Genomic DNA, 71,021 nt, shown 5'->3' on the forward strand with positions numbered 1-71,021 from the left:
CTAAAGTTTACTTCCTAGTCATTTGTGTTTATTGGTCCTTTGCCCTTCTTTAAATTGGTTCTTTATTTTCTTGCTATTGAGTAGTTGGTAAGGACAGGAGAAAAGGAAAATGTAAACAAGTACAATTGTCATAGGAAACCATACCAGGGTTCCTCAGAGACAAAAGTGACCAAAAGCCTAACATATGAAATCAGTGTCAGGGAGAGTACGACTCTCCATGTTTATCACAAACACTTTAATGATGAGCTTCCAGTGGTGGGAACTTCCTGTAATCTCAGCCTTGGGAAGGTGGAGGCAGGAGGATCCTGTTCAAGATCATTCTTATCTACATAGTAAGTTTGAGGCCAGCTTGGACTATATGAGTCTGTCTCAGAAACAAACAAATATACAAAACTAAACCACGACTTTATTTTACCACAATAGCTAAGATATAATATCAGTCTAGATGTCCATCAATGGATAACTAAATAAAGGAAATGCAATGTGTACAGTGGAAAGCTAATCATTCATACAAAGGTAGTAACTCTTATCATTTGTTAAGGACATCGATAAGCCTCAAGAACACGATGCTGAGAGAAATAAGCCAGCCCCCCCCAAAAAAAACCCCAACAAACAAATATCATATAACCTCATGTATACAGGAAATTTTATTAAGCTGATCTTGTAACAGGCACTCCTCCCCCCGCCCCAACCTGTTTCAGTTGTCACCTCTGAAGCTTATTGCCTCTGCCTGCTAGCCTAGGCCTAATCCTGGAAGCTTCTAGCCTCTATACAATCTAACATAGGCCTAGACATTGTCAGCCTCTGAGACTTACTGCTTAATAAGCTCACCCTTTCTTGTTCCTTCTGAGCCCTGAGTTGGGTGGTTCAACTCAACTGTTCTGGCTCTGACTCTTCTCCCAGCTAACTTTTTCAATCTGGCTTCTCTCTTGGCCCCTGAATTGCTCTGGTTGGCTTCAAACTAACTCCAGAAATCTTCTCTAATCTCCTGGCTCATTCTCTGGCTCATTCGGTCTTCACCTGAGTTTTCTTTCTCTGCAACCCATCTCTCATTACTGTCCCTGTAAAACTGCCTCCTCTCTCTCAGCATTGACCCTTAAGCAGCTGCCCTTTTCTCTCTCTTCTGTTGAGAGTTCGGTGTATCCTATTCTGTCAATTCTTTTTCTGATTCGTCACTTTTTCTGCCACTCAATTAGACATCACTTTCAACCATGGGTGTTTCCTATTACAAACTAACTTTACCTTCATAGTTTGGGATTAAAGGCATATATCACCAGGCCTTTAAACTTTTCTTTACCTGATACTTTTTCTAGACCAGGCTAGCCCTGAACTCAGATCTGCTTGCCTCTGTCTCCTGGGTTAAAGGCATGTTTGTATTTCATTGGGATCACACTGACCTAGAAGGTCTTTGGATATGAACTCTTGTCAGAACAACCATGTTCTGAATTAAAATTCCTCTACATGATCTCATAGAAGTAGGAAGTGGAATGGTCTAGAAGGGTCCAGAGTTGTTGGGAGAATGAAAATATTAGTCAACAGATGTGAAATCTCAGAGAGAGAGAAAAATCCATTGACAACATATTGACTATAATTAATAATATACTGTATTCTTTAAAACTGCTGGGGGGATTGTAGAATGTTTTCACCCCCCAAATCATAACTATGTGAAGTTCTGGATGAATTAATTAGATACATTTCAGTGCTTCAAAAGTACATTTTAAAGCATAATGTTGTATAAAAAATTGTTTTAAATAAGTAAATCAATCAATCAATGGCTAGTGTTGAATTCTTCATATTCTTTTTGTCTGGAGCCACAGGCTTCTGCTGCGCTTGTTGCTTCTCCAGCTCCTTCAGAAGCTTGAACTAAAGCTAAGCTGATGTGGCTGTACCCTTCACCTTTATCAAATGCACTCGCAGTCCAGATGCTTACAGCGGGGTGAGGGAGAAGAGGGAAGTGGGTAAGTGGAGCTGCCTGGCCATTAGACTTCTCCGTGATGCCACCATCTTCCTCCTATCCTAGAAACCTTACACAAGGTACCTGAATGCAATGGAACTAGCCAAGACACTTGATGGTTACAAACCTTGGATTTCTCTACCCGTACCGTGTCCTCACTCACCTTTAAATGCAGAGCCGGGTGAAAGGCATCTGGGCTTGGCCAGCTGTTGTCTGACATGGTGGGCTTTCTGGACATGGCTTCTGCCCTCTGCCCCATACAGATGAGTCCCAGGGAACCTAGAAACAAGTGAGAATGCCCCTGAGTGGAGGTGGCATTTCTGCATGTTTGTTGTCAGCAGTGGAGGGTACTGAAAAATCATGCCAATGGAAATGTCTGTGTTTCAGAGAATGGACCCTGGGATGTGTGAAGGACTCCATCAAGGGAGGGAGAGGTGGAGGCTACTTTGCATTGTCTAGGAGTCCAATGACAGCAGCACTTGAAGGCAAATGCTGGCTCTTCCACTGATCTCCTGCGGAACCTTGAAGAAGGCACTTGATCTGCTGAGCTATGAGGTCCTCTGCTCCAAAGCTGAATGAAAAACATGTACTATCAAAAGATGTACTGTCAGCCCGGGCTGGGCTGCCTTAAACTTGACTTTCAAACTCGACTTTCAACTTGAGATGAGATCTCATGTGGAATTCATACACAGAGACACGCACATATTAATATGTAAAGAAGGGGTGAATACATTGATAAGAGCTTAGGGCAAGGAAGCTGCCCCTGGGCAGTCTGCTCACGAGCAACGACTGTGCTCGGCCTTGACTGTGGCAGGAGCTTGGCTTGAAGTTGACCAGGAGAGGGAATTAGAAGAGCAGGGAAAGGCCTGGAGGGGTGTAAGAGGGAAGTTTGTAGATGGGAGCTGGGACCAGGCAGTCAGAAAAGGACTCAGGGATAGCCCATGGTTTTCAAATAGCAGGCAGGAGTAGGAGACAATGTAGTTGCCTTCCTGGAGCCCCTGAATTCCTTAGTAAATTCAGTGGAGGGCTTGGCCAATCTGGCCAGTGACCATCAGGCAAATTGGCTTGATTTGCATATTCCTGTGATTATTTGCATGCTAATTTTCTGGAAAGGGGGGGCTAGTTTTGTCCTTCTTAGTTCCCATTGTCTCTTCCTGCTTAGGGCTTCTGAGGACAGGAGCCCAGAGCTGGGATCCCTAGAATCTGGATACAGCTATTGGCATTAGGAGGCTTGTACCTGAGTCACCTCAGGAGATCCTGGCAGACAGTCACATCAGAGCCTGCAGCGGTAGGGGCGGAGCACAGCCTGTGTGGACTGCACGAGACTCTGATGCCCAGGCCTTCCTCGGGAAGGGCGCTGCTCCCTGGGCTGTGGACGGACTGGCTCTTACAGCCCCATGTTTTTGGAACTGTCAGCTGGCCCAGGTGCCTCTGTGGAGTGGCATCTGTCTCCTGCCTGATGCCAGTGCCCTCTCAGCTCTGTTTCTGCTTGGATAGATTCCGGGGGCTGCAATGGCTGGGATGGCTGACTCCTGACTGGGCACAGAGGGGCAGACCCTCTCTGCACGGACTCCAGGGATGCTGAGCATCCTGGCAGAGAGTTTGGTATGAAGTCAGGCATTCCCTGGAGGGGCTGGGAAGTGAGTTGAGAATTGTTAAGTTCCTCTAGCAAAAGGCCCTGTTTATCCCTACTCACCCCCAAAGCCTCCAGAGAAAGCACAGACCCTGCCTCCCCTCCTTGAATGGATTTCTTCCTCTCAGGACTAGTCATAACTGTACCCAGATAACTCCTGGAAGATGTCCTTAGCCGCAGAACACATGCAAACCTTCAGCTCCCCCAGTTGAGAGCCAACCTGGCCCAGGGGCAAGGCTGATTTCTGAAACAGCCCAGCTGGATATTTGAGCTCTTGTATTCATTCTGTCTGTGGTGTGGAGCTATGGCCGGAGGTTGGTGATCCTGAAACATAGCCCTGCTATTGGGGAGGATTTCGGAGATGAGACCTCCTGGTGGGAGTTTAATGCTCCGGATGTTAATTAGTGGGTGCTCTTGGCTGTGGAACAAAGAAGTAGGCAGCAAAGAGCCAAAAACGTGGACCATAGGGGAGTTCACCTGAAAGGCAAGCCTGACCCTGTGGAGTTCAGGGCTGATCTGCCTTTCCATCCCTGGGCAGTCTTCTGAACGATTCTCAGGTGGATAGTTTTTTAGAGGAACAGAGCAGCCTAGTGACCCTTGTGGCTGCAACACAAACAGCAGGAGCACTCTGAGCAAGTACACCCAGAGGAAAAGGCAAAGGAGGAAGTGTCTGGTCCCACGGAAACCAGGACTCTGCTTCCAGTGGGCTAGCACAGGATGCACTTCATCAGTCCCGCAGGTCATTGTGAGGTCACATGTGCAACAGAACCAGTGGATAAGCTCCTTGGAGACTGTCTTAGTTACTGTTCCTATTGCTGTGATAAAATATCCTGACAAAAGCAACTCAAGGGAGAAAGGGTTTACTCCAGCTCATAGGTGGAGACTATAGTCCGTCACAGCAGGGACTTAAAAACGGCAGGGCCCTGAAGCAGCTGCTGCTACCATTCCTCATGTCAGGACACAGAGAGCAATGATTGGATGCTGCTGCTCAGTTTTACGTCTCCATTAATGAGTCCAGGGCCCTAGCCAGGGGATGAAACCACCTACCGTGGGCAAGTCTAGCCACCTCAAATAAGCATATCAAGTTAACCCCCCAAAGGCACTCCAAGAAGCCTGTCTTGTAGGTGGTCCTAGAAAGCTGAAGGCAAACACTCTCTCAGAGAGCAGGAGCCCAGGGCTTCTGTTGGGCCTGGACTATTACTTTTCGAGTGCTGTGATAAAATGCCATGACGAAGGCAGTTTATAGAAGAAAGAGTTTGTTGGGCTGAGGGACTGTCCTTAATGATAGGGGAGGCATGTCGGCAGGCATCCTGAGCGGAAAGCTCATCTTCAGATCTGAAAGTAAAGCAGAGAGCAAACTGGAATTGGGAAAGCCCGTAACTCTCCAAGCCCAGTGTCTCCCCCAGTGACACACATTCTCTAGTGAGACCCCACCTCTTGAAGGCTCTATAACCTCCCCAAGCAGCACCAACCGAGGACCAAAAGCTTGAGGGACATTTCTCATTCAAAAATCCATAGGGCCCATAGCCCAGGCTCTGCTGTCTGCCCTGCCCCGTACCCAAGTCTCAGGCTGCAGAAGAAAGCTGCTGCACATGATTGTGCTTACATAGTTGGGGCCAAATCAGCAGGGCATAATTTTTAACTCTACTTTATTTGGGGTTCCTAAAGCCTCTACCTCCAAATCTCCCAACCCTAGGCAGGAGAGAAAGGAGGTTAGAAGGGAAAGGAGATGTAGACCTCTTTACTTCTTCCGGCTGGGTCTTAGAGTTCCTTTGAGGGAAATACCCAGTCTTAGTTGTCAGGATGTCGAGCTGTCCAGGTAACCAGCAAACCAGCAAATGCAGCAAACAGTCTTCTTTCCTAGAAGTGTTATCGAAGCATTCTCTCCGCCTGTCTGCTCTAGACCGCTGTGTTCCCTCACTTTGGGCTTTTGTATTTATACCCCTTAGAGCACTCAGAATTAAACTAACTCCAGCTGGCAAAGACCACGCCCCTGCATGAGGCAATTATCAGCTGTGGACAAACTAAAATCCCACACTTGGGATTAAAACAAAAACATGTTTACATAACAGAACTGAGTGTTTGAAGAAACCAAAACCTCCATTACAAACTACCGCACATTCTCTGCTTCCATTACCATGGGATGTTGTTCTCCAGGCAAAGGGTTACAGCCTTGGGGGTGCCCACACCTCTGCAACTGAGAAAACCTAGTTGCCAGTCCAAAGGGCCCTAAGACTTCCCTGGAAGGAAAAGACATGGAGAAGAGCCGGGCTACGGGAATGACAAGCCTCAACTGATGGGCATCTGGCACACCTAGACATCACCTCATGTGGCCTCTGGAGAGCTCAGGCAAGAGGGGGGCAATTTAGAGGTGAGGGGTTCCCTTAGATCCCTGGTGATGGCCACCTGTCAATCATTTGAAGGGCATACGTGATGAAGAAGGGAGAGAGTAAAACATGGTGTTCGGATGGGACAGAGAGACAGCACCAGGGAGACAGACTGTCTGTAAGGACTGGTAATCGGAGTGAAGCAGAATCAGAGCATCCACGCTAAACTGAGCAGATCCCACCAACATTTTTCATACTCTAAGTGTGAGCTCAAGTTTAGAGGCATAGCTGGAGGTGAGTGTGGCCTCGGCTACTCACCGAACAGCAACCTGAAGTGTCATCAGAAAGGTAGGGACAGGAGTGGGCAGGACCTGAGTGAAGCAGGCTGGGATTGAGCTAGAGGAGGAAGGGGCCTGGAATGGCCTAAGAAACAACCTTCAGCGGCATGAAACCCGGGGAACTGAATGATCCCGGATCTGATCTTAGGCAGATTTTTCTAGAGCCTGCCAGTCTCCCATCACTGCAAAAGCCTGTGTTGGAGGGCACAGGGGGTGAAAAGTTTCTGCATGCACCCCTCTTACAACGGAGAGCTCACCCACCTCTTGAGACTTGCATTTGTTGCACATGGCTCAGCATGCTAGCAACTTTTCCTTGATGGGCTGGAATCTACTCCTTTGCTCCTCTCTGCACCGATCCTGATGTTATCTCTTGGATTGCTACAGAATAAGTGTGGTGGTGGTGTGTGTGTCTGTGTGTGTGATGCACCTGCTGTGTAGAGGTCAGAGGACAACTTTCAGGAGTCAGTTCTCCCCTTTTACCACATGGATCAGGGACTGAACACAGGTTGTCAAGCTTGGAGCCATCTTGTCCTCTCTCTGCCTTTTCTTCTTTCTTGGCAGTGCCTCTCTCTGAACCTGGATCTCACGGATTCACTTAAACTGGCTTCCCAGGAACCCTCTCATCTCTAGTTGCCAGTCCCTCCCTGCCCAAGCACTGAGATTACAGGCACACACCACTGCACAGCACTTTTGTTTTTAAGGGTTCTGGGGTGTGAACCCAGATCCTCACGCTTACATAGCCAGCACTTTACTGCCTGCACCATCTTCCCGCTCTGCAGTCCAGATCTTTAGAGAGCCACGAGAAGGCGATCTTTTTGCTCCGGGAGCAGTTGGTCCCTGTCCTGGTTTGCTTTCTATCACTGTCATAAACACCACAATCAAAAGCGACATAGGGAGGAGCTGGCTTATATGCTGATGTCCTGTCACATTTGATCTTTGCGGGGCATTAGAGCTGGAACTCAAGCAGGAGAAGCAGGAACCACGGAGAAGTGATGCTTACTGGCCTGCTGTCCATGGTTCATCAGCTTGATTTTTTATACAGCTCCCCAGGGTAACATCATCCACAGAAGGCTGGGTCCTCGCACATCAATCATTAATCAAGAAAATGCCCCATAGACCAATCTGATGAGTCATTTCTTCATTGAGATTCCCTTTTCCCAGATGACCCTAGTTTGTGTCAACATGACAAAACAACAATAACAATCCTCCTGCACAGGCCACCTGTCCAATCTGTGGTGTTACAGGGGCATTGATAGCGACACGACGGGGAGGGAGACACCGTGGAGCCTGACTGCCTGGGCTGGAGCCTCGTCCGGGCCCTGGCCTGTGTGACTTCTTTGGGTGCTGTAACCTGGCAGCATTTAAGGTTCTCTATCTGAGCAGTCACCTGCCCTCTGGAGTGGCAAGGGTTAATTGACTTAGAAATAGCGAGGTACTCAGAGCGGCTTTAGTTGCTGCTTAATAGTGGCTTTAATTGCTGCTTGGCCCCATTGGTGGAACCGCTGGGCTGCCACTTACATTTAGGTAAGAAGAGCCAGCAAGACCTGCTGGGGAGAAAGGCTTTGCCTGTCAGTGAAAGCTGCCCGCCTCCCTTGCAGGCTTTCCCTCCCTAGGCCTGCATAGCCCGTCGGCCTCTGGCTGTCTCCAGCTCTCCTGAGATGCCATTACCTTGTGTTGTTTTGCTATTTATTTATTCACTTACTGATTTTATTTTATTTTATTTTATTTTGAGACAATGTCTTAGGTATCTCTAGCTGGCCTGTGGTTACTTTATGTAGTGGAGAATGACCTTAAATTTCTGATCCCCCTGCTTCCTCTGCTGACATGGCTGATGTGTGCCCTCAGAGCCATTTTCTGCGGTGCTAGGATTCAAGCCTGGTCCTGATTGTATACTACGCGGCCTCTGCCAACTGAGCTTATCCTGGCCTAGCCTCGCCTCCTTTAAAGTGGCTCTCTTTCTTTTTTCCTTTCTTTTCTCTACCTCTCTTCTCCTTCCCACTCATCCTTTCTCTCTTTTTTTCTCTCGATTTATTATTTTTAGTTTGTCAAGGTCTTACTATGTAGCAATGGTTGGCCTGGAACTCAAACTCATAGCGATCCATCTGCCTCTGTCCCTCTGTGCTGGAATTAAAGGCACTGCATTAGTTTCCTCTCTGTGGCTGTGATGATGCTCCATGAGCAAAAGCAATTTACGGAAGAAACTGTTTCTTTTGGCTCTCTGCAAGAGAGGAGTCAAAATGGCAGAGAAGGCAATGGTGACTGGAGCAGGAGCTGAGCCATCGTGTCTGTGTCCACACTCAGCACAGAGAGCCAACTGGAAGTGGGCAAGGTTACAAACACACAAATCCGCCCCAGTGACGTACTTCCTCCAGCGAGACTGTGACACCTTCCCAAACTGTGGAATTAACTGGGGAGCACGAGTTCAGATACCTAAACCCACGAGGGAGGCTGCTCATTCAAGCCACCACAGACATGTGCAACTGCAAATCTCGTCAGCTCAGTCTGGAACGTCCGGCTTTCCCTGTGACTCTCTCCCCTGTCCACCCTGTAGAAGCATGGAATCAAAACCTCCCTGACCACTCAGCTTTAAATCTCCTGGCAGGCCTCTGATAGGCCATGACCCCCCAGCTACCCGGTATGATATCATTCCCAAGTCTGTGTGACTTCAGCCAGGAGGAGCAAGCAGTTGAGAGGCCTAGGGGATTCCTGGCATCCTATTTGCTGGCTGTGTGGTGTGGGTCTCCTCTTCCCTTGGGGGCTGTTGGCCACCAGCCCAGGAGGGCAGGAGCAGAGGCAGAGCTCTGGGCTCAGAAGCCGGTGAGCACTATGGATGACGTCAGGGAGCAGCTGCAGGGAGGCAGCCAGGGAAAGGGAAGCAGCTGTAGGTAGGTAGAAGTAGAGTCTACTTCATTTGCATTAAACAGCTTGGTCCTATCACCCTTGTAGGGGCGTGCTACCTAATTATCACACAGGCAATGGGGGTGGGGGAGCATTCTGCAGGAAGCTGTGTCAGAGCCTACTTCTAGGCTAAACCAGGCATCAGCTCAGGGACATCTTCCAAGGAAGGACAGGCAGGGAGCAGGAAGCCCGCTGGGGAAGGGAGTCCTCCATCTTGCGATGCTGGGTCGAGCTATCTAGTCAGGAGGCTGCAACCTTCAGCAGCAGCAGGCCCCCAGCGGTGTGGCCTTCGCCAGTTCCCTGGCCTCTCTAGGCTTGGTCAATCGATGGTGAGCCAGTGCCTCTCCCAGCTGCTGTGAGCATTGAGAGCAGGTGGGAGGACACAGACCTGGTGAGAGCCTGGCTGCCGGGAGAGTGATTACAAAGCTCAGCTTCCTCCTCTCTCCCGGGAAGATCCACGGAGTGAGAGGTGGGAGCACCCGCTGCCATCCTTAAAGACTGCAGACAGCAGGTAAAGAACCTGTGTACTAAGAACGCCACGATGTGGGCAGGAAGCCGCCTGGCACAGACAGGCCTCGGGTCCGTCCGGCCTCCCTTCCCTGTGGCCCATGCCTAGCTGGTGATTTCTTTGGTGGCATCCTCCTCCCTCAAGCTGACCTCAAGGCCAACTTGCTGCTCCAAGAACCCTGAGCCTTGCCTCACCCCGAAGGAAGGACAGCCTGTGCCAGAGAAGCCGCCAAAGGATGTTTATGGTTTGGTGGTCCAGGAGACCAAGGAGCTTCCAAAAGGACCAAAGAGGCGTGGGGTGCTGAGAGGAGCTAGGCCGTCTCTGTCGCTTTGAGCTTGGCTTCCTCTCTCTCTGAAAAAAGAGCATGGACAGTGTAGCAACTGAGAGACACTCCTGCTCCCTAAGTGTGTGTGTGATGGGCGAGAATGTGTGTTTCTGTGTGTGTGTGTGTGTGGTATATGTGTGTGATGTATGAAAGTATGTAGTATGTGAGTTTGTAGTGTATGTTTGTGTGTGTGAGGCGTGAGAGTGTGATTGTATGTGTGTGGTGTGTGAATGCGTGTAATGTGAGAGTATATGTGTATATGTGGTGTGTGAGTGTGTGTGGTATGTGTATGTACTGTTGTGGCCAGTGAGGGCTGCTCTGAACATACATGCCTAATCATACTTTATGGATTCAAACCCTGTAATTCTTTTTGAACGATTTATTCTCACTATATGTGTATGAGTGCTTTGCCCAAACAGATGTATTGTGCACTGGGTATGTGCCCGGCACCTTTGGTACTTCTTCGGAAGCCAGAAGAAGCTGTCGGATCCTCCGGAGCTATGGACACAGTTCTGAGCCTCCGTGTGGGTGCTGGGAGCTGAGTCCAGGTCCTGTGTGAGGGCAGTAAGTGCCTTTCCCCCTGAGCCACGATCCAGCTCTACTGCAGTGTTGTTTGACCTGGGCTGGGCTGGGGACTGCTTTCTCCACACAGAAAGGGGTGTGTGTCAGTGTGCTCTTGCAGGAACCCTTTCTGTTAAGCACGCTCTCCCCAGGCACGGTCTAACAGCTTCCGTCCGTGCCTCTGGCCTCTCCCTTCATGTTAGGGGACCTGGGAAATCCACTGCCCTCTCAGAAATTGGATTAATTCCTTTAGCGGTCAGAAACCAGTGTTCTCTTTCATAACTGACTATTCTTTATCTGTGTGTCATCTCAACTTTTTCTGAGAAGTTAGTTTTCATTTAACACCGCCTTCTGTCTCCATTGAGGGTGTTCCAAAACAAGACAAAGAGACAGACTCCACTTACTTTGTTTATTCTGTGTGTGAGTGTGTGGGACACACGCATGCCATGATGCTTATATGGAAGCCAGATGATGATCTGTGGGAGTTGGTTTCTCCTTCCACCATGTGAATGTTCTTGGGGTTGAACTCACGGTAGGCTGGCAGGAGGCGCCTCCACTGCCTGAGCCCTCTCCCTGGCCCTGAGCACCTGCTCTCTTCATGTGGTCAGGTGTTATGCCAATGGCATCTCCCTAACATCGGCAGCTCCTGGTTCTAGCCACAGGGCTGCCTCAGATGCCCAGCAGCTTCTCCTGGACTTTCTCTGCACCTGCCTCTCCCTAGCGCCTCTGTGTTCTGTCTTCCAGGAAGCCCCAAAGATGCCAGTTGCCAGACTCTCCCCTCCCCACCTCCTCCCCTAGATTCAGAGCTGCCACAGGTAAGGCTTCTCTGCGCCCCTCCAGGCCACCCATGCCACCTTTCCTTCCTTCTTCCTCTCTTCATTCTTCAAGGGGTGTCATCTCGCTTATTGAAAGACACCTTGGCCAAAGGAAGGAGAGTTGTAAGCTCTACACCGGTCTCTTCTGATCCTTTTGTGTCTCTTCTCATAATCATTAAGACCATCTTCAAGAAGAGACTATTTTTCCCCTTCTCTGATGAAGGAATGGGGGCCCACGATACCCAAGGACTAGTGCAATCAGTAGGGGGTTCCTGATCTCAGGGCAACCTTCCCGTTTCCCACACCCACCACCTGCTCTCCCTTCCTTTCTGTTGCTGTGATAAAAATAGCCAACCAAGAGCAACTTCGGGGAGAAGGGATTGATTTGACTTATGACTCCAGGTTACAGTCATCGCTGAAGGGATGTCTCAGAGGTGCGAGCGTGAGGCAGCTGGTCGCACCACACACACACTCAAGAGCACAGAAACAAATGCACCCACACTGCCCGCTGGCTCGTTAGCATTCTTCATTTTAGAGCAGTTCAGGCCCAGCCTACGGGGTGGTGCTACCCACACTGGTCTGGGTCTTTGCACATCAATTTACAATGAGAACAACCCCCCGCCCCCAGAAAGCCCACAGACCAACCTGATTTAGGTAACTCCTTCCCTGATTCTAAGCTGTGTCAAGTTGAGCATTAAAACTAAGAAGCACATTTCCTGCCATCCCCGCTCTCCCACGCTGTTCCTGCTGTTCTGGATGGTGGATAGAAGCAACGACCTCCCAAAGCAAAGATGTGTGTTCTCTGTGGAAACTGTCCAGGAGTATTTGGCTGTGTGGTCACATCATGGACAGGGCATATGCCCAGGCACTGCAAAGGGCATGGTCTTACAGTGTCTCACAGTTAGGATGAGTCAACAGGTCAGAACCCCTCTTCTGTGAAATCTCATTTCAGAGGACTAGCCTCCAGGGCCTGGCTTATCCTACCACTGTTGATATTTTCCCAGGAAATAATTCTTAGTAATGCAGGAGCGCAGTCACTGGGGAAGGTGTCTGCCAGCAACCTCCTCTCAGGAACACTGGCTCGCAGGAGTAGCTGCAGTTCTGCTATAACTAAGATTTTCCACAGAGGGGGAAGAGTCCCAGAGTCTCAAGGCAGTTGGTGGGTACCCTGAAGGCTGGGATTTGAACTTGAAGAGGGCATCAAAGTCCCTGACGTGTTCAGGTTCAGCTCTCACCAATAGCCCCTTGGAGCCATGCAAGTTGCCTTTACATGAAGCCAATGTTTGAAGTTCCTGGGGTCACGGGCTCAAGAAAGTCTGTAGTCTCCATGTAGTCGTGAGTTCCAGGATGGTGGAAAGTCAGCAGTTCCAGGAGGAAGGCAGCAAGAGGAGGTGGGAGAGCCTGGAGTTGGAGAAAAAGCTTTTTAAAAAATCACATTGTGCTAGCTTCATCCTGTTGCTGTGACAAAGATTTATTTGGTTTATACATCTAAGACATGGTCCATCACTGAGGGAAGTCAAGGCAGGAACTCAAGCAGGAACTGAAAAGTAGAATCCAAGGAGGAAAGCTGGCTCACGAACTGGCTTGTACTTGGCTGATTTTCCCTTACAGTCCAGAATGGAATCTGCCCAGGGAATGGCACCACTCAACCAGCCAACGATCAGGACAGTGCCTTCACAGATAGCCCGATAGCAATCTGATATGCAGCCCCTCACCTGAAACTTTCCTCTCAGATGACTCTAGACTGTGTCAAGTTGACAGCTACAATTACTCAGACCCTGGGACTATCGTAAGGGAGAATCCCAGAGCCCAGCAAATGAGCTAGGGATCCCCGAGTCTGGGAAGCAAGCGTCACTGAGGGAGAAGCATGGTGAAGAACCAGGTTTCCACCGTCCCCTTGGAGGCGCCCCATGGTCTGCCCTGCAGACCTGAGTCGAGAGTTGGATGAACATCTCCATGGTTACGAGGGAAACTGGCCATAACCTGGGCTCACCGATGAGGCTGCACCATCCTGCCCCCAGGCACAGAAGCAGAAGGAGAAGCTCTGAACTGGGCTATGAAATTTTAAGGGGAGCATCAATATGAACAGCCTTCCACCTAAGAAGCCCTTCCAGGACGAAGCAGGCAAGTCCATGCTTGCTGGGATCTGGCTGGGTACTGCGGTGCTGACTCCAAGGATGGCATCCCCTGTGGGACCAGGCACCACCTCTTCCCCTGGTCCTAGCAGGACCTCTGTCTCCCCAATCTATCCGAGGGTCCTCAGAGGCAGGCTCCCTATCACACCTGGTGCCCAGGACTGACTTTGTACAGCAGGTGTGCCATCTCCTACCCTGGGCAGTGTGGAAGCTCTGGGCTTGAGGCAGGTGACGCTTGTTGGTCAGCTGACCTCAGGCTCCCCTCAGAGTTGTTCTCCCAGGTAACCTTGACCTTGCGTTTGCAGTTTCTTCACTAACTAAATGTTCTCAGGGAAAGGACGGTACCCGAAGCTTGTCAGGACCGACGAGTGCTCGGCTTAATCTTCAAATGGAAGCCGGTGTTCCAGAAGCTGACGTTAGCCTGGGAATTGCTGGGCGGCCATTATATAATTCATTAGTTTGCTAACAACCTTTCAAGTGCTTCCCACCTGTGCTGCTGTGACTGATGGTATGACAAGTCACCCCCAGAGCCTAGTTGATTTGTTCTGGGAGGCTGTGCGTGCACGTGCGCATGTGTGCACGTGTGTGTGTGTGTGCGTGTGTGCGTGTGTGTGGTGGTCCTGCAGGGAATGGCACAGACTGCGGGAAGGAGGCAAGAATTGTTACAGTGGCAGGATTCCAGACCCATGAGCTGTAGGACCTTGGACAAGTCACACGGGCTGTCTGGAGAAAGTGAACCACTTCTGCTAATTCACCTGAAGAGGTGGCTTCTCTGTGCTCTCCTCCCTCCCTCCCTCCCTCCCTCCCTCCCTCCCTCCCTCCCTCCCTCCCTCCCTCCCTCTCTCTCTGCCTTTTCTCCTGGCTTCCCTTCTTTGTGTGTATGTGGTGTGTTGCATGCATAGAGGTCAGAGGTCCACCTCTGCTCTCACTCCTTACCTTCCACTTGCTTGGGGCAGGGATTCTTTTCTGCTGCTGCGGTATATGCCGGGTTCGCTGACCTGGGAGCTTTTGGGGATTCTTGTCTCCACCTGGGGTTGCAGACACACCCAGCTCCATCCAGCTCTGGGCATTTGCCCTCAGGTTCTCACACTTGCTCATGTGTCTGCCCTACCCCGCAGCTCCCAACGTCCCTGTAATTAAAAGCAGAGTATGTTGTGTGAAGTGGGAAAGCATGCACACCCAGATGCCAACCATTGTGATGGTATCGGCATTCAAATCCAATAAGCTTGCTCATTTGTCACATTTGGTCTGGGTCATTCGAGGTCAAGGGAGCAAGGCCCAGCTGCTGCAAGGCCCAGCATAGTCAACACATGGAGATGCAGGGCCTGGGCGCCTGTTTCCCATGTAAGGTAAAGCTCTGTTTCTGATTTATGGTAACTGCCTGGGCCCCCAAATTTTGTAGAATTCAGCATCTCATGGTGTGCTGGTCAACACAGGTGGTCAGTGACCTGGGCAGTCTTGGGATGGGAAGCCCCATCCACAGGAAGGCATGAGTTCAAATCCCCGTTCTCTTTTAGTGTTCAATCCCTTGCTATTTCTTCCAGCTTTAGAGTCTCCGCTTCCTCACCTGTCCCTCCCCAGGTATCCTCTTACAGAGTGTCTAGTCACTCTGGCCTCCGACTGGCGTGTGGAAGGCTAGGCGCTGCTGGAAGCCTGGGACTTCACACCCGGCAGTCAGGACAGGGGCAAAGGGAAGCTTTTGTTTCATGTTTGACTTAAGCTTAGGGACATGGCGTTCTCCCATGTCCCTAAGGGGGTCAAGGAAAGCTGCCCCTCTGCATTTGGAGGAGTGTGTTCCCCGCGTGTGAGTTGGTATTTCTCCTAGGAAAGTGTGCATGTGGGTCCGTGTGAGCATGGAGACAGTAAGGAGGCTACCCTCAAGAAGGAGGGATGTGTGGGCCTTACTCTGGCCTTTCAGACTAAAAGTGGCTGGCACATTCCCTGCTCTGGGATGGTTTAGTTTTGTCTCGTTGCTAACCTTCGTGAAAGACCCCACGTGAGCACCATTTTGAACAGTGTACCATGCACTCTCAGAGTAACTTGTCAGGCGAAAACCCCGCAGGCTGTCAGTTTCTGAAACAAATATAAGTCGACACTAACAACATTCCTTCCTCCTTCTTTCCCCCTCTCTCTCTTTTTTCCTTAAAGTTTTTTTAATTTTATGTGCATATGTGAGCACCTACTTGTCTGTATGTCATGAGTGTGCAGGTGCCCACAGAGGCCAAAGGAGAGAATCGGGTTTCTTGGAACTGCAGTTACAGTTAGTTGTGAGCTACCAGGTGTGGGTACTGGGGACGAACAGAACCTACGTCCTTTGCAAGAGCAGCAAGTGCTCTTAACCACCGAATTATGTCTCTGTCCCTTTGGTTCCTTTCTTTGAATATATGCGGATACTAGCAACTGTCTTGAAGGAAATTCTGGGGAACACCAGAGGCAGCCTAGAGAAGGCCAGAAACCAGCCAGATGAAGGCCTGGCCTTGGACCTGGGTCTACAGCACTGGCTTCAGGAGTGGCCACTGCTAAGGGCTGCTATGCATTTGCTCTGGAATGCACACTTTCTGCTGTGCCCTCTCTCCCACACTCAAGGGGCCTGGCTGGGGGGTCTGAGCAGCGCTGAGCCTGCTGACTCTGAAGGGGAGACCGAGACACATGGCGTACGCTTGGGTAAGATCTGCCCTTTCAGGACCGCCCAGGTTTTCCCTTTATGTCAGTACCTCCTTTCCATCACTGCCTCTCCAGCAGTGAAGTATCCAGTGCGCAGAGGATCCTGGGAAACACATGCTATTGAAGGGAAACAGAGCAACCGCCCAGCTTTGAGCTCCCCAGCCCACCCCTTCCCAAGCCCTCCTGTTTCCAGCTGCAACCCTGGGCCTCCCATCAGCACCCTCCTTTCGTTCCCATTGTCCTCATCACAGGAAGGGTACCACAAGTACCACAGCAGCCCAGTACACTGATGCATGCTCAGACCGCCACTCTTTCTGCTTGAAGACTCTAGTTTGCTGCTTTCATGTGTTCCCGCTCCTGCTCCAAATCCCCACTGTCTTGCCCTTAGCTCTAGGTCAGTGCCAGGCTTCCCAGGCTGGCCTTCCACAACCAGCTGTCAGCCTCGCATCTAGGTTGGGATCAAAGACGAACTTGCCAGTGCAGGTCAGGTGCCACGTTGCCCCTGTGCCTTCTCCATCCTGAAGGGCTGGCTCCTCTGTCTTGAGCTGTCTCTGCTCCTGACTTCAGTGTGTGTGTCCCCTGGTACCTGCCCCATGTTGCCATAAATGCTGTGTGCAGGCCACTCCCCCCTCAGCTCACAAGGAGCCCAGGACTGTGTTGCCTTCACTGTAGTCTCTCCTGGGTATAGAGCAGGCATTTGCACACAACAGAAGCTCAATATATAGCCATGCAAAAACCAAACAGAAGTCTAACCCAATGCTCTGTTTTCTTATGCTCCAATCATTCCAAGTCAAAGCGAAAAAATGAATTTACCTTTTTCATGTGACCTCTTGCTCTTGGCCAAAATTAGGTGAACGACGTGAGCTACCACACCATATCTCCTACCATGAAGAGGGTGTGGTGGTTCACGTCCATAATCCTAGTACTAAGGGGATGGAGGCAAGGAGGATTGTGGGATCCAGGCTAGCCTGAGCTACATAATGAGACCCTGTCTCAAACAAAACAAAACCCCAAAGAGAACAGAGGCAAAGTAGGAAGCGACTGCTGGCTGACAATCATGGGTCTAAGATTCATTCAGCATGCGGCATGACCGTGGGTCTGATGTCCTCTGAGTATCTTCTCTGGCCTCATGCCCTTTGTCCTGGTTGGTGTCTGTCTGCCACACTCCATTCTTGCTGTCTGTCTTTCATGTTTCAGTTATTGGTATGGTGTTCAGGGGCAAGTAACATGAGCTGATGATTAATAGAACCTGAGGGTGTTGTGGAGGTTGTTAGAATGCAGAGCAGACTGCTGCCCAGGCCGAGCCCTCCTCCACCAGCTTCTTTCTTCTGAAAAAGAAACGGCAAGCCTCTCCTGGAGAGCCTCTGCACACCTCTAACTCATGGCACAGGGCAGAGGGTGGAGGGAGCATCCCAGAGGGTCTGGAAGCAGGACTGGGGACAGGTCCTGGTAGGCTACAGGTCTCAGAAACAAGCATTTTGGGGGAAAGGATAGGTTGCCAAGGGATTGCTTCTGCTGCTGGTAGTGTTTGAGCAGATCTTTTTCCTGGGAGACATAGCAGATGCCTCCATATGGGGCACCAGCAGTATAATTCCATCACAGTCTAACTTGGAGAACCAAGGTATTCACCAGTCTTCCTTACAAAGCATAGGTGAGAGTTACAGGAGTATAGGTGACCCAAAGCAGCCACACTGGAAAATCCTCACCCAGCAAGGATGATGACGTCCCTATAGTTGCAAAGATGGAGTGCCCCCCCTTCAGTTAACCTCCCACGCATCTATTCTAACTCCTACAGAGACCAGGGGGCCATGTGCAGTTAACACACAATTACATACAAATGCCTGGACTCTAGGGTGGGAGTTTACAGACCCCATCCACCACCTCCTTCTAGGAGGGAAGGTTAACAGTCAGCAAGCCCAGGTGTCTTGGGCAAGCTTCCACGGCTGTTCTATTGAAGGTGGCTATGGCTGAGTTCTCTCATTGCTCCCCTTCACCTTCACATTTCATAGAGGACACAGTGGGCATAGTCTAAGCTTCCATTTCCCATTGCTGGCCGTCTCTGGCCTCTGCCTCCTACTTCCACCCACTGTGGATAGCCAGCCACGCTGGCACGCTTTGCCCCACAGGTGCTCTAAGTGACAGCTTCTGGGTAGTGCCAGAACCAACAAGACGATTAGCCACTGAGGGTCTCTGCCTCTGCTTGCACAGCACGGGAGAAAGTAAGCACTTCCCTCTCCAAGCCAAGGCTTCGGGTCGTTAGCAGACAATGCAGAAGGCAAACGTGAGTTTAGATTCAATTCAGGTCACAAGCTTCGCTAGTTCCCTTCCTGCAGCATGAGGTACAGAGGTCACTTGTGGGAACTCGCAGCTCTGTCCTTGCACTAGGACAACTTGAGGACTGTTTGTTAGTTAGCGTTCCATGCCTCCTCCCAGGCTGCAGCGAGATCCTGTCAGATGCAGCACAGGTCTCCAGCGGTTGGCCCCAGCTGCTGTAACACCAGTGGGAGAGTTCTGGGAAATGGGAATCTGCCTTGTAAACACGATGTTCTTAATCTCTCTCTTAAATTCCAAACTCGTGGGCTCGTAGAATGCCAGCCCTCTCCCTAGTGAAAGGCAAGGAAAATAGCCACTAGCCTCCTTCAGTGTATTTAAAGAACATCCGCTTTGCCTCTGCCATGAAATACTGTTGTTAGTCCCAAAGATGCTGCTGCTGGTACCCACTGAGGTTCCCATCTGGAAAGGCACACATAGGGGGTAATAATGGGTATAAGGAATGGAAAAGAATGACTCTGGCGAGAGCTGATTCATCCAGAGCTGATGATTCAATGCATAATAGTAAATATGAGGGTTCATATCTCCCCAGGGTTGTGTGGTGGCCTTTGTCTGCCCCTGGGCTTGCTCTAAGAGGAAGCTAGAAATTGTAATCTCCCTCCTGGTGAACAGTTACTCCTGAAAAGGCAGCCTGCCTCCCAGGATGCTTCTCTGCTCCCTGGCCTAGTACCAGTTTCTTGCTGGTTCTGTTGGAGACCCAGAGCTATCTGGCCTCCATTAAAGAGAAGGCAGAGAACTTGGTCCCAGGGAGCCTGAAATTAAAGGAAAAATGGCCTTGACAGTAAAGTCTAAGTCAGAATCTAACTTAGGAGAGCAGCAAAGAACACAGAGATGATGCCCATCCTCCAGCCCAGGTGTGTCAAGCCGACATGTGACTGACAGCAATGCTGGAAGGCACTTGCATCCTGTGGTAGTGCTTCAAATATGGGCTGGCATCATGGAGTGGACAGCCGTGTGACAGAGATTTTGAACTGGCTTTGGGAGTCTCAGAGGGAATCTCCTGGATGCAGACTTCTAGCAGTCTGAAGGAGAACTGCCCACGTGGACTCAGGCATTTGGACACAGTTTCCAGTTGGTGGCACTCTTGCAGAGGTGTAGATGTTGCAGCCTAACTCCAGGAAGTATGTCACTGGGGGCGGGCTGAGAGAGTAAAAAGTCTCACCTACTTCCAGGTTTCCCTTTCTTCTTTGAGCTTCAGGCTCCAGATGTGAGCTCTCAGCTTCTTGCTTGGGCCACCGAGCCTGCTGCCTGCTGCTATCTCCGCCACTGTGGACTCTCACTCTCTGGAACTGTGATCACAAGTAAATAAATTTTTTCTTAATACAGGTTGTCCTGGTCGGGTGTCTTACCGCAGCAACAGAATAGTAACTAACACAGGGCTTCATCGGAGTGAAAAAGGTTCCTCCACAACAGTAGTACTTGAAAATGAGATAGAGGTCTGAGGATATGGCTCAGTTGAGTGCTTGCCTAGTGTGCTTGAAGTCCTAGGTTCAATTCCCAGCACTTGAATATGTGGCATAAACTAATAATCTCAGCACTTGGGAGGCGGAGGAAGGAGAATCTCTGCCTTTAGGTGATCCTTGGATAATAGTGAGTTTGAGGCCAACCTTGGGTATGTGAGACTGACTTTAAAAAATGGAAAGAGCTGAGATGAAATTTCCTAGCTTGCAGGACAGGAATAAACTCATTCACTCATGGGTGGAGAGTCTCTGGCACCCAGTATTAACTGATACCCAAGGAATAGGCAGGACACTAACTAGTGTGTGGTCATAGAGTTCATGTTTGCTGTCCTACCTGCCCACTGCCCTTTGCATGTGTAAATGTGGTATGTGTGTGTTCATCGGGCGCCTTCCACTTTACCGAGGCAAACTCTCACTGAACTTGGAGCTCAGTGATTTGGCCACTACCCAGCTTGCTCCAGCAGTCACCTGCGTCCATCTCCTGAGCGCCGGGATGATAGATAGGCGGCATCTGGCCGCATCTGTCTAGAAAAGCTGTTGCATTCTGCCTGCGTGCATTCACCCCATGTTGGTAAGTGCATCTATGCTGCTGCTGTCCTCTGCTGACATTCAAACCCAGCTTCTTGGCCTTCCAACATAGACAGAAGACTAACAGATCCTTGGCACTCCTCCTGCAGAGGCAGACTGAGATGCAGAGGCATCCAGCCTCATGGGCTAAGTAACTATGGAGGTTCCAGCCTCTCCAGTTCTCAGCAAGCCATTGTCAGACTACCCAACATGTACAATGTGACCCAACCGAATGTATCCCACTTTAACAGATGTTCATCCCACCAATCTTGTTCTTCCCGAGACCCCGGGTAGACATCCAGTACTTCCTCAGTCTGCCTGAGGCCCTTTTCTTTCCCAGCCAGAGGAACATGGGAGAGCAGTAGGAAGTTGAATCTCTGAACTTAATTACTGGTTTTACAAAGCTCGTCTCCAACCTACACTGCGTGGGTTCAAGGACGTATCCAGGGCAGCAGAATGGGCCATGCATGATGGAGCTGAGTTTAGGGGCAAAGGAATAAATAGTCACTATCATGGAAGAAGTAGTTATCATGAATCTATTTTTAATCTCCCCTTCCTTTAAAAATAATCGAGGCTTGTCTTTTTAAGAGGAAGAATCCAGGCTTTGATATGAGGAAAGGTGCAAAGAGCTCTCCTCTGGTGGAAGATGCTAATGAGCCACCATTTACCCTGCCTAACCTTCATTAACTGCATTAGTCTGCATTAACACTTTTAAAACATCTTTAAAGATGCATTCAATTCCCTTTCTTTAATCTCTTCTTTTCTAGGACTGTGGAATCATCTTGATCCTCATCTTCGTCTTTTCTTTGATGACAACTTTGGGTTTAATTTGTATTTGGAGATTGAAATGCAAATTTCCCATTACCCACAATCCCCTTCTACTTATGCTCTGCTAGGTAGTGGGAGCTGGGTTAACGATAATTCTTCATCCCAGCCCCTTCTCCCTCCCAAGGCTGGGGGAAAGAGTTTGCTCTGAAAATCCTAGGCACGTTATTCACAAGTTGAGTGCTATGTCACGATAAGCTGCCCAGTGGTAGGGAAAGTTCCAGTAGCAGGGCTGGGAAGACAGCTGGGTGTATGAGAACACGTGCTTTGTAAGCATAAGGACTGGAGTTTGAATCTCCAGCACTCGCGTAAAAAGCTGAGCATGGCTGCAAGTGTTTGTAACCTCGGCAGACGCATGGGGAGTACGGGTGGATCCTGAGATCTCCCTGGCCAGATAACCCAGCTGAAAAGGCAATCTTCTGGGTCAGTGAGAGAGCTGACACAATATGGTGGAGCACCAAAGAGGAGGACAGTCGGGGTCTCTGCTCCACATTCTTCATGCACATAAGCACAGGGCACACACGACACACGTGCATGCCCATACCACAAACATACCACATGTCCACAAAATAACCAAATATAACATAAAAAAGTGAACAGGCTGGCCTTCAGGCTCATGAAGGTTTTATTTCTTGTGCCTCTTTGTCCTTCATCACAGTATCCTCATGCTGAGGAGAAGACTTTGGATCTTTTCAAGAGAAGTCAGTCATAAACTGTACTAGTAGCTGGGCCTGACAATGTAGGCCTGAGGACTTAGCTGCTCAGGGGGTTGACGAAGTAAGGAAAGACCCTGCCCCAAAATAAAAAGTGAAAAGAGGACCAAGGATATAGCTCATGGGAGAGTGGTGACCTGGCATGCATGCCGTTCTAATACCACAGGAAACAAAATGAACAGAAAAACAAAAGCAATATTGATTTTTCACAAAGCTCAGTGTAGAATTTCTGTATGACCTGGTAATTAGACTCCTACTCTATAAGCAAAGAAACTGAAAGCAGGTGCTTTCATTAAAGTGTACACACAAACCTCTCCCTCTCTCTCCCTTCCCTTTACCCTCCTTCACAACTGTTGTTCAAAATATCCCTCAAGTGGAAAGCTCAAATGTCCATCAGCAGATGAATTGTATAAACAAACAGGGACTACTATTCAGTCTTCAAAAGGAATGAAGTATGAGTTAAGTAAAGTACAGCATTGAGGAACCTTGAAAACACTGAAGTGAAGGAAGCCAGGGGAAAGAGCGTCACACCTGGTTCTACGTGTCCAAAAGACGGAAAAAAGAGACCAGCAGTCTGTAGACATGCTCCGGAAGTATACAGAGCGACGGACACACAAAACTGAAAACACGATAAATGCCAGCAATATATTTAATATTTAAAATAAAAATAAATAAAACGTCGCAACAGAGTTAATATAAAACTATATTGGTTTTTCCAAAGAGAGCTGTGTTTTTCTCTCAAGATCATCTGAACATCAGGTTAAAGGTGATAGGATGTCGTGAAAGGAAGGGTAGGAGGGAGCCAGGGTAGCCTCAACCCTGGCAGGCCAGCTCACCCCTTCCTGGCAGGACGCGGGAGCTGTAGGACTCACTGGTCTTGTTACTGTGACAACGTACTTGAGCAAGGAAGCAGCGTAAACAGAGAAGTTGACTTTGGATCTTGGTTTGAGGGACAGTCTATCATGGCAGGGCATAGCAACAGGAGCTTGAGAAGGTCGTCGACATTTATCGGGAGTCGGGAAGTGAGAGGGAGCCAAGCTCTCAGCTTGCTTTCTCCTTCCGTTTCGCTTCCAATTGTGTCTGGGACCCCAATCCCTGGAATGGTGCCAGCCGTGGTTCGGATGGATTGTCCCACTTCAGGCCACTAATCCAGAAGCTCCCTCACAGTTGTGCCAAGAGGCTTGCTGCCTCGGCCATTCTGGATCCTGCCAAACTGGCAGTCTTGCCAGCATGCCAGGAGCTGTGCTCTTCTCTGCAGAGAAGGTCTAATGATGCTGCAGGCCCACGTGGTCAGGGGAGGGTGAGGCGGGCTGTGGTTAGTTTTATCAGCACTCACTGGATGCTCAGCTAAACAACGTTTGCTTTCCCTCTGTGTCAGCAAAGGTTATTTTCACTGTAAAACCTAGTAAAGGAGAGAGGCAATAAAAACAAGTTTAATCTGAAATATTAGAGATTCTCAAATCCAGGCTATGTGATGGAGTACAGGCATATTGAAGCAAAAATATGAGGATTGAATTTTTAGCATTATTTTTACTCATGTGTACATGTGTGCTTGCTTGTCTGTGTGCCATGCACATGCAGAAGACGGCGTGGCTCCCCTGCAGCTTGAGGTTTGGGGGATTCTGACCTAGTGTGGGTGTTGGGAACAGAACCTAAGTCCTGGGCAAAGGCAAGAAATGCTCTTAACTGCTGAGTCGTCTTTCAAGCCCTGACTTTTTATTTTATTCAGCGGTACTGGGGGTTGAACTTGGGACCTTGCGCATGCACGCCAGTCAAGTACCCTACCACTGAGCAACATTCACAGCCCCTTTAACTACATGACTTTCAATCTTAAGGCAAGGTCTCACTAAACTGCACAGGCAAGGCTTAAACTCGCGATCCTCCTGCCTCAGCTTCCCGAGCAGCTGGATTAAAGGGCCACATCTCCAGGATTGCATGAACAAGCGTCTCTAAAGGTGAGCTGAGCCTGTGGCCATACCACCCTGGGCGTCGAGAGGTAAAGAGGGTGGGCGTTCTAAGAATGGCTAACAAGGGTGGTGTTCATGCAAGGTCCCGGCGGGTCCATGCTGTCCATCTTGCAAGCTCTGGTGGTCTTTGGAACGGGCGGTGTTTTCCAAACCCTTTCTTTCTTTTTTTTTTTTTTTTTAAATAATTGCATTTGCGGTGAGAAGCAGCTAATCCCAAGTCTCGTCAACTCTGTTTCAATTCTGACAGTTTCCATCAGCCACTGAAGCCTCTTCTGGGAGACCTATGCACAGCTAAGCACCTTTACTTTCCTTGATGAGGGCAGGACCCAGGCAGCCTCAGGGCCCCACCCCTTCCAGACAGCGAAGGGCTGTCAGCTTGGCCGCAGCCTGCCCCTGCATCTGTGTGCCTTAGTTCCTTCTTAGTCTACCAAGAATGTGAGTCAAGTATGTGTGTGCTTGAGTTTGCACAAGCATTTGTGTGAGATCCTACCCAGGCTCCCTCGTGGTCTTGTGCCCACTGAAGACTGTCCATGGGAATGGGAGCACCAGGCAGTCGGCCTAGGGCCCCTGCAGCACTGTCCTGCCATGGCTGGTGGTGCTGAAAACAGTGTGAAGAAAGGAGGCAGCCCAGGGAGGAAGCCTGTGGCCCCAGGCTGCCGCACCTTCTCTTCCTCTCTCTAAGTGGAAGGGGCAGCTTCAAGCCTGCCCCTGCTCTGTGGCTTGGCTCACTTGGTTCCCCTTTCAATCTTGCCTACAGCAAACCTTCTCCTGCATAACTTCAAGTTTGTGTCGTCCAGGAAGTCTTCCTGGTCAGTCCCCTCCACAGCTGTTTCCTCTTTAGGGTTTCTGGGCCGTGTGCACTCCATAATGCCATTAATTTTGGTCTTCTTCATGCGTGATGTGATTGTGTGTGTGTTCTCTGAGGTCCTATCAAGTACCATCTATGTGTAGTCCTGCCACTATTAGCACAGCACTATGTGCACAGAGGTGCCTGGACTCCGCACTGACTGTACGGGACAGATGATCCCTTGGTGGAAGCCGGATGGAAAAGAACCCTGATGCCCAAGGAGTCCCCCACCACTCTTGCCTGGGGTCACTAGAGTCGCCCTGCACAGATACAGGCTATGTGCAGAGACCAGAAGGTAAAATCTCAGCCTATACGGTAAGCATGGCATGATGCTCTGGAAGAACAGGGTCCTGTTACTGTAGGACTCACTGTGCTCCGCTTGCATTAAAAAGCAAGGCCCTCCCTCGACCCCACTGGGCTGAGCTAACTTCCACAGACGTGAGGCTTTGCACTTGAATTGCTTTGTTCTTTTTCTCTTTCCTTCCTTCCTTCTTTCTTTCTTTCTTTCTTTCTTTCTTTCTTTCTTTCTTTCTTTCTTTCTTTCTTTCTTTCCTCCCTCCCTCCCTCCCTCCCTCCCTCCCTCCCTCCCTCCCTCCCTCCCTCCTTCCTTCCTTTCTTTCCTTTTCTTTTCTTTTTTGTTTGTTTTTTTTGAGACAGGGTTTCTCTGTGTACCCTTGGCTGTCCTGGACTCTCTTTGTTCTCAAACTCACAGAGATCTACCTGCTTCTGCCTCCCTTCGTGCTGGGATTAGAGGTGTGGGCCACCATGCCTGGCTGCTTTGTTTCTTTACTGACGGGATGGCCTGGGCAAGCCTCTAACTTTAGGCTTTTTCAGGCAGAGACAGGGAAAATGAAATCCAGTGGGCTGAAACTGTGCTAAGTAGTTTTTATGGCTTGGGGCAATAGGGCACCTTGTGGGTGGTGTGAGGAGTCCTCAAGTTGAGGTGCCTTCTGAGGGTGGGGCTGCAGGTCCCTCTACTGCAGGCTGAGTGCCGGGAGAGGCAAACTCATAGGGCAAGCAGAGTCTACTTTCCCAGAAGGCTCATTTTTTCCAGGTTTTACTCGAAAACCAAATATACCAGAAAGGATTTTTTTCAGACTAAAATATGGGGCTTGCACAATTAGAGTGACCCTTCTAGTCAGCTGCACTTATGAGAATTTTCTCCAGAGTAGTGCTCGCCCGGGGTGGGGTGGGGCCGTGCTGATTAAGCTATGTCCACCTCCTTCCTTCTAAAGTCCCAATGACCACCACAGTTTGACTCACCAGAGTTCCTCCTGGTGAAGCCGTGAGCGAGGGTTAGTGACGGGAGTGTGGGTGACCCCAGAGGAGCCACTCTGAAGTCTTCACCCAGCATGGATGATGGCTTCCCCTTGGTACATAGGCAAGGGCCTCTTCCCGTAGTCGTCCTCAAACTGTATATATTCTAGCTTCTTCCTCAAGACCAGAGGCCACATGCACTTAGGGCAGAGCTGCATACCAAGGGCCGTGCGGAGCAGCTGAATACTCAGGTGAGGGCTCCATGGCCCTCCAGGCTCTCTCTTATGGGGGAACACAAACTAACAGCCAAAGCCCAACTGGGATGGTCTTCATGAAGACCATGCCTGTTTGACTGGGAAGAGAGTACTGGGAAGAGATAGAAACCCATGAAAACATGTCTGCATTTCCACCCATGCTAGTCTGGGTGAGATGAAGGGACTGCTGGGATCTATATAGACTCTGGATTCCAAGCAAGAAACTGCTGGCTAAGCCCTGGAGCTGCCCTAAAGGAAGGCTGGGCTGTGCACTTCTGAGTTTATGAATCTCAACTAGAATCTGAGCAGTTGGAGAGACAACTTACAGGAGGGCAGCCATGATGCCATAACAGCCCACTAAAACCAACCCCTAATCTGGGGGAACCTTTTAATGTGACGCAGGGTGTGTCAAGAAACCACTGGTCTCCCAAAGTGTGAGAAGGAAGTTGGGTCGTTTGTAATGGAAGTTTTGGTTTCTTTGTAAACTCAGTTATGTTATGTAAATATGTTTTTCCTTTAATCCCAAGTGTGGGATTTTAGTTTGGTCTTTAGTTTGCCCACAGCTGATAATTGTCTCATGCAGGGCATGGTCATTGCCAGTTGGTAATGGCCTTATGCAGCACCAGGAAGGGTGTGGTCTAGGACTCGGAGGAAAACAAATAGGGGACCCTGGAGAAAGGGTGTCGTGAATTGTTGGTGTGTGTGGTGTAGCAGTTTGAGGAGGCCGGAGATGAACCGTATGGCGGTTTGGAGCAGAAAGAGGGAGGGAGACACTTCGTGGCACAGCAGCGTGGAGGAGACTGCTCGCTGCAACAAAGATTGGTGGGGCCCCAGAACAACTCACCAACCTAAACAGCTCAGAGAAATAAAGGGGTCCTCTCTCCCTCTCCCCACTAACCTTCTGTCTCCTTCCTAGGGTTGGGGGGTTAAGGGAGAGGCTTTAAAGAACCGCAAATAAAAAGGAGTTCAAAACCAAAACCAAAACCGAGTGCAACAGTGTTCCAGGTCATAGTCAGCCATGAGTTGTTCCTGTGGTGGTGCTGGCAGAGAAGGTCAGAGAATTCGCCAGTGGCCAGGCTTTGCCTATTAGGTGGTGACCGTGGGTAAATCATCTAAACGTGTAAAATCTTGGTTCCTTTATCTTCCTTCCCACAAGCTTATGTGTGTATGTTTGTGTGTGTGGTATCCATGTGCGCATATCCGTGTTTGTGTGAGGGTACACAATACCCTCGGCTGAGGGTGGCAGCGACGTCTCTTGTTTGGCTGGCTTCCAGCTCCCACATTCGTTCCACCTGGGCCACAGCCCATTGAGCGGTGCTGCCCGCATCCTGCCTCTGCCTCTCAGTTACTCTGTCAAACGTCTCTGGGACGCTGTCCCAGATACACCCACAAGTGCACTCTACAGACCTCTTAGGATCCTCTCACTCTAATTAGGTTGACAGTGCAGATCAGCAGGCACCCGCCTTCCCTCCTTCTGTTGGGAAGAGTGGGAGGCCTGCAGGGGCTGTGTGAGGTGGGAGGCAGGAGGTCTGGGAGTGAGTGGCGAGTGGATACATAGCCCAGGATACTTGGTTATGAAATCACACTTCTGAGCAGGTGGAGAGCAGGTGTGTCAACTTGACACAGGCTAGGTGCCGGGACTGAGGAAGCGCTGAGCAAATGTGTAGAGAGAAGATGAAGTCCTGACCTCAGTCAGGTCAAGTCCCAGCCACGGCACGTCATGGTAGCTAGGGTCATCTGAGCAGGGAACCTCAGCTGAGAAACTGAGTCCTGACTGGCCTCACATAAAGTGATGATCTGGACAAATAGGACAATCCAAGAGGTGAGAGCAACAAGTGAGAGTTCTCTTTCTCCTATTAGACCTGTTTGTGTATCATGGCGAGGCTGAGAAATCCTTGCAGAGGGAATCTTGGCAGACAGAGGCTGCTCTGCTAGTGTGGGATTGGTGCTGGGACAGCCAAAATAGGGTTACCAAAGGAAAGGTGAGCCTGGTGATCTGGAGGCTGGAGGCACCTGAGTGACTTGTGACTCTTGGGTGGAGCAAGCATGTGTCAATCAGATTTCATCCCGCTGCCGGGGGCAGAGCCCCAAGCCTTGACAGCAGTGGACACAGAAGACAAGGGTTCCATACCAGGGCTGGGCTTGAAGCCCAAGGCTCATGAGATACTGTCTTACCCGGGACTCCGCCTGCTTATCTGGGATAGGCCATACAGCTGTCCCCCAATCCCTGAAGCTTGCAGTTCCCGCCTGGGCTGGGGTTGCTGTGTCACACTTACAGAAAGCATATAGAGTTGTTGGAATAGCAGCCTGCTGTTCCTCACTTCCTCCCCTGCCTGGGAGCTTGTGGGCAGTGGAATTTTCTTTCTCCTTCTCCATCCCATTTCCCCCAGCCCTACACCTCCACAGTCTTTAAAACAAATCATATTTGGGTATGAATGAGTGGATGTGCACATACATTCAGAGTTTGTGTGGGGGTGCAGTAAACAAACTGCTGACATGTTAAGGGGAAGGTTGTGTTTGTTTGTTTTTGTAGATAGAGGGAGAACAGCTAGCGGCATCTGGAAGAGGCCAGAGCAGCAGAGAAGGAAGTAGACTGAACATGGCCAGGGCTCTCTGCAAGACAGGGGAGAAGAGCAGGGGATGGAGAATAGAGAGAGCACAGTGAGAATAGCAGGGCTATAGGAAGGGGGAGCAGCTTCGGGGTGGGAAGGGCCAGGAGACAGGAGCAGGGACTTTTTATGATGCTGAGGGAGCCTGGGAGCCATCATGCACTTTGACATACAACCGCAGGCACATGTCAATGCAGAGCTGTGGATCTCTGCCAGAGGTAAGAGAAAGGGTTCCTTTCGGCAGATGGGAACACAAGTTCCTGGGGAATGCTGGCTTTTCTTCAGCTACCAGAAATTCTCCTATTGTCCAGGCAGAGCTCATTTCTGGATCTTTGAGCTGCCTTTTGGAGTCTGGGGAATTGGAGTTTTCTTGGACCCCACAAAGGTGGAGGACCACATTGGCTGTTATCTCCCAGGTACCATGCATGGATCCTGTGTTTTGAGACGAGGTCTCTCTTTGGTCTGGAATTCAGCAAGTAGGCTAAGCTGGCTGGTCATCCAACTGCCAGAGAGCTACCTGCCTCTGCTTCCCCACCGCTCAGAACACAAGTCCATGCCTATCACCATGCCCAGCTTTTAAAACTGTGGGTCCTGGGGACTGAACACAGGCCTCATGCTGGCCTTTATGCAGTGAGTAATTTCCTCTTAAGTGAAATTTAAAAGCCCCTTAATTTTCTTTTAAATGAAAAGGCTATGTTTTCAAATATATTACTTTGCTATTTCTTTCTAGAGCATATTTTATTCATTGTAGAAACACGATCTCTTTTCATTTGGGGAACTACAAGCTTTCAGAAGCCTGCTGGACAGAGCAATTGAGCTGTTTTGTGCATGTGTGAGAGAGAGGACCCGTCCCCTCCCCCCCAAAAAAAAAGAAAGCCTCCAGGGACCACCTGTTGATAGTGCTGTGCTGGTTGTGTTTTGGGAGCCATGTACGGCAGAGGACAGAGATGGGGAGCACACAAATCTCAGGGCAGAGCAGATGCTGGTAATGGCCCAGCTAAGCAGGAAGAGGGCACGGTGGAGCCAACAAGCTTTGCAATTTTGGGTGGGGCCAGACACACACCTTCAAGGAGCAAAGTTGGGCCAACCCACTTGGTTGGTTGGCTGCAGACTGCTGAGGTGTCTCAGGAGCGAGTCCTATCATGAGGTGATGGTTATTAAGACCCTGTCACATTTGATCTTCACCATCATGCTCCAGTCTCATAGGTGGGAACGTTTAGGCTCAGCAAAGATAAGAAAACTATCCAACGTCACCCAGTTAGCAAACGGCGGAGCTGACAATGCCAGCCACACCACTGCCCCCAAACCCAAGCCACAGGCCAATTTGCTGTGCTGTCCCAGACCTGAGCTGAGCAGTCAGCTTGCTTCCCACAGAGAGGCGGCATCTCACAGCAGCTGACACCTGCACATTCTCCCGAGGTGTCAGTTGCTATTTCACAAGTGGGTTGTGCTCTGGTCTCTGCCCGAGAGCCACTAGGCCTGACCAGGATGTGGAAAACGTATCATCAGGCTCCACCTGACCCTGGATGTTGCTGGGTAGGGTGAGGTTTGCAGTCTGTGGGTCTGCGCCCAGCCCCAGGCTGGTGAGGGCTCTTGGCTTACCTCAGGTGTGGGCACTTCCAGCTCATCAGCCTGCTGGGGTGGATGATGTGACAGGTCTCTGCTTCGGTGTGGAGAGAGGTGGAGCCTGGAACCTAGGACAGCTTCCTCACATAAGCCTGAGGCTCCTCTGTCCATGAGACACTGTAACCAGACTGGTTTGACATGAGGGGGCTGTGGGCAGTGTTGGGGTGCCCTTTGGGAGAATGAGGAAGCCATGGTTAGATCTTGTCAATCTGAGTTCCTGCCCCTCCCCCACATGGGCAACAGAACCAAGGTGCTAGCATCAAATGAGACAGAAGAGGAAGTTTTAGCTGACTGGTGTCTGCATTTTCAGATCAGGAAACTGAGGTTTGAGGGCAGCTGAGACTCATAATAGGTGACAAGTCATCGAGGGCGGAGGTCAGCAGGCTCCTGAGCGCTCACAGGCCCTGCAGGTACACAGCCTTCCTTGAGGGGCCCCAGGATCTTTGCTATGGTTTCATGTGAGTCTACTCTCTGCCCCCCAGCCCCCAACCCCTGGAGCTGGCTGCCCCTATAGGCTGAGGCGCGCATTGCCCCTGGCCGAAGGCTGCTTGCTCGCCCAGCCTGGGCACCTTAGCTCATGGTGGCTGCTCAGCTGCCAGGTGGCCTGCCTCCTGAATGCTTGCTCCTCTTCCATTATGGGAAAATTTTTCACCGTCGCTATCAGGTGTACCCGACTTTCCTGCTGGAAGCGACCCCTGCCTCAACCTCCACAACCCCCAGATCTTGCTCAGTCTCTGCCTGCCTGTCTGTCTGTGTCTCTTTGTCTGTCTGTTCGTCTCCCTCTGTCTCTCTCTCTCTGTGTCTGTCTCTTTGTGTGTATGTGTGTGTTTCTTTCTGCCTTTGTCTGCATTTATCTTAGTCTCTGTCTTTGTCTCTGTCCCTCTCATACATACACACACACACACACACACACACACACACAGATGACAGACAGACACACACACACACACACACACACACTGCATATTCCTCCAGATACCAGGCAATACAAAAAGCAGGTATTAAAACTCCAGTTTGGACTTGAGAAATCAAGACTCCAGGCTGTTTGAGACTATTGCTTCCTGACCCTCACACCCTCCACACACAGGAACCACCTTTGTGATCTTGCAATGGCTCCCCTAGCTCTGTGCATGCAGCCAGTGCTGCTGTCTGAAGGGCCCACCTGTGTGCTTTCTCCGAGTGAGGTGGGTGCTTGATACATACACTGTGGCTTCGGTGTAACCGCAACTCAGAGAAATGCTTGCCTCTTCCCTCCCTCTCCCTTTCTGAAGCCTCCCTTCCCTCCCTGCTTCCTTTTTGAACCCCCTTCAATTTCCTGCCTTTTCCACTGAATTTTTCATTGGGAAGAAGCACGTTTAAAGATGTGAAGCCCACGCTTTGCTGGGTCTCCGCTTTGATGAATCTTTGATGTTGAGGCTGAGGAGGCAGGCGCTGCACCAGGCCGGGAAGGGAGGGAGGGATGGAAGGGCTCCACGATATCATCCTCCTCCCCTGCGTCTTCCACAGGGCTCAGGACACTTGCCACCATCCCGGCCTAGGGGGACCCTGTAGTGGGGACCTGTGTGCGAGCAGGAATGTGTGTGTGTGTGTGTGTGTCTGTGTCTGTGTATGTATGCATGTATGCACAGGGGACATGAGCCTTGAATAGAAAAGACACCAGCTTGAGGCTGTACTGCAGCTGGTAGTCAGTGCCAGCTCTGATGCCATGTACTCTGTACTGTGCCCTTTCGTTTCACCTCACATTTCCTTGAGCTTCGAGGTCATGCAGTGTCTATGTAGGCACAGTCTGTTCACTAGTCTGTGAACGCTAGCCACACAGGGAGGTTCTAGCAGCAGACCCTGCCTGGGAGGATTGATAGCCACCTTTGTATTAGACATAGGACAACAGGGGATGATGGAGGGACAGAGCGCTGGCCCTTGGCAGTGGATGACTGACTTGGAATACTAATCCGACCTGAATGCCGGATATAAAACTCTGAGAAGCTCCACGAGGTGCAAAGGTCTGGTCCAGATGTTTGGTGTGGTGGGGGCCACCCTCACCCTTACCTGCTGCTCTGCATAGGGTCTCTCAGGGTTGAAGGACCATCAGCAGGAGGGCAGAGGTGGCATGTCCCTGTAATTTACTGTGTCTTCTTGTTACATGGTTGACCTTCACTAAAACCCTAGGTTTGGCTCTGCCTTGGGTAATAGTGGTGCCTGTGGCTAGTCCCCTCACTCCCTTGTTCCTCTTCTTGCTCCCTTTGACTCTCTGTCTACCAAATGAACCCTTCTTCTGGTCCCTTTTGTCAAGTATGTATTTGTTCATGTCAAGGAGAAAGCTGTACTGGGAGTGGGGTTGCTGTGATAACCACATGGCCCTGAGGGCATCGGGGCTGGCTTGTGGGGAATGTGGGCGGTTTGGTACTGTGTGGTAGAGCAGTCCTAGAATACCGCCTGAAAGCTGAGGCAGGGCCCGGCACCCCACACCAAGGCTCCGGCTTCTGCAGTGCCCTCTGGGTGTGTCCGGAAGACTCTCCCCATCAACATGGCTCTGCCCTGCAGAGCTCTCTCAGCTGGATCACTACCACGTAACAAGTGCCAACACGCATGTCCCTTCACACCCACTTGTTATCTCACGAGTTCTCCTGGCGGAGTCTAGTGCAGTGAGTCTATGATGAACCTCACGTAATGAGTCCCCAAGGCCCTTTCCCAGGCATCGGTGTGTAAAGCAATCCCTTCCCTTCCATAACTGCCTTCCAGTTAGAGCTCACAGACTGACCACCTGTCTGAGATTTGTCCCTCTATTTTGGGTTAGCCAGACACCTAAAAAAAATCCTCTTCATTTCCGCCCTTCTCTCTCCACAATAGCACTATTAGTCAACCACATATGAATATAAATTACTTTAATCAGATTGCTTTTCCATTACCATTTCCAAGAGGAGGAAATTTGAATCCAGGTTGAATAAGTGCCGAAGTCAGGGCTTCCTAAACTTCTTGCATCCTAATGAAATGGGTGTGCTTGCTTATCTTCACAGGACAAATTAGACAGTGGCTGAATATTTGATGCTGCTGGGTATTAAGCAACTTCAATGTTCCTCAGAGCTGACTGACGGTTTTATTTTATGGTTATAAATACTGAGGAATCTGCTTCAGGTAAATGCATAGACAAAATGGGGACGTGGGGAATATGTTTAAGGCCAGATCAGAAGTTGTCTGCTATCAAGCCAAAATTAATTTTAAAACTCTTTAGTTTTTAAAATGAAACTCAGTTTTTAAAATCAGACATTTGCAACCGGCAAGGTGGCGTAGCAGATAAAAGCATTTGCTTTGGAAGGCTGTGGCCTGAGTTTGACCTCTGGAACTTCCCTGGTAGAATGAGAGAACCGATTCCATAAAGCTGTCCTCTCACTTCTACATGACAAGTGGCATGTGGGCCCTCACACAGGCACATGCAGGCATACCTGTGGTAAGAAATAAATCAGACATTCTAATATGGCGCGACACCACAATGTGCTATTTTGATGTGCAGCTGCTGAGTCATGTCAGTAAAAAAATAGTCCTTGTTTCCTATAAGTAAATCATTATATATCTATAAGAGCCAGAGATTTTTAAATCTACATTAAAAACACTGTAATTCAGCCAGATGTGGTGATGCATGCCTTTAAACCCAGTGTTTGGGAGGCAGAGGCAGAGACGGTGGGTCTCTATGAGGTCTAGGCACGGCTGGTTCTACAGAGGGAGTCCAGGCCAGGCGAGGGGCATAGCGAGACCCTGACTGGAACAGAATGAAACCACAACAAGCCACTGCAATTTATAACACGTAAGGGTCTGAGTGCCACATAGTGTGACAGCACGTACCACACCACATGCGTGCTTTGTGTTCAGAGCCAAGGCTCAGTGCAGTGATGTGCAGCAGCAACATTTGTGACTCTGGAGGTGAAGGGGCCAGCGTCTTGTCAGATGGTGGTGTGGGCGCCTGGAAGGAGTTCCTAAGCAGCTGATTGGCAAACTTCAGGACCGATTTTGACCTTCCAAATCTAAGCCTCAGCTCAAAGGACTCCTGACCCCTGTATGAGAGAAGGGTGCCTGGCTGGGTGTGCAGCCCCTCCCTTCTGGGTACCCAGCTAGGCATGTCTGCTCTGCAGCCTCCCACACGGCTGAGCACCAGGAGGAGGCAGTGTATGCAGTTAAACCGAGCTGCGATGCTGACCAGCTGGGGGGGGGCTGAAGCCCCATGACCTGTCTGTGTGGTGAGGAGGCAGCTAACGGGCTTCCTGGGAACGGAACTGGTGCCGCAGCTCTCCCCATTCGTGTGCATGTACAAGCACACATGCATGTGTGTGGAGGGCGTCAGGTGGCAGACCTCAGGTCACAACCTGTGTTTGGCTGAGACACCATCTAGCTCTCACTCACTGAGGCGTACCCACTGTGTGTGAGATAGATACAACCTGCCCACTTCGTGACAGAGACAGCATGGAGAACTCGAGCCCTTCAGCGTCCCGGGTTCCTCCAGCTTCCTCATCTGTACTCTTCTTACCCGCAAAGAGAAGATGCAAAGACATATATGTTGAAGAATAAAAAGTGTACCCTAATATCTTTGACCTGAGTCTGTAGCAGACCCCCTCAAGCCTCCTCAGCCTTCATTTCTGGCTCTGTTCCTTTAGTGTTAGCCATCTTTATATGCAAATGAATGACAGAAAGCCGGAGATGGGTGTGATTTTGAGAAGTAGTTGTCACTGTTGAAAGAACAGTGGCTCAAGGTAGCTTCTGCTCTCAAGAAGTTGTGTAGCTTTGGTCTGTCTGTGTGCAGAAGCCTCAAGCTTCTGAAACACCGTGACCATGTTGAGATCCCTTTTCCACGTGCCCACACTCCTACCCCTAGACCTCATATGTGTACTCCGCAGACACAGTGACTCTGTTAGGCTACTGCGCTGGTTAATGTGTGTCAACCTGACACAAACCAGAGACACTCGGGAAGAGGGACCCTCAGCTGAGGAACTGCCTCCATCAAGTGTGTGGGGCGCTTTCTTGACTGATGATTGATGTGGGAGGGCCCAGCCTACTGTGGGCTGTGCTGCTCCTGGGCAGGTGGTTCTGGGTCCTCTAAGAAAGCAGGCTGATGTGGGAGGGCTGTCCCTGCTCCTCCCCAGCTGGGCACTCAGGAGAGCGGCCCCGCCCCTCACCTGGGCATCATGGCAGAGCTGGCCCTCGTGATGTGGGTGTAGGAGAGTCAGCTCAAGGGCGTGAAAGCTGGTGAGCTGGCCTGTCCCTTGCATGGGCAATGCTAGAGAGCTGGCCCTGATGGCATGGGCGAGGGAGAGCTGGCTCTGATGGCATGGGCACAGGAGAGCTGGCTCTGATGGCATGGGCACAGGAGAGCTGGCTCTGATGGCATGGGCACGGGAGACCTGGCAGGGTGACCAGCTCAGCTACCACCCAGGCCCAGATGCAGGGCTGTGAGTTGGCCCACCCCAACTCTACCCCATCTATGAACTGCTGGAGATGGTCCTATACAACCAGAGCTGCAGGGTCTCCGTGGCAAAGGGTGATATCAGGATATTCGAGATTAGTCCTGGTGAGGATCCGGTATTAATACTGTTGCTGAAGCTGGAGGCCTTGAACAAGACCAATGACTCTTTGCAATGAATATTTGCAAATAAAACTGTTTGGGCAAAAGAGTATATACTGTGGGGAACACTGTGACACATTGCAGCTTTCATAGCAAGAGGATTTTTTTTTTTTTGTATTTTTATTGTTTTGTTTTCTTTTGTGGAGGAGATTACAAGAGTGGAAGGCAGATAGAGAGGGACTGAGAAATGAGTGGGATTGGGGTGAATGCCGTGAAATTCACAAAGAATCAATAAAGAGTTAAAAGCAAGCAAGCAGGCTGAGCAAGCCTCGGGAGCAAACCAGTGAGCAGCATTCCTCTGCGGCTTCTGCTTCAGTTCCTGTCTCCAAGCGTCCTGCCCTTGATGATGACTTTAACCTGTAAGCTGGAATGATCAGTCTTTTATCACAGTGATAACAAGCAAAGTAGGCTCTCACCCAGGGAAAGGAGGGGTTCTGCAAAGCAGGCCTGAAATGTAGGGGGGTGGCCATCTCCTCCAGCGATGCACCAATGCTATATTTGGTGCAGGTAGCTGTTTGGTTATGAAAGCCCTGCCCAGGTGGGGAGGTCTGGGAGGTAAATGGTCACAGGGATATTTCCCACATGCCCGTGCCCGAGGACTCTGCGAACGTTTCTGCTTTTGCTCCCTTCTCCTTTGCCTTGACGTGGGGGTTGCTCCTCCACTTCCCCACAGAACTGCTCGCACACTTGGCTGTCAGCAGCTGGGTGTTCTTGGGGCCTACGAAGCCATGCAGATGAGTCTCACTATAAGAAAATTCAAAACAGTGTTTCTTCTCTCCACCTGGCTTCCAAGGCAAAAATAAAAAATATAAAAATAAAAAAAGGATTCCTTTCCCTCCTTCCTTGTTGTGTCTGAAAGGCGGGTCCTAGGCTGACTTTGTACTTCTCCTTCCCATTTGCCTACCTGAGACCAGCAGAGAGCATTTTCTCTCTGGCTGGGTTCATTAAGCCCAGGAACTTGGAGGTGGTAGTAAGAAGTTTCCTCATTTCTTAAAAAACGTAAACTAACGGTGCACAGACAGCTGTGGCCACCTAGTGAATTCCTCTCTGGAACAAGATGCTTAGTTGTATCTTTCCTTGGCAAGGGGGAAGGTGTCAGAAGAAACTGGAAGCAACTGGCAGCACACTGGCTTGCTGAGGCTGGTGGCATGCCACTTTGTAAGCACTCCCCCAGTCAGCGGCATTGGCTGAGCCACCCTGTGGCGTGTGGGTAAGGTGGGAAATGGGTATTCAGAGAGGTATTCAGATTGCTTTTAGTCATAGAGTTTGTCATAGTAGCAGAGGAAGCTAGCACATGGATGTGGAGGTTTTCCCTGCATCTGAATGGGCTTCAGTTCAGAAGGGGGTGGGGTAGTTTTGGTCCAGGGTGGTCCCCAAGGGCCTGATTTCAGCATCCCCAAACCATGTCCTTTTGTTTATGCTTTAGGAGTGAAAAGAGTTGGGGCCTTGGAGTCAATGTGGGGAGTGGATCTGGGTATTCATTAGTTTATCAGTGACGTGTCCAAGGATTGTCCTGTCTGCTGCGTGGGAACATGTCTGTAGGGAGTGTGTGTGCACACACACGCATGCAGGCAGAGATCAGCACTGAACTTCTCCTCAGTTGCTCCCGATCTTATTTGGAGACAGGGCCTCTCACTGAGCCTGGTAGTTCATCAAGGCTGAGTGATCCTCTTGTCTCTTCCTCTCCAGTGTCAGGATTACAGGTCTACGGCCCTGTACTTGACTTTTGTTTCATGCCGTTCTAGGGCATCACACTCAGGTCCTCATGCTTTCATAGCAAGGTAGCTCCACAGAATGTTCCTTCTTACCCTCCAAGATCCTCATTTGCAAAATGAGGCCAAAGGAAGTCTACCTTTTGGGAGCATCATGAGCAATGAGACATTAATGTCTACAGACAGACAGTCTAAGCCCAGAGTCTAGTGCACAGGATGAATTCCACACACACATATGGGGGGGGGGTGTGCATGTTTTCAGCAGTGACATGTCCAGAGAACCTGCTCTGAGGAACAGCACTTCAGGAGGGGGCATGCTTTCCCAGGACCCTACCTGCGCCTGGCACAATAGAAGTGCTCCCAGATTGCACTTGTTTGGGAGAACAAAGAGGAGTGAGCTATGTGCTTTGTTCTCTTCCGCTGTGAGGATGGCACCTCTCTGGGGAGGTGAATCACCCAGAGAGGAAAGCCTCTCATCACCACGGCGATGGCTCAGATGTTCAAGTGCCTGCTGCGCACGCTTCAAGAGTGAGAAAAAGACTTTGAATCTCCAGAACAATCTAAACCCACATCACTGCCAGCTGGCATGGTGACTGGTCTAATTCTAACACTAGGAAGGTGGAGATGGGACCCTCAGAGCCGGCCATGGATAACTAGACTCACCTGTGTTGGCAGAGTCAGGTTCAATTGGGAGATTGCCCCAATAAATGACATGAAGAGCGATGGAGGAAACTCCCAGGTCAACTTTGGGCTCCATACCTATGTTCACATACAGGCAAACACACCTATATACACACATTTAAAAAGAGACTCATATCCTCATGAGGCCCTGTCCTGCTATGTAACAGTCAACTTTTCCTTCCCGAGTTAGGCAGGTTGAGAAAGTTCTCGGTGGAGGGCTGGGCCAGATGAGAGCGGGAACTGCATAGGAATGCTCCCTATGTGTAGTGCAGGGCAATCAGCTAGCATTTAGAGTTTCTGATTTGTGTGGGGCTCTGGGATTGCTGGGAAGGAAATGGGATAAAGAAGCCTCCGCTGGCATCCTGGAAGCAGCTGTGTGGAAAGAAAGATGAACGTGCAAATAAAAGGCACAGCCGACTGTGAGGTAGTCAGGGCAGTAGCCATATCAGAGAGTGACAATTATAAAGCAGGTGAGCCAGCCTCAGATCTCAGGCCCACCACAGCCAGCTGGGGCAGCCAGGGCAAGCTCCCAGCGTTGTTCAGTGATCGACCCTCCACTGTCCGGTGGGGATTGTTTCAGAACACGGTGAGGAACGTTGTGTGGAAGAGGCGCTTGATGACTTTGGTGGTGTGCCAGCTCAGAATCACTGGGCAGTGCTGGCTGACAGTAACACGCAGAAGGGGAAGCCATAAACCCTGACAGGGCGGCTCAGCGGAAGCGATGCTAAGTGAGGACAGAGCTCAAGAGGCAGGCAGGCTGGAAGAGCTCTGGAGGCAGCAGGAACAAAGGCCCATCTGAATTAATAGCACAGTGTAGTGGTTTCTGTAAAGGTTAAATGGCCGTAATGCTTGGGTGTGGCCTGGATGAAGGGCTAGAGGTGAAAGAGATGGCAGAGGAGTGGGGGCTGAAGGTGATACCCTGATGGGAAGATCTGAAATTGTTGTGGAGCTAACAGGGGTGGCTGATAAGCTTCAGTCATGCTATTATTCCCATGATGCTCCTGTAGCAGACCTTGCTAATCAACTACAGAACTCTTCCTTGCTGAGCAGAGTATGATTTTGGTGTCGCCCTGGAGTTTTCTGGGAGCCAGTATGAGCTGATGGGCATTAGGATATAGAAGTCCCTTTCTTTTCCTCCTGCTCTTCCCATACCACCTTGGCTTTTCTCCTTTACCTCCTTCTCTCCTCCTTCCTCATCTCTTCCTCTTCTCCTGCCTTCTTCTCCTTTCCTCCCCCTTGTTCTACCACTTCTGTGTGGAACTTTGTAAATTAGTGTATATTGATTGTACAAAACGATGGGTTTTGTCATGGAAATTGCATGCATATATGTGATATACATTAGTCATACCTATACCCTAATCCCCGCTCTTACCTTATTCTCTCTTTCCTTGGTTCCCTTCTTTTTCCTTCATGGCCCCCTTTCTACTTTCATGTCTTATTTATTATTTTAAGATGAGAAAACACACATTTTCTTTCTCAGCTTGCCTTATTTTGCTAAACTTAATGATCTTCAGTCCCATTCATTTTCTGCAAACATCATTTTGTTCTTCATGGATAAGTAAAACACAGACACACACAGACACACACACAGACACAGACACACACAGACACACACAGACACAGACACACACAGACACACAGAGACACACACACAAACACAGACACATACACACACACACACTTTTTTCCCCCTTTGAACTGTTTTTGGGCACCTACCCTGATTCCGGAATTTGGGTTTTGTGAACTGTGTTGTGACAAACATGGTACGCAGGTATAAGCTGCTGTAACCCGCTCTGGTTCCCGCAGGTGAGCACGCAGGAGGCAGAGCTGCAGTTTGTAGCCATCCTATCGTCAGTTTTTGAGGCACTTGATTCCTATCAGCAGTGCACAAAGATTCCCCACTGCCATCTTCACCAGCATTTGTTGTTGGTTGTTTTCTTCATGATAGCCATTCTGACTGGGGTGCATCGAATCTTCATGTAGTTTCCATTTCCTTAGCCCTGATGGTTAAAGATTGTGAGCTTTTTCCTCATGCAGTTATCAGTCATTTGTGTTTTTCATTTGAGAACTGTGTGTCCATTTACTGACTGGATTGTTTGGTTTGAAGGTTTATTTTATTTTTAATTATGCAAGCGTGCGGGGGAGCAGGCACACACGGGCGCAGTACTTGCAGAGATCAGAAGAGGGCACCGGACCCTCTGAGGCTGGTTGTCAGCCACCCCACTTGGGTGCCGGGAACCAAATGCCTCTGCTGCAAGAGCTGTCAGTACACGCTCTGAGCCATCTCTCACGGTCTTGTTTGCTCTTTTAATGTTTGACTTTTGAGTTAAAAAAAGACCCTTAACACCCCAGCCAAAACACCCTAGAAATGATAAACTCAGCAAAGAAGTGGGATATACAGTCAACCTAAATCTCAGTAGCCTTTCTGCGCATTAAGAATGAATACATTGGCAAGGAAATCGGGAACTTACAAATTCCACCCAAAGATGCCTAAAGAGAAACTTAGCCAAGGAGATGATAGGCTTCTGTGAGGAAACTGGCAAAACACTGAGGGAAGAAACTAGAAGATGGGAAAACCTCCATGTTCATGGGTGTGAAAATAGCCAGATACTAAAAGCGATAAAAGATTCAACACACTCTCCATTAAAATACCAGTGGTATTCTCCACAGGGAAGGCAACAATGAGACACTCATACGAAAGTGCCAAGAGATCCCGGATGGTTAAAGCGACCCTGAACAAAAGGACCGCTGTTGGAGGGGTCACAACTCCACACTTCAAAACATAAACCAGAACCATAGTCACAAAACCAGCCTGGCACTGACATTAGAACAAAGACCAATAGAATGGACTAGAGGACACAGAAATAAACCCACATAGCTGCAACTACCTCCAGCTAAGTGAAGCTTCCAGATATACACATTAGAGAAAACACAGCCTCTCCAGCTGGAAGAACTTGATGTGCACAGGTTGAAGAATGAGACAATATCTCCCTGTCTCGTGGATCTGAGACTTCAGTGTGAGACCTGAGACTTACAAGTGCCAGAGAAAACTGGGGGGATGGGGGTGCAGTGGGTGCATTTCAAGATGCGGGCTCAGGGGAAGCTTTCCTGGGCAAGACCAGCAGCTCAGGAAGGAGCAGCGAGAACTACCAGCTGAGCGCGTCAAAGAAGAAGCTTCTGCATGGCAGAGGAGGCAACACAACAGAGAGACTGAGCAGAGGGGGGTCTTTGCCAGTTACTCATTTAACAGAGAATTAATCTCTAGAATATATAAAGAACTGACGCGTAAACCAGAGGCTGTTTGCTCTTCTCGGGAGCGAACTAGACACAGGTTTTTCTTGAGCCAGCTCATCCATTCCTCTCCGCAGCTGGGTGATTCATCCAACCCTGCTGCCCTCCCCCACGCTGTGGTTTGGCTTCTTCTGGTTGGCAAGCCAGGTTCTTCCTTCTTCAATGCCAGCTTTCTCTGGATGGGCCTTCCAACCGCAAAGCCAGCAGGCAGCTGCAAAAGCCTACTATTTGAGGTTTGGCTGGGACTAAACTGTTCCACCATAGGTCTTCCCACAACCAGGGCATCAGTACTGCCCAGCCCTGGCCAGGGTGTGACTGCCTGGGTGGGCGGGTCCCTCTTGATGCAGGATCTTTACGGCTTAGCCACACAGCCTTTCCACCTGTGGCAGCTGCAGCCAAGACCAACTGATCGGAGCCAATAGTCACTTTCAAAGCTTGCTCCAGATGACTTCCAATGGGGTGGAACCTATGAGCATGACAAGGGCTACTCCAGGATGGCCCACTGAGGCAGAGGCCACAGTGTACTTGATTTCTAGGTGGCCTGGGGTCAAATGTGGGCTTTGCCTCCTACCAATTCTGCCTCTTATGTACCGAGAGCCTTTCTTTAAATCTGGAAGGGTATTCCAGTCCTTCTCGATGGGCTTATTGCAGGTTTGTTCGAAGGACTGACTGTAAGGAAGGTAGGGACACTTAGTCACCCCCTGGAAGTTAGTCATACAAAGCAGGGCTCACGGGCAGATGGCGAATATGGGAGCGCATGGCTTTATAGAAATGGAAAGCTACACGGAGAGGTCTTCGGTGCTTCCCTCTCGGCTCTTGGGACAGGCAAGAGAGACTGGGACCCAACAGCTCACCCTGCCCAGCCATGTCACTTCCCTGGGGAAACCTGCCTCCCCAAAACTGAGCCCATCACTTCCCAAAGGTACAAAGGTCCCTGCAGGCTCCTCCCTCCTGCTTGGTAAAATGGGGGAATTAATCTCCCCTTAATCCTATACTTAAAGTTCAGGATTCCGCTCCCCAATGAGACAATGAAATTAATCTGCCACTAATTTTCTGTTTGCCAACAACTTTGGGTTGCTCCATTTCCAACTCAGCTCCTCCGACTATCTTGAGTCCCAGGAAACAAAGACTTAATCTCTTCTCTGGCCTTGCTGATTCTAAGCTGTCAAAAACTGAATCCCATTGGTATTCTGCCCAACTGGTCTGGGGAAGGAGAACAGCAGGAGACCTGCTGTCTCCCCAGAGGCCATAGATTCCAGGACTGGCCCCGGGCCTCTCCCAGCTCTGTGGATGTGAGTGGCTCAGGAGCTCCATGCTTCGTAGGCGCGTCTTGAGTTGCAAAGTATGAGGCAAAAGATGACTCATAGGCCTCCCCTTGGGAACTGGGTAGCAGGGGAGGCCCTGGAGCTGGAACGCCAAGTTCTTCTGGGTCCTCTCTCCCTAAAGTGTGTGGGGTGGAGTCATGACCTGCCACCTTTTAACCCCTGTTCTCAGCACCGAAGGTCCTAGCCATGCTGGCTGTGGCTCTTCCTGGAGCACTGTGGCATCTAAATGAGTTATTTCCCTTTCTTTGGCGTCTTTTCTCCTGCCTCGGACAAGACTTCCCTGCTGTGGCCCTCACAGCAGGCTGCTCATGGTGCTCAGAGCACAGGTTGGCGAAGACCAATGACTCCCTTGAAGCCTTAGGAATATGAGACCCTGGGCTGGGGAGGAAGCCACGGGGAGAGTGTTAACTGTGCCTGCGTAAGGACCTAAGCTGGATCCCCCAGGGTCCACGGAACAACAAATCTGGGTACATTGGAGATCCCAGAATTGGGGGGGGGGGGAGTGCAGAGGAGGAAGATCTCTGGGCCTGGCCGGGCAGCCAGTCCATCCTGCACAGGGAGTTCTAGGCTAGTGAGAGACTGTTTCTAAAAACAAGGAGGGTGGTACCTGAGGAATGACAAGCTCCAGTTGTCTATAGGACTCTGCATGACATGCATGGGTCACACACACACAAAGTAGGTGATACAAGCAGATGCTTAAATAGGAACAAATGTCCCCATTTCTGGGATACCAAGACCCCCCCCCTCCTGCACAGAAAGAGGAATACTCTTCTCTGACCCCGAGGCTCCTGCAGGGGAGGGTCCCCCTCTGCACACAGGCTGCCTGGAGCCAGGTTGCAGAATCCCACTAATGCTGTATTTCTTCTCTCGTTGCAGAAGAAGAATGGGAGCTATGGCGGTGACATCATCCTGGGCTGTCAGGAGGATTAGTTGAGATTACTCTCATTAAGGGCTTAGCGCAGGGCATCACCTGGGGTACACGGTAAATAGATATTATAATGTGTGGTTACTATGGCTCATTGTTAGTGACTGTGTGCGGCATTCGTCCTGGCCCCTGTCAGCAAACACTCCTCAAAGGCTGACCCCTGGGGCCCCGCCTGCTAGGTGGGAGCAATGATTATGTAGCAGGGAAGACTAATCAAATGGAGGAGGCATGCCAGTTCGAGCGTAGCCCAGTCTCACAGCCCACCCAGCATGGTGTCCCTACGGCCTACCTCCTGGGCCCTCTCTGGGAGCCAGCTTTCATGCCTGGCACCCCAGACTTGCTGTATGTGTCTCACAGATGAAGTCCTGGTTGTGGGCATGCTCACATCACTCCCATGATTCCAGTCTCTTCCTCCAAGCCTGACTTAGAGTATCACGGAGTGGGGGCTGGGAGGCTGGGGAGAGGAGCAGGTCTACCTTGAAACCATCTGTTCCAGCCTCCTATTTAAGCATGAGACTGATGACCAGAGTGGCCGTCCACCTGGCTGGCGTACAGTCACACGGCAAGCAGGAGGCAGCTCTGGAATTGGCTAAAAGTCTCTTGATTCTTACAGCAAGGGTTTCTCTAACCTTGTCTCCAGAGCCACCACAGTTATGGCACAGCGGTCATGCCGAGTGCTGGGTGCTGGGCTGGCTCTTGCACTGTCAGCTCAGTCATTCCTCCCACACACCTGGAAGGGCATGACATGCTCCTCATTTCACAGGTGAAATACCCAATCTGGATCGCAAGGCCAGCAGGAGGCCGGGATGTAATCTCAGGGCAGTGCTCTTTCAGCCTCCTCTTGGGGGACAGGTCACAGCTGGGCCCAGCCTGGAGTGCGTGGGAGGGCTGAGAGCCGCCAGCTCAGTGTGAGCAGTTTTCTCTCCCAGCTGTGGGCAGACCCTAAGGATCATGGACAAATTCCAGGCAGAGTCTGAGGCCTGGCTAATGGCCAGGGCTCTTTTTCCTCCTTGTCCTGAGGCCTGTTGGGCCTGACAGGCAGATCCTACTCTTAGCAGATCTATAGGGCCAAAGAGACAGGCCCTGAAGCTTCCATGAGCCTCTGGTTGGTGGTGTCAGGGAAGGAAGAGGCAGGAAGTGGTGTGTGGGAGCAGGGACTCTGTGCCATGTGGCTCTGTCTGAGGTTTCTGCTTGGGAACCTGACTCATATGGACACAGCAGCTCCCTCATGATGTCCCTGGGGGGCCAATTAGAGTAATTACAGGCCAGTATGGAGGCCAGGATGTGTTTTAAAGGGAGAATGAATGGGTTGCCCCAGGGCTCTGTGGTTTGTCTAGGCCAGTGGGCAGAAGGGAGAGAATGGGTGTGCTCAGGCTCTCTGGGTTGGGAAGCCCAAGGAAACTGCAGACTGCCTGTGTGCTGGGATCTCTACACTTGATTTTGATTTGTTGGGTGAACTCTGAGAGCCCCTGGCTTCTGCAACCCTCATGTCCAGCTCTAAGAACCAGATGGCTGGTGCCTGTCCCTTGCTCCAAGGGAAGTACATAGCTAAAGATGCAAAATAGCCAGGGGACGGATGCCCTGGTCCAAAAGGAAACCACCTTTCAGATATGTCCCAAGGGGATTGCCTGCTACTGCCTACCCCTATATCCCTCCCTTTTGTCAGTTTCTTCTGGTGCTAACTCCACAGCCACCTGCTATGCCCAAGGGATGTGCAATTCCTTTCCCAGATTGTTTTGGAGGAAGAGTATGCATGCTTCTGCATGGACAACTTGCTTCTCACTACCTCCATCTCCCCCTGATGCCTCTCTCATCTCCCTCAGATCCCCAAAGAACCTAACAGAACCAAAGGGGCTGGACTGACCCAGTGGTATTTTGGGAAAACCTAGGAAGCTTCCCCAGGGAGCAGTGGTGGGAGGCCGAGGAGGTCCATCTCTCTTGCCACATTTCCAGGCTGTGGGTTCCTGTGCTCCACAAGTGTGGTGAGGGAGGTGCCGGCCTCCACGAAACAAGTTCCGTTAACTCTGATGGCGCTTTTTCCTCCTGTTTATTTTAAAGTTACAGTTATTTTTATTTGAGTGTGTGTGTGTAATTCAGGCCCCTGGAGATCCTTGTGAATGAGGTAGCTTGTGCACACGTAGGCAAGAGAGACCAGAGGGGATACAGAACCTCTCTTGGCTGGAAACTGTCTCTCACTGCATCAGCAGATGTCTCTCTCATGCCAGGACAGATTGCCCACCAGACCTGAGCTCTAAGGACTCTAGGGCAGAAAAGCTGCAGGGCAGATGTCAAGCTGCACTCTGAAAGTCTTCCTGTATGAGGACAAAGCATCATGGGCCAGCCCAGCCATGGTTGCTACACACGTGCACACAGGTGACTATGTCCACCAGGGGATCCTTTTGGAGATGGACAGTCTGAGGCTCCAACTTACCAAGTGCGTCTAAGACTGGTGGGGGCAGGGCACGCTCCTGGTGCTGCCCCAGGCTCCTGTCCTCCTTTGGCTCTGACCCTAGCATGGGACAAGCTTGCCAGCCACTGAATATGAGCAGGAACTGAGCTGTCTGTCTCCTGAGGTTCACTTCCGGAGAATTAGTCTAGGGTGTAGCTAGAAGAGAGGGCCCTGGGTCTCCAGCTGCCTGCCGTGGATATTAGCCTCTCCTGGGACCTTTGCCCATTGGAGGCTGCCAGGTGGACTCTTCCTGGCTGGCATTTGGTCCTGTGGGGGGTTGTTTCCTTCTGCTTCTGCCAGTTGTAGTCAGAGAGAACTGTGGGAGTCGTGCTGAGGTAAGAGAGAGGGCACAGGCTCAAAGAAAGCAACGTTTGAAGACAGAGCCCCAACCAGCTCTGCTGCAGACTCTGTCCAGAACATTCAATCACATCCACCAAGATACCCTCTGGGCAAGCAGCTTTTTCCCATACTCGTGTCCCTGCCTTACCCCCTTAGCCAGGTGGATTCCCCTAGCCCAACTTCTCCTTGTTCTGTCAGGGATCATTCCGTAAGAAAAACAAACAAACAGACAAACCATCAAGAAACCAAACATATTACCAGGCTACTCTCCTTTGCCAACCTGCAGTGGCTCCCACCTTCTTGTTGGGCCTCATGCTCTGTTTCCTCCTCCTCCTCCTCCTTCTTCTCCTCCTCCTCCTCCTCCTCCTCCTCCTCCTCCTTCTTTTAAATCATTTAATCAATAGAACTTTAAGCTGTTCCAGGAACCCCCTATATACTGTTCCCTCATCTCCTAGTGGTGTCTAGTCTAAGGTTGCCAGATAAAACAGAGACACTCTTTGACGCCTAAATTTCAGATAGGAGAAACCGTCTTCCTTGGGATGAGTGTGCTCCAAGTAGCCATCGTTCTTCTGTATGCCCTGCCCTGTTACCCACTAAAATCTCATGCCCCAGCCTACCCCCTCACCCCGCATATCCTTTAGCTTGGGGATCTGCAGGCTGTTGGAGGCAAGATGGAAAACTCTCCTCAAGAAGTTCAGTTTTAAATATATTTATTTACATAAGATATTTAATTTTGAAAAGATGTGTTTATTTTAGATATGTTTCTCAGTATTGGGGATCGAATCTAGAGCCTCACACATGTTAGCAAATACTCTCAAATTGTTGTTTCTCCCCTTCCTCACTCACTCCTTCCTTCATTTAAAAAATATTTGTATGAGTTAATTCACTTTTTTACATGGGCTGTCCCGGAGACCACCTCCCTTGCCGCATGGTGACACAGAAGCCAAGGGTTTCAGGACAATTGGAAGAGACAGTGTCTTAAGTATGGAAATCTGGGTTCAGTGGCCGCATCTGGGCAGATTTGACTAGACAAGACCCTGATGTCTGGGGTTCCAAAGTCACTTGATGTAGAAAGGGGGAAGCTGGGTCCCGTCCTGAGGTCTGTGTTAGGGAAATGGTTCCAATCCTGACGACCTCACGGCCTTACTTTTTGGGCCATGCAATTTGAGGTTTTGGTCACTAGGGGTCAGGCTTGTACACTGGTGGCTAAGCTGTGGTTTTTGTTGTTTTGTTGTTGTTTTTGTAATCTTCCAGGAGCCTCCAGGCTGAGCAAGAGGGACAGCCAAGCAGTTTCTCGTGGATTCTGTGGCCTGCAGGTCCAGACAGTGAGTTCTTTGCTATCTTCATGTGTTGCTTCATGTCTCCAGCCCATTACTTCCGATGACCCCGTAGAAGGAGTTGGGCAGGTGGCTGGCTCCTGGAGAGACTTGTGTTTGGGTTTTAGAAGAAGCTAGTTCCAGGTCTGCCCTGTGGGTGTCCTTGGTGACCTGGGCCTTGTTTTCTTCCTGAGTGGAATGGGGGTATGTGAAGCCTCTGGAGCTCAGATACAGCCAGCAGGCAGGGTGGCCTCCGTGGGGCGAGCCCAGCCTTTATCAGCATGGCTCATACTAGGAACAAAGACCCGGGGCAGAAAGACTGGAGAAGAGCACGTGGTGGGGGTTGCTGTAAGATACATTATCTGGTCTCCAGAGCCCAGGCTCTGGAGAAGGGGAACCAACTCAGAAAGGGGGTTTCGCTAGCTTGGGGTCATATAGCCAGTGGGATAGCTCAGTGTCCATGGGCAGTAACAGCTGGCTGTCGTGAATGAAGAGCACCAAAGCTGGTGTGTCCCTAAGTCAAGCTGTAGTCTGTAGGCTGCCGGGCTGCCGGGCTGCCGGGCTGCCGAGATTTCCAGGGTAGTTTACTGTATTCCTTGGGTGCCTGCTGGGCACTAGAAGCTCATCTCTGCAGGCACAGCTGACTCTAGCACAGGGTAACAAGCACCATGACACCATAGTGCTCAGCTCAGGTACAAGAACAGCACTTGGGGAAACCCGCCTATGCTCATGGTTGTCCAGCCTCCTGCAGCACACTGTGTAAAACAGCCAATTAGTGTTTTTAAAAGTGTTCTACATCCCTAGTTATCAGAGAAATGCAAATTAAAACTACTTTGAAGGGCCGGAGAGACGGCTCAGCAGTTAGGAGAACTTGCTGTACTTACAGAGGACCTGGGCTCAGTTCCCAGCACTCACATGGCAGCTCACAGTGAAGTATATCTCCAATTTTGTGGGATCCAACACCCTCTTCTGGCCTCCTCAGGTACTGCACACATGTGGAACATACACATACATGCAGGCAAAACACTCATAAAAACACAAAATAAATATATCTTGAGAGTGGGGGGTATTTTGAGACACCAGCTCACCCCAGTCAGAGGGGCTATCAATGACAGCAAATGTTGGAAAGGTGGGGAAGAGGGCCCCTATTCACTGCTGGCGGGAGTACAAATTAGTACAACCTTCATGATTATCAGTATGGAGGTTCCTCACATGACCCAGCTACACCATTTATAACGTTAAACAAGGCGACCCAAACCCGGACAGACAACATACGCTCCCTCATCTGTGGATATGTGAGTAGGTATAAGCATGGGTAAAATCTAGAGGTCTAGAAAGGAAGCTAAGAGGAGTAGTATTAGGTGATGAGAAAGGATGGAGATGACACAGGAGGAAAGCGGAAAGGAAAGGAATGGAAGAGGAAAAGGGAGTAGAGGCAGCCACAGAGGAGCAGACCACAGTTGTGGCGGGAGCATCATGCTTTGTTAGAAAATAGCACGACGGCGTCTAGCACGTTGTCTGCTCGTTTAAAAACAGGATTGTGTGCAGTCACACGCCAGCTCCCCAGGGTTTCAGGGCAAGGAGAGTTGGGTCCTGCCGGAGACCCTTCATCCAAGAGCTTTGCCTCCCCCACCTGATAGGTCTCTTCTGGCCAAAAATGTACATTTCTCTCTGTCTCTAGCTATAGAGGATGGTGCTGCTCTTGGAAGCCGAAGTTCGGGGGAGGTGGCTGTGTCCCTGCAGCTGTATACCAGCCCCACCCCCACCTCTTACTGGGTGGCAGCCATTTTCTCCCCATCTGAACAATGACTTTTCACCCACAATTGCATCAGTCCGTCCACAGACAAAATGAATCATGTCGCAAGCTGCAATTCTGGCTTGTGCCCTGTGCTCTGGTGATGGGCTGGTGGGCCAGGCCCTCTAGTGGGGGCACAGGGCTGAGGGAAGCAAAGGGCAGGTGAGGGATGGCGGGGTTGGGGAAGGAAAATGTGGATAGAGAGTAGAACTCCTCAGATAGAGGCTGGTAGCCCATGTAGGGACAACACCGAAGAATTTTCTGCCTCATTTATCCTCCTACAGCCCACAGCTAGCCTGGCAGAAAAGGAAGTGGAGAAAACAACTGGATTTACTCTGCTGGCTTCCCAGTGGCAGGGTTAGGGTGAGGGAGGCAGGCGGGCTTGGTTGCTTCCTTTTTCTCTCTTTGGGATTAATGGCTTCATGTCCCCTTTGGCTGACACCAAGTGGCCCTGAGCTGGGGGTTCCCAACCATGGCCGGTTTCTTCCAACCTTCTGCTTCAGAGACATGCCTAGGCTTGAAGCACCACAGGCAGAGGCCACAGGCTCTCTGATGGCCCTTCCTGGAGGCAGAAACAGGTATCCTTCCCCCTCCGGAGACAGGAAGGCGATTGTGTGTGTGTGTGTGTGTGCAGGTAAAGGTGAGAAGACAGCCTTGGTTGTCATTCCTTAGGTGTCATCTACCTTATTTTTATTTGAGGTAGAGCTTTCCCTGGCCTGGAAGTCACCAATGAGGCTAGGTCGGCAACCAATTAACTCTAGAGGAAGGCTAACTGTCTCTACCTCCCCCACATTAACTCTTGAGGAAGGCTAACTGTCTCTACCTCCCCCTGCACAAGCGTTATGTACTATGTCCAGTTTTGTATAGCTTTGGACTCTGGGGATCGAATTCAGGTTTTTGTGGTCACAGAGAAAGCGCCTCCCCGATGGACCTAGCTCCACAGTCCCTAATTCTATCCATCTTTCTGTGTGGAGGATGAGATCAGAAGGGGACCTAGAGAGTGTCTCACTCTGGGGCCTTGAATCCCAACCCCTTGAGTATGGCTCAGTTCTGTGGGGTCCCATGATCTCTAGGCGTTGGCCTTCATCCTTCCCTCCCGGCAGGGAAATTGGCGGGAACACTCACTAGGCGGAATCTGGCACAGCTGCCTGGGCATCTAATGTTTGTGTGTTCATGCACAGGCGTTTGTGTGTGCATGTGTGTGAGAAGACATAGTTCTGCCTCTAGGGAACTGTCACCCATCTCTGTTGTGTCCGTCATGGGTACCGTCCAGTGTGACATCTACCATAAATAGGCACTGGACCCCAAGGGTGCACGGAAAAACATAGAGTGACATTTAAGCAATGTCTCAAAGGGGGGTAAGGTTGGGATCTGGGTGGGAAGAGGGGTGGGGTGGAGGGAGCAGCCTGTGCCAGAGGCTACAGAGGGCTCAGAGAACTTGGTCTATCTTGGGAACGACTAATTCAACGTGACTGTAACACTGTCAGGAGCTTGGGTGAGAAGACACTTAGGATGCTAAAGCAAGACCATTGGACTGTGAAAGCAACTGTGATGAACTGGCCTGGCTGTTTGGAACATTGTGCAAAGAAAGATTTTGAGGTCAGACATAGTGGCACACATCTGTAAGCCCAGCTGTGGAGGCTAGGGAAGGAGCATGGCAGGTTCAAATACTGCCTGAGCTACATAGCAAGACTCTCAAAAAACCTAAGGCTGGAGAGATGGCTCAGCAGTTAAGAGCACATGTTGCTCTTGTGGAGGACTTGAGTTTAGTTCCAGCACTGACACGGTGGCTCATAACCATCTATCACTCCAGTTCCAGGGATCTAAAGACCTTTCTAACTTCCATGGGCAGTAGGCATAGACACGGTGCCTATACATACATGCAGGCAAAAATCTATACATGTAAAATAGAATAAATCTAAAAAGAATTGTTAAAAAGTCTAAGATGATGGTGACAATGATAATGACGATGATATAGGCCTCTGAGGCTGCATATGGCCTTGCAGGGAAGCGTGTTATGGTTAATTGGCAATGCCTCTTTGGGAACTGGAGCTAGGAGCCCGTATATCACACATTCTGATTTTGCTTTAGAGTTGAGGCCATGGGGTAATTTTAAACTGGAGAAGGATGGAGCTTAGGGCACAGGTTGGAACCCCGACCTGTATCATGACCAATGTCATAGAGCAAATCAGTATAACTGACATGGATAAAAGCCAGGGGTGGGTTGATAGCAAACCCGATAACAAGAAGGGAGTGACTCTTTGTCTGGCCAGAGAAATAGCATCTCCAGCCAGGCCTGCAGTCAGGCTTGCCAATGCCTTCCTTCTTGCTGCCTGCTGCGCTCGTAGCTGTCTCTCCCTCTGCCTGTCACCACTCCTCCTTGGTGCATGTCCATCCTTGTTTGTGAACCATTGGCTGAGGTCACGCAGGGACACCCCCACAGCACCATCCTCAGGCCTCTGGTGAGCTAGAAGCCTGCTGGGCCCTCAGGTCAATGGCTGGCTGACGGGGGAGGGGGGGAGGGATAGATGGGCTAAGGAGAAGACCAGAGATGAAGAGTCTCCTGAGGAACCCCAGGCTTCCTTTCTATAGGTCCTAAACCTCTTCCCAGGAGCCCGGGATATGGAAGCAGGATGGTATTAAATATTTATGAATTAGTGGAGTCCGTCGTGTGTTCTGAGCTGTAAATTTTCATGATGTGTGTTTGGTGAGTAAGGTGGCTGCCTGCTGGTGCCTGCTGGCGGGTTGATCCAGCCTGCCGTCCCTCAGCAATGTGCTGTTATCAGTTATTTTGTCCTGGGTGTGGGAAAGTTGAGGGACGACGGGTCAGGCATTAGGAAAGAGGTTCTTGGCAGTGGTAGTGGGTTGAGTGCCTTGGAGGAAACTGCACTGGGGACAGACATTTGGGGAAAGAGCTGGAGCTGACAAGAAAGATTCAGAAAACAGTGCGAGAAGAGTCAGAGTCATTAAATCCTCGCTGATAACGATTTCTCACTCGGATACTGTCAGAGGGCCTAGTGACCTGAGGAGGGAAGCAGGACTGCCATTGGGTGTCCTTGGGAGTGGCTGTGGGTCTGATTGGCTCTATCTCTACCTGGTCTTATAGGGCTGCTAAAAAGTGGTGCTGGAAGAGGCTTGGTTCTGAGGCCCAGATCTCTGCAGGGTAGTGTGGCCTGGCTGGTATAGAATAGCTGGTGAACAGAATTCATCCTTCCTGTTCCTTGGTAATCCATGATGCAAAATAATAAGAAGGAGGCTGGATTTCTCATTTCCACTGGAGGTGACTCATAGCTCTCTCTAGACTTCCATCGCCTCAGTTGCAAGCTGGGGAGTAGACCTGAGACCAGGCTCTGACGCTCTGAGGATGGTGTCTGGCTGGAAGCACTCAGGGATTCCTGGATACTGTCTTACCCCTGCCATCCCCCAAGGGTGCTTCATGGCAGAGGGATAGGATGGCCAGTGTTGAAGTATTGGTGCCTGTCACAGTAGAGTTCCAGCAACCTCCTTAACTTATGCAGGGTCAAGAACTGGGTCCTCTCACCAACAGAACCAACTAACCAGCTCCCAGGGGGTCTTACAGAGACTGAAGCACAAACGAAGGACCATGCATGGACTGGACCTAGTCCCTCTACACAGATGTAGCTGATGGGCGGCTTGGTCTTCATGTGGATCGTCTAGTAAGGGGAGAGGGGGCTATCTCTGACATGGACTCTGTTGCCTGTCTATTGATCACTTCCCCCTGGCAGGGCTGCCTCGACAGGCCACAGGGGAAGCAGATGCTCTCAATCCTGGTGTGATTTGCTCTGGTGGGTTGGTGGTGGTGGTGGAGCTCCTCTTTTCTGAGGAGTAGGGGAGGGTGTATAGGGGAAGAGGGAGGCTGGGACTGGAAGAGGAGGAGGGGGCTATGATTGGGGTGTAAAATTAATTAAAAAAAAAAAGAACTGGGTCTTCTCTTTCCTGTCAGGAGTGAGGAGGAGCAGGCAGTGGCCCAAAGCCTAGTGAGCAGCCTAGCCCTAGGCATTCAAGGTCATGTCAGAAGGTCAGGTTCAGCTGCCATCAATGAGGATGAAGAGCGGGGGAAGATAGAGAGGAAGGGAAAGGATGAGAGAGAGAGAGGGAGAAGATTCATGGAGATTTTCTTCCTGGCAAGCAGACATCGGGGGGAGGAAGCAGAGCGTCATCTCCAGCCCGTGGCCTCTATTCTCCTCGCAGCTCCACCCTGTAGCACGTTGGGGATGGGCTAACTCATCCATCTTCAAGCTAGAGAGCAGGCAAAATCAGGCTGGGGCTGTGTCATGGGGAAAGGATCCAGAGCTCCTCTGATGAGCTCTATAGGAATTGGAGAGAAGACAGAGGGCTAATAGTCTGGCCAGATGGGGTCTGGCCCTAGCTAGCTTGAAGGGGGCATGGACACTTCTCAAAGGATGCCTTTCAAGTGTGAGGATGGGAAGGAAGAGGAGGTGGGTGGAGTCATGCAGGCCTGGCCCCGGCCAGATATTGGGTCCTTCTTGGAGCAGCAGAGGCCTGGTGGGGAGAGGGCCAGAAACTGATTGCTAAAGGAGCCAAGGGCTGTTCATTTGCTGTGCAGCCATGGCTTGGTCGCTCTGCCCTTCTAAGTGGGATTTCTAGATCTATAAACTCACATCCACAATCCTGAGAGTACACAAATCACCAACAGCCCCTCAGAGTACCCTTGAGGTAGTGTAAGGTGACTGCTTTCAGCAGTGTGTCTCATTAGGAAGACCCTGACTCAGGACTCCTGGAATCTGTCCCTTTTGTTCACAGATCACAGAGCAACCAAGGGGATCATTTGAAAACTCACACCCAATTCTACCTCTATTTAAAAACCACCAAGGGCAATTCCTTTCTGTTGAGATAACCACTCCCCAATAGTTCTTGGCTTTAAGGCCTCCAGCAGGTTCCCTGCTCAAACAGCCTCCTCAACTGGGTGCTCATAGGCCTCGCAAGATGGCAGCCCCTATCTTACTGTCCCTAGGGCCATTGCTCCCACTGTTTCCTCTGCCCACTAATTTACATAATCCATCAGATCTCCCAGGCCAGACTGGGCCAGGCCCCTTTACTACCATCCAGCTCTCCTTTTAAGGGTTAGCCGCAGTTAACCGCAGCTTGGCAGGATTATCAGTTGTCTAGGTCATCTTCAACTGTCCACCTTTCAGGCTTTAATGCCATCTCTGGTGACAATAGTGGGAGGGACACAAACCGTATAAGCTGCGCTCACTCCCCACAGCACACGTAGCTTGCTTGGCGACTCCAAGCCCCCTAGACATTCACAGAGTACCAAGGCATGGGATGTGGTCAGTATTGGGAGGATGAGCATTGGAACAGACAGAACAGGGACTCACCCCCAAGACCAAGCTGTCACAGAGGCATCTAAGCCTGCAGCAAGCCACACCTAGGTTAGCGTCTGGGTCCCCATCATGGAGTCAGTGGTCACCAGCTCTTGGTTACCCTTCCTATGAGGCCTTGCTTGGAGCTGAGGACTGCCTGCACATAGGACCTTGTTAGAGCCCAGTGGTTAGAGCATAGATTCTCAGAGGGACAATGTGGCTTGGTCTCACCTAACCCCTGTCCTCTGGCTACTATGGGAACAGAAGTACTTGAAGGACATGGTATATGGTTTCGAATTTATAGTTTTCAAACAAGAACACAGAAGGAGGAAAAATGAAATCATCCTGGGAAGCAGCAGGGACACATTTTGGTGACAGCCTGGTGTGTTTACTGGTTATCGACATGGAAAGCCTGTCCTTTTTATTTTTAAGGTTCTGCCTTATGAATCCATTGGGTAGCTTGGTGGTAAGATGCAACCCATCATCAAGAAAAGAGCTGAAGAGAGCCTTGCTGTCCACGCCTAGCCAGCACGCCACTCAGGACTTCTGAATTCACTTGTTTTCTGGCCAGCATGAGCCAACTGGAGCTGTGATTCTTCGTGTTGCTCTCCAAGACCCAATGCCAAGTGCATCTGAGATACTTCAACAATTGCCTCGGCATGGCTGCGTGCCGCCACTGCGTGTTTGCTGTAATTACACAGCCTCCGAAGGAGGAGCACAAAAGACTTGTTGAATTTGGATGGGCTCAGGCCCCTGAGAGATGAGGGCTGACCTGGGCTCCTGGCAGAGAGTTGTGGGCGGGCATGCCTGCTGCCCTGGTAAGGACGTGACCAGCTGGAGCAAACCTTGAACCTGGGCCATGGCCGCCAGAAGCTGCCCGCTTGCCGGGCTCTCCTGCCAGCTGACTAAAGAGCCGGTTTGCTTTTGGAGAATAACCGGAGAGAACGCAGAACTGGAGCCTATAAAAAGCAGCTCCCTCCTTCCTCCAGCCAACCCCTGAATGATAATCATCTCTGAAGCTGGCCAACCTCCCTCCTTCCCGCCACCCTCCCTTACTCTCCCCCTTACCTCCTCCCTCTCAAGTGGCTAAACAGGCTCATTGTCTCTCTGGTCTCTCTTGGAATGGCTTTCTTGTTGGCTAGGAGCTTCCGCCCATCTGAGCCTCACTTCCTGTTTGCCTCAGACGTGTGTCACTAGTCTGCTAGAATGTGGTAGAAAGAATGAGGCAGATGAGCTTGGGTCGGGGGAGGGGTACAACATACATGGGCCTGGGAGTGGTCCTGGCTCAAGTCCTGTGAGGTGGGCAAATTCATTCTCTTTGAGGGATTTCCTTTCTGTTGCCACTTTGAGATTTGAGGGACGTTGTTTTCAGCCAGGGTCACACATGTACTCATCTTTCTAGGGCAGACTGCTTAATGCCCAGGGCCAACTACTTGATGGAAGAGGTGTCGATCCCACAGGCCCGCTCACCCAGCCTTTCCAGCCCAAACACCTCCCACGGAGCCTGGGGCCCTGGCACCTATTTTTATGGATAGCGCAGAACACAAATTGAAAAGCGTGAGCTATGATCTTGAAGGGCTCTGCCAGCCTTGGGTCAGGAGGAGAATCCAGGCCTGCTGAGATACAAATGCAGAGGCTGTCACTGGCAATCTCAGTAGACCCGATTCCTGCCCAGAGACGGGGGATAAATCCAGCCAGGAGAAGGTGAGGTGACGGCCCACAGAACAACAGCAACAAGAATGATTTTACTCCTGCTGAAGTTTCTTGAGCACCTGGCAGGCCGCCATGAATGTACTTAGGCGGAAAATCACCAGGAAAAAATGATATAATCTGACAGATTTTTCACAGGCTTAAATATTCATGAATTAAAGGAATTGGCAGAATTTTCTACATTATTAGCTTTCATCATGGCTGCAGGAGCAGTTGGTACACTGGCTGCTCTTCAAGATCCATTAATCTCGTCCATCACGAGAGCAGCCATTTTAAAATTAGCTGGGTTTCCCGGAGTGACGGTGTCAGGGGAGTCGAGGAGATTGGAAGGCCATTCCAGTGGCAGGGTCGTCCCCTTCTCATGTGAGAATCAGCAGGGGAAAACAGCTCCTCTTCAGGAAGGGTCAGCGTAGGCCCAGAGCAGGGGCTGTGAAAATCCAGGCCGGTGCTGAAGTTTGCAGCGGGGGTTAGGGGGGTGGGGGGATGGGAGTGGGTGGTGGTGGGAGCTGGGGGGTGGTGGGAGTGGGAAGTGAAGGGGAAGTGGGGGGTTTGAGCCTTGAACCCTGAACATAGAAGTTAAGTGTCTCTAGGCGGCAGAGAACATGAGTCCCAAGAGACCCAGACAGGGTTTTTGAGTGAGAAAGATCTTTATGACGCATTATCACAGTACCTCTACCAGATGACAATCAGGGTTCAGGGTTCAGGGTTCAGGACAGGCAGCACTCGCTGTTTATGGAGTGGAGTGAGTGCTCTCTGCAGGATCCAGGCTGGACGCACAGCAGCTCGTTGTAGCAAACACTGGAAGGTAGACACAGGCACCGCAGAGAGGTTAGGTCAGCTGTTCCTGGACCCACCGTCATGAGTGGAAGGCCAGACTTCTCATCCAGTCATTCTGTCCCCACAGATGGTGGAAACATGTTGTGTTAATTACCAGCTGGCCCTGGGGTGGGGCGTTCTTGTAACCATCCAGAATATTCCAGAAAGGGCCTCTTTCAAAGCAGGAGGCGGCCACAGGTTAGGTGTTCCCTATGGAAAATTAAGGCCCTGTTCACCCTCCCCTCCCTTCCTCCTTCTCTTTTTCTCCTCCCTCCCTCCTTCCTTTGTTCCCTCTCCTCTCTCCATCCACTTACTTCCTCCTTTTCCTCTCCTCCCTTTCTTGCCTTCGTTACTCCCTCCCTTTCCTCCTTCCTTTCTTCTCTTCCTCCCTCACTTTCTCGCTCCCTCTTTCCTTCCTTTCCTTTCCCTTCCTTATTTTAAGATACAGGTTTTACAAGTTTTCACACATGGTGATCCGAAGGCAAGATGAGTGCCGTGGGGAAACCCCTTGGACACCCCTAATTTCGAGAATATGGGGGCAAGCCAACCACACCGTGCCTTGCCACCTGGGCCCATACGCAGAAGCACCAGGCCACACAGGAGGCAGGGGGAGCGGAGGGGAACCGTGGTCAAGAGGTTTTCTCTGTGGGAAGGGTGAGTAGAACAGCCTTGGGCTGGGGTAATGTCAGTAGTCTCCTAGACAGAGGGATGCTCCCCTCTACTCTGCTCTGATACCTGGCCCTGGGACTGGGTGAAGGGTAGCGGCCCTGAGCATGGCAACCTAACAATAGGACCAGTGTCCACAGCTTCAGATGCAGGAAATAAACAGACACAGGAAATAGCACCTCTCCCATTTACCCATTCACCCACCTATCTGGATATGTAGTGAGCAATTGTTTTGTTTTGAAGTTTTTTGAGACAGGGTTTCTTTGTGTAGTCTTGGAAGTCTATAGACCAGGCTGGCCTCAGACTCAGATCTGCCCGCCTCTGCCTCCCAAGCGCTGGGACTAAAGGTGTGTGCGCCACTGCCCAGCTGAAGTGAGCTCCTTTAATGGTGGGTGGGGAGCTTGGCCGGGTGGGTCTTGTTGTGGATGTCAGTAACAGTTGCAGACACAGGGGCTAGATAGCTCAGTGGTCAGGAGCACTTGCTGCTCTTGTAGGGGACCCATACGGTACCTTACAATTTGTGTTTGCAGGGTAATGAATGCCCCTTTTCACCTCTACAGGCACCAGGACATATATGATGGACATATATACACGCAAACAAAACGTGCACACACATAAAATAAATAAAAAAATATATAATAAAGAGTTGTAGGCTAAAGAGAGGTCTCTCCTTCCCCGTCTGACCTCATCTCAGAAGCAGAGCTCTAGAGGCAGGTCCAGGATGCTTTTAGGTCACTCCAACTCAGGCTGGCTTCCTTGTCCATGGACCAGGACTCAAGGAAAGCACAGGCACCAAGGGATGCTCCAGTTCAGCTAGTGTCTGAAAACATTTAACCCCCCAGAGGCAAAAGGGCAGTGAAGAACCTGAACATCCAGACAGGATGGCTTTGGTTCAGTGCCACTTAGCTGGGCGGAGATGCTCAGGGGACCCAGGGGAAGTGCACCTGTCTGTCTGCTGTGACTAGCTTTCTGGATCCCAAGATGAATAGCCATGGTTGAGGAGTGATGTCTGTCTACACAGACTGAGTGGGGAAGCTGGTGTTTGAGTAGCTTTTCTCACGTTTATCATCGACAATAACCGTGATTACTCATCATAATAATTAATAATTATTTATACTTGTGTGGTGCTTATTTGTGGCATGTCTATACCACTGCCAAGTACTTTATAACAGCTTTTAAATGCAGCCAAAGTTTGCTTAGCCCTAGTGGGGGCCAGTTAGCACCAGGCTCGGCACTGTCTGAACATTGCCACGTCTCAGCTATACATCCCTGTGAAATAGTAACGGCAGCTTCCTTCCACATACAAAGGAGCTGAGGCCCAGAAAGGTTAAGAAGTTTACCTGGGGCCACACTGAGTTGCTGAAAGCAGTGGAGCTGTCAGTTCAGTTCTGCACAGTCTCTTCCTTCTTCCAGCCTGACTGTGGAGCCTGGATTTTGCAGAGAATGAAGGAGAAGGTTTAGGGGGAGGTAGAAGGCATAGATATCGAGGCAGTGTGGGAGTTTCCCTGCCACAGCTGGGCCTTGCAGCTGACCACAGCCAGCCCTACGCCGTGGCCGGGAAGGAACACTTAAGGAACAGGTTTTCAAACTGGGGAATCTTGGGAGTTTGGGCATGAATCTGAAGGCCCTGCTCTTGTGCTGGGCCTCCATCAAAGCTGGCACAGTGGCACGCAAGCCTGTAAACCTGGCTTCTTACGTGCTGTGACTTCCCGCTGAACTCGCCTGCTGTGTTGAATCCTCCCTTGACACTGCTCTCAGCTTGCCGCCCCTCCAGGGGATGTGTGCAGACACGTACTCACAGAGCGTCTGAGGTTTCCCTCACCCACGCCGAGAGAACACACTTCTGGTGTACTTTTTGCTGATCTCTCTGCTGGGCGGTCAGCAGTGGACTTAGGATTCTGACAGAGGAAGTCTCCTACCCCGCTACTTCCAAGAAGACTTCCCAAAGAAGGCCAGATCGCTTCCTCCAGCATGCCAGACGACTGGACCAGGAAAGGTAGTGTATGGTCAGCCCGAGGGCAAGGTTTCCAAAGCCTGGTCCTCTCTACTGTGTGGCCCTCAGTGAGAGATGGATGGATGAGCAGAAAGGATGGGAACCCAGAGCAGTTCGTCTGCCCACAGAGGCGTAGCTCAGCACCAGCCCTGGCCCCAGAGCTGTTCTGGTACCTAAGCATCTTCTGTGCTGGCTTGTTGCCAGCAGGCCTGAGCCCTAAAAGCCTGGCTGAAGGATTGAGGGGAGGGAATCGGACACTCTGTGTCCTGCCCTGTGCAAGACAATGAATGTCCCTGTGAACTCCTTTCCCTGCCACATCCCAAGCACTCTGAGGCAGGACCCTCCAGGACTTATTCAGGACCTCAGAGGAGGACTACGTTACCCACTAGCCTCCGGGGACCCAGGGACTCTCCTTGACTCACTCCCTAGAGCAGAAGGCCAGGGGCCTGTGTGATGGGCCACTGCCCAGACCCAACTCATCTCTGCTGGGGGCTAAGGTGCTGGGCAATGCTCAGCCATCAGTGGCCCTTTGAGTGTACAGTGAAGCCTCTCTGCCTTGCTTCCTCCAGGCTGGGGGGCAGAGTGCCTGGACAGCACTCCTAACAGCGCTTTGGAGGCCCAGGGTAGACTGCAGTCTGTGATGTTAAACTCGTGGCCTGAAGTTTGTCCTGCTGGCCCCATTCTGTTTGGTCCCCTGGTAGAAAGGACCATCCTCAACAGAGGGAAGTGCCCCAGGGTGCACAGTGGCTGAGGGCCACAGGCTCCCTTGACCTTTGGGTTAAGAGTGTCAGGAGGAACAGTGACTCCATGTCTGGTTTTCTCCTCTTCCCGTACCCATCCCCCACATGCACGATTTCTTTCTCTGTGTCTATTTCTCGGCCCCTCTTTAGCACTGTGTGTGTTCACGTACCTGTGGGATCCAGAGGAAACCTCTGGTATTGTTTCTCCCGTGCCTTCCCCCTGGTTTTTGAGGCAGGATTCCTTACTAGCCTGGGGTTATCCGGGGAGGCCAGGCTGACTGCCCCCAGCTCAGAGAAGGAGTGGTGACCAGCTTTTTCACGTGGGCTCTAGGTATGGAACTCAGGTCCCCATACTTGTCAGGCAAGCGCGTTACCACTCCAGCGTCCTCTCCAGTCCTTCTTACCTCCAAGCCTTCATCTTCAATCTATTGACCTTTCTCAGCATCCATTCCACACCTCCTGATGATCCAGCCCCAACCCCCAACCCACTCATCTGTCCAGAATCCCTGCCAGGTGTTCTCTGCACTTCAGGAGCCCCTTATCCCACTTCCATGGGGGTGCAGAGGCCATAAGTGAGCCTAACCACCCCCAGCCCTTCAGCTCACAGTCAGGCTAACTGCCCTCCGCCACAACCAGATCCTGTGCAGGTAAGGCAGCAACCAACGGACCTGCTCTGCAATGCAGGGGTGCAGACGGCAGGCTCAGAGCTATCAAAGCTGTGATCCTGTGGTCCCTCCTCCTGACAATCATGAGGCCGAAGACCAGCTATGAAATCCTTCCATAGGGGGCCTCTCTGGGTGGGAGGAAGCAAAGGTCATTGTCTTTCTCCTGGAAACTATGCAGCACTTTCTGCCACCTGGTCCTCATGACAGTTCTGTGCCATGAAGAGTAAAGCTGTCTGGGCAGGTGATAACGTGTAGGCATTGCAGAACTCAGTGCCAAGTTTCCTTGATGTAAAATGGGGACAATAATGCCACTGAAATGGTTTCTGTAAAGTTTAAAGGAGTAGTGTGTGTGTGTGTGTGTACGGGAGCAAGTGAGCTATGTCATTTCTGTTACAGTCAGGGGGCAACTTTTCAAGAGTTAGGTCTGTCCACTGTGGGCACCAGCTTCAAATTCAGGTTATTAGGCTTGTGTGTCACATGCTTCTACCTGCTGAGGAGGTCCTCCTCTTCCTCCTCGTCCTCCTCTTCCTCCTCTTCCTCCTCCTCCTTATTTTACGTGGGTTCTAGGGCTTGAACTCAGGTCTCTGCGCTCGCAAGGCAAGGACTTTGCTGACTTCACCATCTCCCCAGCCCCTAGGCTCAACTGTATTAGTGGCTTTGTTGCTATTGCTGTTCTCCAGCCATCCAACCTCACAGCAGGGTGTCACTGCAGCCACCTCCTCTGTGTACCAGGGCTCGGTCCTGGCTGCCCTGGAGACTGCAGGTGGAGTGTGTAAGGTGGCTCACGCGGCACCCACCTCATACTTTGAGCAGAACCATGGTGGCTTTCTTTCCCCTCCCTCCTCTTTCTCCTTCCACATCAATCAGGCTTTGGGGCCCAGACAGATGATGGCCAGAGCTGTGACCTTACCCTGTGTTCCCAGCTGGACACTGTCCCTGGGTGGCCAGAGCCCCACTCAGCAGCTGCATCTGCATCCCTGATGTAGCCTGTAAACCTGGCAGTCACCGAGAGCCACAGTTCTCCATCCCTCGCCCATCTGTGTTGACAGAACCTATTACTTTCAGGACGGAGTCCTCCAGCATCTCCAGCTCAGGATCCCTTCACAGCTTCATGGATTTCCTCCAGTGGGGAAAGCCACCCATCAGGAAAGCTGGCTGGGAAAGGCAGGGACATGAAGCACAGCGCGTTCCCTCCCAGTGACAGTGGGCAGACTGCACCAGGAAAGGGGCTCTTTGAGATGGTTTGATCTCTGCCAGGCCTGTTGCCGGGCCAGAGCACTTCTGAGGACCCCTTTCTGTCTTGTGGGGCCAGCACTGTCATTGAAGCACAGCTCTGCTGCAGATTTTCCAGCACCCTGCAGTTCCCAGGCCTGGGCTCTACCGGGTGTGGAACGCCCCCACACTGGGGAGAGGTCACCTTTGCCCTGAGATCCTTCAGGACTGCAGTGTGTTTGAGTGTGTAGGTGGAGGTAGCTCCTGACTCAGATCGATAGGGAGAGCAGCTACAGGGGGCATCCCAGCTGCGTTGGAATGGTGCCTGGGTGCTAAAGATGAGGTTAAGGGATCAAGAGACAGGTGAGCAGTCTACAGGGACCCTCATGGTTGCAGAACGCCAAGCTTCGCCAAGCTCAGGGAGGTCAGACTAGATGAAGAGTGTGCAGGCTGGATCTGAGGCCACATTGCTTGGCTCAGATCTCCTCTCTGACAGGAGCTCTGACCAAGGACAAGTTATTTCATAGCTGCCTACATTTGTGGGACCTTAACAACACTGAGAGGGAAGGCTGGTTTGAAAGGTGAATTCGAAGTTACTTGTCAAAGAAAATACTCTTCTCTCTCCAAAAATTAAACTCTTAATCTCAGCCACAGACTGCCTTGGTCAAACATAATAGCATGAAAAATTACACATGGGGACGAATGAGATGATTCAGCAGATAAAGGCACTTGCCACCAAGCCCGGGAATGGCTTGAGTTGGATACCCAAGACCCATGTGGGGGATGGAGAGCATCTACCCCCTCAAGTTGCCTTCTTATCTTCAAACGTGTGCCATGGCATGCAGATAAAGCTACTCTTCCAAACATACATACATAATACATACATTTAAAGTATTTTAAAAATAAAACTACAAATTCATTGTCTTCTTAGAGCAATGGTCTCCATCCTTCTAGTAAGTATGACGTGGAGCAAAAAGAGCAGATTCAGTGTGGATGGACAAACCAGGCAGCCAGCGGGAGACCTATAGGAGGTGGCCTGTGCACCAGAGCACAGCTCACTGTGCCTCCCACCAGCTCAGCCTGGGGGGGGGTTGACCCTCAGGCCCCCTGGTCACAGAGACTGCAGGGCTGGACAGGCACTCCTGACTGAGTGGAAAGGGAGGGGGCAGAAAGAAAGCTTCCCTGCATGAGCTGCCCTCCACACGATTAGTTCCTGACAGCACCTTTTCATTAAACTGTCTCTTTCTGCAGGCTCTGGTCCCTAGAGTAATGAAGGCCTTGACTCCCTTCACTGCTGTCTGCCTGTCTTCCAAACAGCTGCCTCTGTGCTTCTCTGAGCCTCTGACATTTTCAGAGCCAACAATTATGGAATCCAAAGACAATTCTAGAAGGCAGCGGGAACTCATCCCTCCCTTTGCACCCGCCCGTCCAAGGCTGTGTGATGTGCTTTGAGCCTTGGAACAAAATGGATTTTTGTCACAGCCCAGCCTGCTGGGGCTATAGTGGCTGAGCTTAGAAACCCCAGAAGTGAGGAAGATTTGGGGAGGAAAGTGCTGGGTTCTGCCACCTCCATTTCCCACCCTGTCTCTTCATCTCTTCCCCCTTTATGCCGTGTTGTGCTAGTTTTGAACTTGAGCGTGCATCCATAAAGTCATTAGGCAGAGAGCACTGGTCACAAGCACTCTGCTCTCTGCAAAATGGCTTAAAAACGAAGTCAGGGCCAGGGAGGTGACTCCGCTGGTAAAAGAGCTTGTGAGCAAGTGTGACAATCTGAGTTCAAGCCTCAGCCCTCATGGTAGAAGGAGAGAACAGGCTCCTGAGAGCTGTCATCTGATACTTATATATCTATGCCTGCGCGCACACACACACACACACACACACAGTTTTTGTTTATAAAAGAACTCCAGAATCAGAGGCTCAGGCTCCATTTGAAAGCTGTGGACTCCAGCTGCTGAGCACACTGCTTCCTGAGACAACCAGCACTTCTGTGCTTACTGGCCTCCAGAACATGGAGACACCAGGCGCTGTTCTCTTCAGGAACACTGAGCTTGCACAGTTCTTGGTCAGGCGTTGGGCACTGAGGTATGTGCAGCAGAAGCCTGTCCTGGCACCTGGCTGTCTGGGAGCTGGAGTCAGGCTTGGGCAGGAGTGTGAGCACGCCATGCTGAGCAGAGACCCCAAGGAGGCACGTGCCCCAGCTGTCCTGCACTGGTGACAGGGCTATACTTCAGAGCTGGAACCTTCTGCTCTCTGTCCTGTATGTGCCTGACCTGCCAAGGAGCAGGGTCGGGTCCCCTGAGCTGGGCAACTGCTCAGTGAGTCCTCTGGGAGGCTGGGGACCCCTTCAAGCCCCAGAGGTTGGGCCTACTTTGTCCTGGGGCTTGACTCTTGAAGGAGGCACGCCACCACAGGCACACTACCACGCTTAGGTACAGCATTTCTGGTCATGAGTCTATCCTGCTGTGACCAATGGCCTTAGTCAGGGTTCTTTGATAGCCCATCGGCCCTAGACCAGCATGAGGCTGGGGCCTGGTTCATTCTCTACCCACCACCCTAATCATTTGCTGGTATTGCTGATCTTCAAGGATGGGCTTCTCTTCTGACTTAGAACAATCCTCTTTTCCTCCCTCCCTCTCTCCTTTCCTCCCTCCCTTCTTTTTTTTCTCCCTCCTTTTCTTCCTTCCACCTCCCTCCCTCCCTCTCTCTCAAGGACATTCAAGTTTCTCTTTCTATCTAGTCCTTATAATTCATGAACTAGGGGTAATAACATGAGCTAGAACTGTGAATCCTGTCATTTTCTAATTGTAACCTTGGACAGGTTACTGTCCTCCTTAGAGTTTCAATTTTTCTGCAAATAGAAGAATATAATCATTTTTTAAATATAATTTATTCAACCAATTTCAATCCTAATATGTCAGGCATTAATTATTCAAGTGCTTTATAGGAATGACCTCCTTTAAACCTTATAAGGAGGGCTGGGGAGATGGCTCAGTGGGTAAAAGCGTATGCTGAGCAAGCATAAGGACTTGAGTTCAAATCCCCTGCACCTACAAAAGAAGCAAGGTGTGCCCCTTCTGCAGAACTATAACCCCAGCACTTAAGAAGCAGAGACAGGGGGATGGCTGGAGCCTTCTGGCTGCCACCTTAGCTGCAGGCTCAGTGAGAGACCCTGTATAAAGCAGAAACGGATAGAGCAGGACACCTGCTAGACCCTGGCCTCCATCCCTACACACACACACACACACACACACACACACACACACACAAACTAGCTAGCTAGCTGGCTAACTGCATGGAATGGGTGATGATGTTTAACTCCATGTGAGAAATGTACAGATGGACTGGGGTGGGGCTCTCGAAGAGCCAGCGTCACACTTCCATTAATGTCCTGCTGTGTTCCTGACCTCGACACATCCGTGGCAGATGTCCACAAACGTTATTTACCTTGCACCCTCTGGATTCTTTTCCCTACGTACTCCCAGGAGGGTAAACATTGTGGCCGCCCTGAGGGAGGCTGTGACAGACACTAGCAGGTGGGGAATAGTGCTGGCAGGGGCCCCCACGTCCCTCTCCCCCAGCGTCAGGGCAGCTGACCCCGGGGCTCTGTGTGTCCTGTGGGGCTGGCTGGCTGCTTCCTGAGGCAGGAGAGCAGGGCCATGCAGTAATTCCTGCTGTAGACTAGGCGTGGGGTCGCAGGCCTCCTCCTCCCCTGGAGAGGCCCTGCCTGCACTGACACAGCGTTGTCGGCTGAGCCTCTGTGCTGGGACTCCTGAGGTGTGGGTTGCTAATGAGGAGAAGTCTCTTCTGTGGGATCTGCTGGGTAAATCTACACCAGGTCCCTTTCCGTGGAGAGCCAGGCCACAGGCAGAAGCCACCCTTGCCTGACCTTTTCACTCGGGCGTTTCTCAGCCCAGAGGCAGCTGTTCACAGGCCCTCAGACACGGTGGGCCTCTGGGGAGCTGCGAGGAGACACGTGGTGCAGACCTGAGCAGTCTGGGTTCCCTGGGTGAAACTGTCGTCATGGCTGTCAGAAGGCAACCATGATGAGTCATATATGGCCCGGGAGCCTGGCTGGGAGAAGAAGGAAGTCCTGCTGGGGGCTGGGGTCCTGCTGAGGCCAGAGCGGGAAACTGTGCTGCAATGTCACAGAAGATCAACTGGGTCATCTCTTGTGGCGTGGGTGGCACCCCCTGGGCCTGTGTTTTTATCACAAATGTGGAGATGGTATCACCCAACTGCCTTGAGCGCCTGGTGGGGGGCGAGGCTGAGGGAGATGGCGTGATAGTACTCTTGGCAGAGCCCATGGGTCTGGAGAGACAAAGGAGGAAGACAGGGTAAAGCCGCTGTTGAGAGGAAAGGATGGAGGAGCTCTGGGCCAGAGGTGGTGCCTTCAGATCAGCTAGACCCCTAGGCCAGGTCTCGGAAATAAACAGTTACCTACTCCCTGGTTTGGGCCCACTATGACACCGCAGCCAGCTCACCAGCTTGGGGGCTCTCACTTCCTACTTGAGTAGCAAAGGGCAGAGGTAAGAACAGAGACTGTGGAGTCTGCTTGACTTGAAATGAGATCTCAGCTCTTCCTTGAAGAACTGGGCAATCTCTCCAGATCCTTTTCCTTGTCTCTAAAATGGACCCAGTCCCAGCTTCCTGACTGTGAGAGTGAACGGTGATCACACAGATGGTGTATTGGGGTCCTCTAGAGGAACAAAACCAATAGAAGGGACGTGAATCACAAAGCCTATTAGATTGGCTTACACAATAGTGGTTGGGCAGCCCAACAATGGCTGTCTGCATATTGCAGAGGCTGAGAATCTGGCAGCTGCTCAGTCCTCAAAGCTTGATGCCTGAACAGTCCCAGTCTAGGACTAAAGCCCTAGAAGATTATTGAAGAGCCACTTGTCTTTGGTCCATGTTGGAAGACTAAAGAGGCTGTATTCACATATTAGCAAAGAATGGACAGCAGCAGCAGAGTAGATGCACTCCTCAGCAGGAGTGAGAACAGGTAAAATCAGCTCTGTTCTCCCTTCAGACCTCTTTCCATCTGGCCCATTGCAGGAAGGTGCTGCTGACTCTTGGGGAGGGTCTCCCCAGAAAGTTAATGCTCCAAAGAAGAGAGCCTCAAAGGCCCTTCCAGAGGTGTGTCTCTTAGTTGACCCCAGATTCAATCAGATTGACACAGAAAACAAGCCATTATAGACAAGATGCAGCAGGAACCCAGCCCTGGCCAGGTAGGCTCTCTCCTATTCATCTGCTTCAGCCACTGAGGGCTTTTTCTCTTTCCTTGGATGCTGGCTGAGAGTCCTCATTGGCTGCCTGCCCCAGAACTTCAATAGCTGGGTTGGAGGACACATGCCACAGGCTTCATAGGACACTTGGCTTCTCTGGAAACTGTTTTAATCTTTTCATATTTAGATAAAAATAGCATCAGTTGGGCGTGGCAGTGCACGCCTTTAGTCCCAGCACAGAGGGAGGAAGAGGCAGGGGGATCTTTGTGAGTACAAGGTCATCCTGGTTTACAGTCAGTGCTATACAGAGAAGTCCTGTCTTGGAAAAAAAAAAAAAACCCAAACAAAGAGACAAATAAATAAAATTTAAGAATAACTAAATAACTAATAGCATCAAGGGTAGGTTCCACCCCTTTTCTACCAAGAAATTTGTGTGGGTCTTCACATACATTGGTCTACAACATAGGTATACAGATTAAATTTTTACTGATAATATGTCATGAGAAAATTGGTTTTAAAATAACTCTTCTGCTAAGTTAAGTTGACTACTTATTAAAAGGGAAAAAAGGGCCTCCTAATGAAAGGACGTGCTTGTTCATTCTTACAAAGAGACAAACCTTGGCTGAAAGTTTTCTCTTCGGGATGTGGTCTATCTTCACCGTTTTCCAGATCAAGATTTTGATTTTATGATCACCACTTTGTGATCATAAAAGGAAAAGGCCACTTTGTGTAACTACATAGTACAAAACAGCAGAAACACGCTCAGGGCTGTTCCAGAAAGCTGGGAGCTCTGTCCTCACCCAAGTCAGAATTTACCTCACCATTTTATCAAAGGTAACTAAAACCAGCAACTCAAAGAGCATTTGAAAAACCAAGCATGTGAACAGAATCCAATCAGAAGATACACTAATTTGATACTTTGACTCTAAGCGCTGATGGAGGGGAAATATTAAAAGTCGTAGTTTCTGACACCGATCCCTCATGCTTCTGGAAGGGCAGGAAACGTGCACACGGGAGGAACACTGCTGCTCCTGGCAGGCACTGGCCCCCAACCCGAGCTGAAGCATCTGGGACAGTGCTCCTTAGTGTGGGGCGAGCCAGCGAGCAGCGTAGGGTACGCAGGTTCTACGTTCACTGAGGAGTCAGTGAGGTTGTGCCACGTGACGCAGCCCTGTGCGGCTGGCAACACCTCAGGTGCACGGAACATCCAAGTTTGAATTTGGATGTACAGCAGCTCACCCGGGTTGAACTTTTGCAACTCAAATACATTTTCCCAGTTCTGTATCATTCATCCAGCTCACTTGCACTTCAAGACTCTGTGAATGAGCTGCATAGATGAGCACAATTGTGTTCTGATAAAACTTTATTTATAAAACAAAAACAGCAGCAAACCAGCTTTTGCCTGTAGGTGTTTTTTAAAATCCAAGGACCCCTGCTTATTGCTCCTGGGGTCTTCCTAGCATGGCCTCCCTGTCCACCATTTGGGCTGTGACAGCTCCCTTGAATGTCCCTGGCCTGGTCTGACAGAACTCACTCCAATTCTTGATGTACAGTGCTCAGAGTTGCCCATTTTCCTTCTCTTCATACTCCTCCCTGCTAAGGACACTGTCTTGCTCCCCCACCCTCCTGAATCTACCCTCGGAGAGCCTACTGGGCTGCTCTGTAGAACGAAGGCCTTCTATCAAGGTGTCTCGCCTCAGCGTTGTAAGAGTCTGTCCTCCGAGGCCTGTCCTCCAGTCATGGTGAGGTGGGATTCTGTGGTCCCGCGGGCTCTGCAGGGCATCCCTTCCCAAGACCCCTGGGGTAGGTGGGCCTCTACTTCAACGCCAGGTCCTGCAGGCTCAGTCTCCTGTTTTTCTGCATTCAACTCACAGCAAGTGTACCTCCGTACCGCCTTGGCATCCATCGGACCTCCTTCCTGTGAGGATCCAAAACAGCATCTCTCTGGTGTTATCCTTTTGAGTCCTCGCTTTCCTAACAGTTTACTCTGCCCTTTGAGGACTCCAGTTGGCCACCGTGAACACATTCTACCATGGAGTCCTTATGTTTTAATCTCTGTAACACATTTTTATTTTTTGCTTTCCTGATGCGTTTGATGTGATTTCTTCAAAGCTGCCTTCTAACTCAACACTTCCTTCTTTATCCATGTCTAGTGTCCACTGGTTATAATTTTCATCCCCAGAAACCTGCTTGATCTTAAGCAAGCTTCTGGCTGCAACTTTTGGATAGTTCTTATTCCTTTGCTGTTTTTTTCTCTTCAGTCCTTTGTTTCTTTAATTATTTGATATGGAATCGTTCTGTGTATGGCCTCATCACTGTTATAGGCACAGTTTTGAGGATATCAATCAATGGCTTTCAACAGGTAGCGATTTCCTTCCACTCGGGGACATTTTGAGGTGCCTCGATTGGAGGGGACGTCTAGAGAGGTTATCTGGCTGCTAAGTCTCCCGTGAGGTACAGGACAGCCCATGGTAAAGACTGGTTTGGTCAGAATGTTCCCAGCTGAGGTCAGGCAACCTTCCGCTGCTCCTCTGTGCTGGCACTTGGACGTGGTGACTCAAGCCTTCTCAAGTCTCCAGATCGGGTTTGTG

The 71,021-nt window shown here is 50.6% G+C and overlaps 1 long non-coding RNA gene across 4 annotated transcripts; it reads left to right on the top strand.

The window, feature by feature from the left end:
* The first annotated feature begins 24,900 nt into the window (after positions 1-24,900).
* On the top strand, positions 24,901-56,506 carry LOC132652408 (uncharacterized). Of its 4 annotated transcripts, none has more exons than XR_009589948.1 (3): positions 24,901-25,183; positions 48,199-48,269; positions 55,836-56,506. It is a non-coding gene; the product is annotated as an uncharacterized LOC132652408 (long non-coding RNA). The 4 variants fall into 4 exon arrangements; XR_009589946.1 differs by having other exon boundaries at positions 24,901-25,163; XR_009589951.1 differs by lacking the exon at positions 24,901-25,183 and adding an exon at positions 30,972-31,024.
* The last annotated feature ends 14,515 nt before the right edge of the window (positions 56,507-71,021 follow it).

The sequence above is a fragment of the Meriones unguiculatus genome, chromosome 1 (genome assembly GCF_030254825.1).
Source record: "Meriones unguiculatus strain TT.TT164.6M chromosome 1, Bangor_MerUng_6.1, whole genome shotgun sequence".
NCBI classification, from domain to species: domain Eukaryota; kingdom Metazoa; phylum Chordata; class Mammalia; order Rodentia; family Muridae; genus Meriones; species Meriones unguiculatus.